A 72,089-nucleotide genomic window follows, 5' to 3' on the forward strand; every position below is an offset into this window, starting at 1 on the left:
CTCTCTTGGTACCTCTCTTGTATCTTTGAATTTCATTCATATCTTTAGAAAAGAGAGTCTTTGATTTGTAGAGAAGAGTTGTTCTACTCTTACTCTGTTTATTTGTTGTTTGTATTGTCTTGAGTCTGTATTCAAGTCTACAACCAAGAAGAACATCAGTGCACCTTCGAGAGAAGGGTATTTACAAGCTTTTGGGAGATTGCTTTTGAAGTCTTGCATCGGGAGGATACAAGCACACAACCTTCGGGAGATGGTTGTATAGGCTTTCGGGAGATAGCCTTTAAGCCTTGAATCGGGAGGATTCAAGCACTCTTCAAGGTGATCGAAGGGAGTTCGAGCACTTGGAGTTTTATCAAGATTCGGTTAGTAGGTGGAATACATCAAGCTTGCGGCATACAATAAGAGGGAGTCTATTTATGCATAAGTCAATTACTTTGTATTTTTGATACCGATCTAATGAATCTTATCTCTGGGCGTGGCCCCGTGGACTAGTAACAATCTGAAAGGATTGTTGAAACCACGTACAAAAATCTTGTGTGTTTTTACTTTTATGCACTGTTTGTTTTTTTCCGGGTTTCTCAGAGTTACGGAGTTGCATTCGTAACTACGTAAAATCGTTTTCGTACTCGCTTTATTATTCTGCATTTAATTAATCATTTAATTAAATAATCAAACTGGGAATATTAAAATACGGAATTTCAATGATAAATGACAATATTATTTAATAATTATTTATAGTTATTAAATAGTTAGAATTGTCATTTAAATGGTTGAATTAGAAAATTGGCGTTTTTTAGAAAATCAGATGCAGAAAAGATAAAACTGGAAAATTGCAAAAAGTGAGGCCCAAATCCACTATGTAGGGCCGGCCACTTTTGTAGGGGTTTTCCCTCTGATATTTTCATTATTTTAATGCCAAATAATTCAAACCTAACCCTAGTGGAATGCTATAAATAGATAGTGAAGGCTTCAGGAAAATTACACTTTTCTTCTGACACTTCTGATTCAGAAAAAACTGAGCCTCTCTCTCTCCCTATCTTTGGCCGAACCCACTCTCTCTCTCTTCCTCATTGAGATTTCGAAATTCTTAGTGTATGAGTAGTGCCCACACACAGCAAGTGATACCTCAATCATAGTGAGGAAGATCGTGAAGAAAGACTTTCAGCAAGAAGGAGGTTTCAGCGTCAAAGATTCAGAGAAAGAGATCCAGGTTCAGATATTGATAATGCTCTGCTACAGAAAGGAATCAAGGGCTAGATATCTGAACGGAAGGAGTCATATTATTCTGCTGCACCCAATGTAAGGTTTCCTAAACTTTATATGTGTTTATTTCATCGTTTTAGAAGGTTCATATATAGGGTGTTAATCAACATACTTGTGAGTAGATCTAAGATCCTGGTAAAATAATTTCCAACAACTGGCCTCAGAGCCATGGTAATTGATTTACTTGCAAGAAATTTGGACTTTAAAACGATTGTTTGTTTGTTTTTGGATGGTATCATGTTGTATTGAGTGTTATTTGATGATTGATTGATGTTTGTGAATTTTCGTGAAAAATAATTGCGATTCTGTTTCTGGAATTATTTTTATTGGATAGTATGGAAAACATTAAGCAAGTTATTTTTTTACAGAACTCAATTTCGATTTAATTTGAATTAGTTATGATTTTTTGAAGATTCGAAAAAATCAGAGCTGTGCTGAAATTTTCCTGCGATCGCAAAAACTGTCCGTACAGCTCACAATTTTTTCGTTTTTCTTCGTTTTTTCATTCTTTTTTATGGAATTAACTTCCGATTTTTTGTGTAGTTCTATATTTATACTATTACTATTCCTAATTCAATTCTAATTATCATTTTGAATTAATTTAATATTTTTTAAATTTAATTCAAGATATTAGTGTAATTTGAATTTGCAAATAGTTTTTTTTTTTGCTTAATAATCTATCTTATTTTTAAATTTGATTATATCTTATCTTATTTTTAAATTTAAGGTCAGATTTTAATATTTTAAATTAATTTTGTTTTAAAATAATTTGACCTTATTTAAATTTAAAATAAGATAACAATAATCATGTAATTTTAAATAGATGTAAGATATTTTGCTAACTTTTAAATTTTGTTATTTTATTTATTTAAATTACATTTAAAATCTGAAAAAGATATTCATTTATCTTTTTTTTAATTTTTTATTTAATTTTTATTTATAAAATAACATTTAAATTTTAAAAGTAGTTAGCAAATTTTGAAATGATATTTAGGTTGGTTGAAACCTAATTTTTTAAAATTGTAGGTTTAATTTTTAAATTTAAATTTTTTTTAATTTCGAATTTTTTCAAAATTTTTATTTAAATTTTTCGAATTTTTTTTTTATTTAATTAATTATTTAATTTAAAATTAAATAAATCCTACATCCAACTATCCAGCTAACCTTGTTGCAATGAGTATGTGTTTTAACTTGTGTGTAAGTCTTCAAAACCTATTATTACTTGATTGCAAATAGCCATGGTTACCTTTTGCCAGATCTAATGATCTGATGGCTCCCTTGGTCAAGATAATAATTTGTAACAGGTATATTTACAATCTTCTTTCATCTGTGTATGACCTAGCAACATGATAGGACCTATCCAAAGTATGCCTGTGTGAGCCTATGTGTTTAATTTTATTATAGATGCATATAGGTTGCTGTTGCTAAAATAAATTATCATAGTTCTTGATAGAATTTATTTAGGCCCATTTAGTTTTTGGGCCTATTCAATTAATAACAGTTGTTCTTATTAAGGTTAAATTCCTCTCTTTTGGGCCTTGTGTGAGAGTTGGGAGCCATAGTAGTGGGTACGACATACTGAACCCAGCACCCCCTCACATGAACCACCCCAATTGTGAAGGCCCATTTGCCTGATTTGAATAACTGTACTAGGTTAATTAAACTAGTTTAACCTAATAAAATTGATTAGCAACATAATTAATTTCATTTATTTTGAAATTAATTTAAGAAAATTATAGTTTAAAGAATTTTTTATTCTAAGCTAAACTATATGTATTTTCTTGTATTTAATTAAATATAGAATTATAACCATCTAGATTCTTTCTGGAGCTTAATTTAAATTTTTCATTAAATATTCCTATTTAAGTTGATATTTAGTTATCTTCAACTAACCAACTTAAATGCAATATCTTTTGGATTTAAAATTTCAAAATTAAGTTGAGGAATTTTAGGCATTGGTTATTAAGATTCTTTAGATATTTTTTAAGTTAATATCTTTTCGAATATTAACTTAAAATGAAATATTTTAGATATTTTTTAAGTTAATATCTTTTCGAATATTAACTTAAAATGGAATATTTTCAAATTAAGTGGTTACAACTTAATTTTTGATATTTAATTAAATTTAAATTTGAAAAATATATAGGTTCTAAATTTTTTCTAATACAACCTAAATTAGATATTTTTTCAAATTTTGTGGAAAAGATACTTAGTCAAATAAGATATTTTCTAGATAGTTATTTCTAGACTACTTATTATTTCTAATATTTAAAAGGAAAATATTATACATTGTGAAATTAATTATTTATATAATTAATTTTGGTACAATTTATTTTAAGTATATTTTTCCTAGAATTAAACTAGAGATTAATAATTAAGCCTTCTCTAGACTTAATTATTTATTTCTTGAATTTAATTAAAAATTAAATATCTAAGTTGATTCTCATCAGCATACTTAAATATTTCTTTTTCATGACACTTAATTAAATAGAAAATTATTTTTAGTTGAAATTTATTTTTTCAACTAAATTTAAATAATTATCAAAATATATTTTTTCTCTATTTTATTAATCAAATTTCGAAATTGCATTTCTTAAATGCTGGAATTTCGAATTTTATTTGAAAAATAGATTAAAGTTGTAAATTATTTATTTTAATTTTGGACCAACTTAAATCAATAATTTTTTCATTTAATGATTAATTAAAATAAATTGAATTAAAGTATATTATTAGAAATTGAATTAATTAGTCAAAGGAAAATCTAGATAGATGATATTTTTGCTTGAAGTATTTTTCTAGTGTATTTAATTAAATAGAAAATTAATATTTAAGTTGATTTTCATCATCATACTTAAATATTTGAAATTTTTCTTATATATTTAATTAAATAGGAAAATTATATTTTTTGTTGTAAATTAATTTTATTAATTAATTTTGGGCCAACATTAAATTAGAATAATCTTTCCAGGATTAATTTTTTATTTTAACTTGCATTTTCGAAAATTGTATCCTTGAATACTTTAATTTTTTGAAATGCAATATATATTTATAGAAAATTAAATTTGAGTTGTAAATTAATTTTGTAACAACTTAAATTGAATATTTTTCTAAATATTTATTGGAAATTATTACTTAGATGGAAATAATTCATGTTATTTTCATATCGATCTAAGTAAAATTTATAAATATTAAATTAAAATTTATATTTAGAATTTTTCATTCTAAATTGGAAATTTTAAATAAATATATATTTAAAATAAATAAATTAAATAAAGAGAATCAAAGAAAATACAACTCACTTTAAATAATGAGCTTGATTATTATTAAGATATTCGATCTCCATTGTTGGTCTTACAAAAGTTAAATGTTTTCAATATAACCTCGAGACGCTAGACTTCGTCCCCCTATGGCTGGTTATTCGTTGAACGCATTTAACACCGTACGATTTCATTTGATAAGTGTTTTGTGAGTTTTCGTCTCTATTTAGACTCTCCCCTACGGTGACTACTTAAAGATAAACTCATAAAACATGAAACAATGGTGGAAGCTCATAAAATAAGAATAACCTTGACTCTCGCCTACCGGGACAACGTTGGATTCTTATTTTGATCGAATAAAAGGTTGCTAGAATGGTTTCTATTTTAGATGAACTGACAACTATATTCAATAAATGATACTTTGACTCTCGCCTACCGGGACACTGTATCAGTTTGTTGAAAACCTTGAAAATTATTTAGGATTGTATGTTTTAGTATTTTCACTAGTCATTCCTACTTGCTATATGTTTATAATTTCTGAATTGTGTATGAATTTATATTGAACCATGTTATTTTCTGTTATTAAGTTGTAGTTTAATTTTGAATCTTCATTGTTGGTCTAACATGTTTGTTTTTCTAATGAGATAAATCCCTAATAGATTTTCACCATTACACATACATAATAGTGTAAGATCTCGAAAGATAAATATTGTATATGCAACATCTAGCTGTTCATCAATTGATGACACCTTAGACTAGTATTTTTACAATATGAAACAAGAAGATTACATAAATAAGATTACTTTGTCTTTCGCTAATCGAAGCATTGTTGGATTCTTATTTATAAACGAAATTATCCTAATTCCTCTTAGCTTATTCATTTCGAATTAGCTCAATAATATATCATTGGATGAATGGTCTATAATACATTTCATGTCATTATATTTTCTCTTAAGAAATTAAATGACGCATATGATTATAATCCCGAAATTCTATTCCCAATTGATATAAATCCTCAATCTTAGAAATCTCCTACTTGTATGGGCAAATCTAACTTAGAGTTTGTATTAGTAGTGCTGGTCCAAGATAGAATTACTCATTATATTTGGTATAAATTTAAGTCTTTGACTTTAATTTTAGATTCCAAATAGAAATTTTCTTATATTTCTAATTCCAGAATACAATACAGTTACACTTTCTCAAGTGTTTAATATCCATCTTCTATTAATGGATTAAAACTGTATGGAATATGAGTTAGGTATTCTGTGACCAGGATCCCCTTGCAGTATTCTAAAAATTCTTTGGCGTAACTAAACCTAAGTCATCAAAAGACACTACCACATTTTTTTTAATCTATGGCATTTGTATGTTGTTCATAGTGGATTTGACAAGATCAATCTCTGCAAAGAGTTAATATGCCTATATCCACTGAAAGTAGTTCATCTCATTCGCAGATGGATGTACATTCAGGGGTGGATATGAGTTTTTAGTTGTATTCTTAAAACGAACACTCTAGATTATACCCTATGCAAAGAAATTTGAAATGTCTGAAAATTTTCATTAATTTTTAGCAATGGTTAAAACCATTAAGGTAAGTGGTTAAAGATCTTGCGAACTGATAGGGGTGAAGAAATAGTTAGTAGATATGCAGTTCAAAGATCATTAAATTGATTTTTGAATTATATCCAAACTTACCTCCCCAGAAATTTTGAGTTACATATTGATGATTAGTTACTAGTCGTTGCCTAAATCCTTCTATGGTAATACAATTTCAGAATGATGTAATGGTTGGGTACTTAATGTAAATCATTACTAGATTCATGGATGACCTAATCAAAATCTTAAGAAAAGCTAGAACTGTTAACCATGGTTTGTTAGCTATTCTAAGTGATTAGGGGTGGACCATCCCATTGTCAATAGATAAGAAAGTGTTTGTTCAAACAAATACTACTTTTCTAAGATAATGACTAAGTCTGAAAACAAGTAGCAAATAAAGGAGATATTTAATTCTTGATTCCAAAAGTGTTCTATCATCTTATTTGATATATGATGATCCCACTGCCTCTGTTGTCTTGTCACAACCGAAGAGAGCAATACCATTTAGTTTTCTTAGACATAATTCACGGTACCTCGTCGTAGTGGGAGAGTTTCTAGGAACTCACCTTCTTATGACTTGGGAGACACTAGTGATTAAAATCCATTGTGAGTTTAAACAAGTAATGGATTGTCAAGATAAGAAACTAAGAAGAAAAGCCAATAGAACTATGGTTTAATCCATTCACATGGAATAACCTAAAGTTTACTATTACAAGGACATAAAAGGAAATTTTGTTAATAAGTCTATTCTATGGACTTAACAAACTTCCTGTTCCTAGTATTATAGGTTTGAGTTTATCTAATGCAAGCAACTTACTTTAGTAAGATGCTGAAGCATTTTCTTTCTAATGGCAATCTATAGAGGCTTCACAACTTCTTAGGTATAGATTTTATTTATCTAAGGAAAAGTTTTAACTATTCCAGAAAAGATAAAGCCATGAAAGAATTTCTTATATCAACAGTGAGAGGTCTTAGATATGCTTTTGTATGCCTTAGACCAGACACCTGCTGTTGAGTGGGAGTAATGAGTAGGTATCAGATTAATTCAGGAGAAGAACATTGGAAGACAATCAAGTAAATCTTAAGATTAAGAAGAGGAACTATGTGTTAGTCTATAAGGGTGTGTTTAAAACTCTTAGACTACACCATATCAGATTTCGAAATTTGCCTTTGTGCTATAAAATCTTTCTGATAAGATGGTGGTTACTCTGGGGGTGGAATAGTGATTTTGGAGAAGTGTAAAAACCTATCTGAAGTCTCTAGGTATACCAGAGAGGGACTGAATGTTAAGGTTGCAGGAAAGGTACTTATTCAGTCTAAGGAAAGTTCTATACATTTTTGGCATCATTCCAAATTGCCTTAAACTACTAGTGTTAATTTCCTGATTAACCAAAAGTAGTTGCCAAAGATATAGAATCCAGTATCCCAAGAGAGTAGACATATAGAGATGAATTTCACATTATCAATGATTTTGTGATTTAAAGGAAGAGTAATGGTGGAGAAAAGGTTGTGTTTAATTCAACCTTTCAGATCCTATTACGAGGAGTTTACTACTACTACACTTGATTTGTATATCAAGGTGTTGAGATTATTTGAAACGCACTTTTTTATTTTATATTAGTGCAAGTGGGAGTTTGTTGGGTTTTATGCCCTAAATAAAACTCATTTCAATATAATCAGATTTACTTATTAATATAGATCATAAATAACATTTAATGTTGCATGGTTCACATGATTTATTCCATGATTATATGTACATAATGTATAAATTCATCTGAAACCCTTTTCACATACTTGATCCTGTTTATTGTGCCGTCAACACATTGGAAAGTAAACATGACTATGTGAATCAAGTTTCCTAGATTTATCAGACATAGGGTTTTACTGATATGATAATCTACAACAGAGTTTACTTTCATTTGGAGAAGTGCTATGTTCTTTCCAGAGCATTGGTTAAAGTAAAGCTCAGGTTGGATGCATGGAGTATGCATCGGAAGGGACCGATATTGAACTTTGACTTAGATTTATTAAACTTACCGTAATATCTATTCAAGTCAATATCGCCTAGTTGATCCTAGATCAAATGATCTTAATCCTGATATGATTAGGCTCAATCTCAAGAGGCTATTCGTGTTCTTTGATTTGTTAGTTAAGCCTACTTTTAGGTCAGGGTGATACGTACATTTTGGGAACACGGTAGTGCAATTGAGTGGGAGCGCTACCATAAACATGGAATCTATAGCTTTTATCTGGCGAATAGTAAGCAAAGGATGATCTCCTTCGAGCTTGACCAAACGAACATAAATGGTGGAGTACTCATTTCACATAAGCTGAAATATCATTTATACGGGGTCAAGTGTTTTAAGGAATAAATACATTGTAGGGTGTAACGGTAATTTAATCCCTTTACAGTGTAGATCATTCATATAGAGGATCAGTGATCACATTAGGATTATAACAATGGATAACTAATGATGTGTCTATATGGTGGAACATATAGAGCATTCTATATAACTGAGAGTGCAATTCTAAGTTCTATGCGTGGATTCAACGAAGAATTAATAAGTTAGTGAATTTTAGTGCTAAATTCTTGATCTACTTATTGGAAGCTCGGTTATATAGACCCATGGTCCCCGCACTAGTTGAGATAATATTGCTTGTAAGACTCATATAATTGGTTTTGATTAATCAATTATAATTCTCAAATTAGACTATGTCTATTTGTGAATTTTTCACTAAGTAAGGGCGAAATTGTAAAGAAAGAGTTTATAGGGGCATATTTGTTAATTATGATACTTTGTATGGTTCAATTAATAAATATGATAAATGACAATATTATTTAATAATTATTTATAGTTATTAAATAGTTAGAATTGGCATTTAAATGGTTGAATTAGAAAATTGGCGTTTTTGAGAAAATCAGATGCAGAAAAGATAAAACTGGAAAATTGCAAAAAGTGAGGCTCAAATCCACTATGTAGGGCCGGCCACTTTTGTAGGGGTTTTCCCTCTGATATTTTCATTATTTTAATGCCAAATAATTCAAACCTAACCCTAGTGGAATGCTATAAATAGATAGTGAAGGCTTCAGGAAAATTACACTTTTCTTCTGACACTTCTGATTCAGAAAAAACTGAGCCTCTCTCTCTCCCTATCTTTGGCCGAACCCACTCTCTCTCTCTTCCTCATTGAGATTTCGAAATTCTTAGTGTATGAGTAGTGCCCACACACAGCAAGTGATACCTCAATCATAGTGAGGAAGATCGTGAAGAAAGACTTTCAGCAAGAAGGAGGTTTCAGCATCAAAGATTCAGAGAAAGAGATCCAGGTTCAGATATTGATAATGCTCTGCTACAGAAAGGAATCAAGGGCTAGATATCTGAACGAAAGGAGTCATATTATTCCGCTGCACCCAATGTAAGGTTTCCTAAACTTTATATGTGTTTATTTCATCGTTTTAGAAAGTTCATATTTAGGGTGTTAATCAACATACTTGTGAGTAGATCTAAGATCCTGGTAAAATAATTTCCAACAATCTTTATCTTTTAAATATCAATAAAGAAACAGAAGTATTTTCATCACTTTGTGTGTCATTTGGTTCATGTTATCATTTATATGTTTATTTGATTTATAAATTCATCCAAACCCTTATCACTTTTATGTTCTTGTTTATTGTGTCGTCAGCACAGTGGAAAGTAATCAAGATTATGTGATTAAATATATATTCCTAGATTTATAAGTACACAGAAGGTTTAACTGATATGACAATCTGCAACATAGTTTACTTGCACATTGGATAAGTGCTATGTTCTTTCCAGTGCATTGGTTAAAGTAAAGCTTGGGTTGGATGCATGGAGTATGCATCAGAAGGGACCGATATTGAACTTTGATTCAGATATATTAAACTTACCGTAATATCTATTCAATTCAATATCACCTAGTTGATCCTAGATCAAATGATCTTAATCCTGATATAGTTAGGTTCGATCTCAAGAGTATTATACATGTTCTTTGATTTGTTAGTTAAGCCTACTTTTTGGTCAGGGTGGTACGTACATTTTGGGAACATGGTAGTGCAATTGAGTGGGAGCGCTAAACATAGATATGGAATCTATAGCTTCTATCTAGCACATATAAGCGAAATGAAGATTTCCTTCGAGCTTGGCTAAATAGAAATAAATGGTTGAGTACTCATTTCAGTGATTATGTTTAGTTCACTGAAATATCATTTATAGGTGGCTAAGTGTTTTAAGGATAAAATACATTGAAGGGTGTAACGGTAATTTAATCCCTATACAATGTAAATTATCTATAGAGGATCATTGATTATTAGGATTATAACAATAGATAATTGATAGCGTATCTATATCGTGGAACATATAGAGCGTTCTATGTAACTGAGAGTGCAATTCCAAGTTCTATGAGTGGATGCAACAAGGAATTAATAAGTTAGTGAATTTACTTGGTAAGTTCTGGGTCTGCTTATTGGAAGCTCAGATATATAGGCCCATGGTCCCCATACTAGTTGAGACAATACTACTTGTAAGACTCAGTTAATTGATTTTGATTAATCAATTATAATTCTAAAATTAGACTATGTCTAGTTTATGAATTTTCACTAAGCAAGGGCTAAATTGTGAAGAAAGAGATTCTAGGGTTCATTTGTTAATTAAGAGACTTTGATTAGTCTAATTAATAAATATATTAAATGATAATATTATTTAATAATTAATTTTTGGTTATTAAATAATTAGAATTGGCATTTAAATGGTTAAATTGGAAAATTAGCGTTTTTGAGAAAATGAGATGGAAAAATGACAAAATGGCAAAATTGCAAAGTGGGGCCCATTATCCATACATGGCCGGCCACTTATAGTGCAATTTATCATTTATTTTTTCATTATTTTAATGCTAAATAAATCTAACCTAACCCTAGGTGGTTTACTATAAATAGGTAGTGATGGCTTCAGGAAAAAGATGATGCATCTCATTCCTTCAGAGAAAAATTCAAAGCCTTCTTCCTATACCCTAGCCACCACCTTCTCTCTCTCTTCCTCTCTTCTGAAAATCGAAGCCCTATAGTGAGTCCGAAGCCCTATAGTGAGTGAGTGAGTGCCCACACACATCAAGTGGTATCTCAATCATAGTGTGTAAGGCTTTGAAGAATACAGATTCAAGAGAAGGACATTCGGGCTCAGATCTTGGTGATACTCTGCTACATAAAGGATACAAGGGTTAGAGATCTGAGTGGAAGGAGACATTATATTCCGCTGCAACCACTGTAAGCTTTCTTATACTTTATATGTGTTTATTTCATATCGTTTTAGAAGTTCATATTTAGGATGTTAAACAACATACTTGTTAGTAAATCTAAGATCCTTGTAAAATAATTCTAACAACTGGCCTCAGAGCCATGGTAATTGATTTACTTTCAAGAAATTTGGACTTAAAACGATTTGTGTGTGATTTGGATGATTTCATGTTGATCTGTGTATTATTTGATGATTGATTGATGCTTGTGATTTATGAAAAATAATTGAATTTTTGTTCCGGAATTATTTTTGTTCGATAGTCTGGGAAAAATTAAGCAATTCACTTTTTTACAGAACTTGATTTTGATTTTATTTGAATTAGTTATGATTTTTTGAAGTTTTGAAAAAAGATAGGGGTGGAGACACCCCATACGCGCACGGATCCGAGTGTACACTCGGTCACGCGCGCTTCAGACAGAGAGATGTCTGAGTTTTCTCGGACGGACGTCTCTCAGTTTTGTTTGAATGCTAGGCACCGCGCATGGAATGGCTGCTTCTAGCCTCCAGCGCCGAGAAACCTCGGCCAGCATTCCTCCCGCGCGCGCGATGGTATGCTGTGCTAACCATTTGTACAACTCACAATTTTTTTCGATTTTCTTCATTTTTTCATGCTTTTTCATGGAATTAATTTTCGATTTTTTGTGTAGTTTTGTATTTTGATTTTTACTTTTCATATTTCAAATCTAATTATCAGAATTAAATTAATTAGTATTTTTTAAAATTAATTTAAGATATTAGTGAAATTTGAATTTGAAATAGGTAAAAATCTATCATTTTTGCTTAATTAATTATTTTATTTTTAAAATTTGATTATTTTATCTTATTTTAAATTTAAGGTCAGATATTATTTTTTTAAAATTATTCTATTTTTTTTAAATAATTTGACCTTATTTAAATTTAAAATAAGATTAGTTTAATCATGATATTTTGAATAGAAATAGGATATTATGCTAGCTTTTAAATTTTGTTATTTTTTTATTTAAATTAAATTATAAAATCAGAAAAATGATATTAAATTATCATTTTATTTTATTTAATATTTAATTTTTAAATAACATGAAATTCGAAAGGTAGTTAGCATTTTTTTTTTTGAAAAAGATATTTAGGTTAGTTGAAACCTAATTTTTCAAAATTATAGGTTTAATTTTAAATTTTTTTATTTCTTTATTTATTTAATTATTTAATTTAACAGAAAAAAAAATTATTATTTATTTATTTTTCGAAAATTATTAAATAAATAAATTAATTTAAAATTAAATAAATCATATATCCGACTATCCAACTTGTTGCAGGTGTATGTGTTTTAGCTTGTTTGTATGTTTTATAAAACATATTATTGCTTGATCTAAATTGTCATGGTTAACTTGTTGACAGATCCAATGATTAGATTTTAACCCATGGTTCAATTGTCAATAGGTCAAGATAATAATTTGTAACAGGTAAATTTTACATTCTTCTTTCATCTGTGTATGTAAAGACCGCTTAGTTGAAATTTGAAAATTAGCAGATAATTAAGGTTTAATTATAAAAATTATTTATTGATATTTAAATAATTATTTATGTTGATTTATTTGAATTCAGAATGCATTTTATATGTCATATAGTGAAATTTTATATTTTTGCATGTTCAGTGCCCGGCAACATGGAACGCGGCGTATGGCTCGGTAGAATCACATCTTAGTATTTTAGTATAGCGGGGCAGTATTGTTAGACATTGGGAATGTCGGGGTATGTCGGGAATTTAAAATTTCCCAAAAATACCCTAAGTGATTTGTGTGACTCTTTAGTATGGGCAAGGGCATTATGGTCTTTTTGCCTTTTGAGTTTTGTCTTTTAGTGGGGATTTAATGTTATGTTTAAATCTGATTTTTTAAGCTTAATATGGCTGAAATAAGGTGTTTAATTAAGGGAAAAATCATTCATTTATTCATTTTATTCCAAGTTAACAAAGTTAGACAAAATTGCTTTTTCTCTCAAATCTCTCTCTCTATTTCGGCCACTACTTGAGCAGCTAGGGTTTGGATTATTTTTCTGCATTTCAAGCTTGTTCTAGCAGGGATTAGGAGATCTTGAGCTCTAGGTAATTCCTTGTTGCTTTCTCTTTGATTTCTTGGGTTTTAAGGAAATGGATTTTTGCATGCTTTGAGATTTTACTTGTTGTGGTTGCTGTGATTAGTTGTTGTTGTTTTCAGAAGCTTAAATATGTTTAATTGAGTGGATTCAAGCTGGTTTTGTTGTTAGTTAGTTAGATTTAACCAAATTTAAAGCTTTGAACTCAAAACTTTGGGTTTTAATGGTAAAATGATATTTTTGCTGCTATGGTTATTGTATGTGTTTGAGTTTGGTTTCTGGATGTTAGATATGTTGTTTTATGTTGAATTAAGTTGGTTGTAGTGGCTGGTTGTGGTGTTAGCCAAGCTTTGAGCTTTGAAGCTCAAACTTGGAGCTCACATGGTGAATTTTGATTCTGAGTGTGTAGGGTTATTTTGTTGCTTTGAAAATGTTCTTTGTTGTCTATATAGGAGGAAGACTTGAATGTAATAGTCTTCTTTTTCTTCTCAACTTCCTCTTCTTCTTGAGGACTCATGAAAATTTCATGGTTCATGAGTGAGCTGATTAACTCTTCCAAGGGAAGTGTTGAGAGATCTTTGGCTTCTTGAATGGCAACCACTTTCCCTTGATAAGCCTTGGTGAGACTTCTTAAAATCTTGGTCACCATATCCTTTTGAGTAAGTACCTTGCCAAGAGAATTCAAACCATTAGTAATTGTAGTAAAGCGAGTATACATGTTAGCAATGGTTTCATCTGCTTTCATCTTAAAGTTCTCATATTGAGTAGAATAAATTTAAATTTTAGTCTCTTTCATAGCACTAGTTCCTTGATGAGTAACTTCAAGCATTTTCCACATATCAAAAGCGGTAGAGGTTTGTTCAATATTTTTAAATATATCTCTATCCAGACCACATATAAGTGCATATTTAGCTTTAGCATTTTTGGAAAGTATTTTCTTATCATTCTCATCATATGCCTCATGTCTTAATTACTTCTACACCATTTATAACATGTTTAGCAATGTAAGGACCACTAGACACAATATTCCACAAATTATAGTCTATAGATTGAAGGTAAGTTTCTATTCTAATTTTCTAACAATGAAAATCTACTCCATTGAAGTATGGTGCTCTAATTGTGCTAAAACCTTCCAACATGTTATTTTGTGAATTACTTGGAAACACCATGCTCTAGATTATGAAATCTAATCAAATAAATTGAGCCCTTGCTCTGATACAAATTGTTAGCCCAAGATATGTTTCCAAGAGGGAGAGTGAATTGGAAATTTAAGCTCATTTCGGTAAATTAAAACTTTTAACACAAAACTATGCAATTGAACACTTGACCAAGTAAATGCAAGTAATATGGCAAGCAATAATGATAGCAAATAATCAAACTTGTAAAGTAAAGAGTTTAAGGGTAAGAAATTACAAACTCTCAATTTTTAAAAGGTTCGGTAGAGCTAAGCCACCTATGTCCTTGGTCTTCAAAGCTATGGACTTAGCTTTAAGTTCTAATATCGAGCCAAGTTAACGGGCTTGGCTAACCCTTACAACTGGGAAATTTTTACCAATGTGTTTCCAAACCTCTTACAATAGTTTTGCACTGCCAAGGACTATTAACCTCTTTCTCGAATTGTTGTAGTGAAAATCTCAATATAACTAGGTTGTTTACAATACCGATGCCAACCTCACCTCAATCACCATATGTAAATGTGTTTGAAATTACAAGAAAATTCACTCTAGAAGTATGGTGATATAATAGAAACCTAGAAAGATGAGCAAGCACACTTGAAATGAATAAACACAAATATTGGCTCAAAGTGTGTGAAAAGTGTTTGTTGGATTTTAAACTTGGGAGCTCATTAATTTCACTTGAATAGGTTGGGTATATGATACAAATGCTCAACCTACTTGATTTTTTGAGTGAAAATCGAGTTCATATAGTGTTGGGATAAAATGTAGCCATTTATAGCTGTTAGCACGCATTCCAAGAATAAATCTTCCATGAACCGAAATTCTATATGGGAACTGGAATTTAGGATTGATGAAAACCAGAATTTCAGATTCCAATCAGAATTCCAGATGGCTAACAGTGGCAACTTTTGCAATTTTTTAGACTTAAACGTGTATAACTTTTTACTCGATTTCAAAAATTCTGATTGTGTTCTCTAAGTTAAATGAAATGTAATTTAGAAACTCAATAAAAAAATTTGAACCATCAGGTGAGAAAACTTGTTGCACAAGTTAGTGAGTGAGCTAAAATTTGAACTTATAAACCCTAGTGTACTATGCAAATCATTTTAACAAGGCTAAAATAAATTTATACCATTTGATTGTGTGTGGTCTTGATGTAGTGAGCTTCCTAGCTTGATTTTTATGTTTTGATCCAAAGTTGACTTCTCCCGAGAGTTGACTTTTACTTTTACTTTGACTTTGGAGTTGACTTTTGACTTTGAGCTTTTGAAGACCTCTTTTGAATAGAGTCTTGAATTCTTGATCCTTTGATGAATCTTTTGCTCTTATTAAGTATGAAGTAGTTGATGGGCTTGTTGAATCAACTTTGGGTCACTTTGAGAAGTTTGGTAAAATTACCATTTTGCCTTTGAAAATTTTATTTTTCTTTTTATTTGTGCTACAAAATCAACAATCATTAGTAACAAATAATAATCAAATATTTGTTAATCATCAAAATAAGGAGACCTAAAAGTTTGAGTTAACAATTATATCTAGAATAGGTATTCATGAAAGTCATGAGCTCGTGTCCCACGGTGGAATCAACGAGTTGATCAATTCTTGGCAAAAGAAAATAGTCTTTTAGACATGCCTTATTTAATTCAGATAAAATGTCTCTTGGATAAAGTAATTAGTCAAAAGTTTGTCGAACTCCTCTTCAACCACTTTGTCTTTCAGGATTAAGGAAACGCCTTTTTTGCTGTTTCGGGGGATAAAGCGGATCTATATTCAAATGGTGGCAAATGACATTCGGGTCAATCCCGGCCATATCAAAATGGCTTCAGGTGAACTGATCCTAGTTTGCCTTTAAAAAGCAAATTAATTTCTATTTTAATTATTCTTCTAATCCCTTCCTAATTTTTGTGGTTTTGGTGGGATCAAAAGAATTGAGGACAACTTATTCAAGTTCCTTAATTGGCCCGAGGTGTGAATGATCGTCAGCTATTCTAGGATCTATCCTATGTCTTCTTCTTGGGATTCACTTCAAAATTATTACTGGTGTCTGATGAGCTAAAACTTTACTTCTCAGTTCAATGCTATAATACTGTCTCGCCAAAAATTGATCCACTTTGACAGTTCTAACCCCTAACTGTGTTAGGAATTTTAGAGACAAATGTTTTATTGAATTTATTGGCCCCAATCCTGTTAACACTGGACAACCCATCAACATGTTGTTTACTGAGGGGAGATCTACTATTAAAAATTATTGCATTTGTGTTATTGCAAGCGGTGATTCCCCCTTTATCAATGGGAGCTCGATTGTCCCAAGGGTTGCAATGTGTCTCCAGTAAAACCACACAAATTAATAGAGCAAGGGTTTTAATCTAACATGTTCCAGTCCCATCTTTTTCAAAGTTTCTTTGTATAAGATGTTGACCGAACTACCATTATCAACTAACACCTTTTGTATCCTCTTATTTGTGTGTTTTATCGTGATCACTAATGGATCTGTGTGTGGAAATTACACGTGTGGTGTATCTTCATCAATAAATATTACTGGAGGATTCGCATGATTCATTCGCTTCACCTTCTCAGGTGCAAAGACAGAATTTTGATTCTTCACTTAATTAATATACCTTTTATGTGCATTATTACTAGTTCATGTGATGTGCTTCCCTCTTGTAATTATCATAATATCCTCACCTTTTACTCGAGGAGGCTGAACATCTTGATTTCAATTTTGGCTATTAGGCTAATTTTGGTCATTTTCTCAATTTTACACAAACTATTAGAAATATCCTCGTGATATCAGACTTTCAATATTGTCCTTAAGTTGTCGGCATTATTCAGTTGTGTGTCCAATATCCTTATGAAAACGACAATACTTTTCATGATCACGTTTGTTCATAGCATTTTGCATGGGGTGTGGCTTTCAAAATGCATCCTTGTTTTCATTGATCAAGAATATGTTTCTCAAGTCTCGTTAACTCAGTGTATACTGAGTAAATTGACACATATTTCTCGTGCTTCTTTTATTTCTTTTGATCCTTGTTCAAATCTTTAGATCCATATTTTCTCTTTCCAAAGGGCTCACTTGCATTATTTGACTTTTTTGTATTTGCTATCGTGGTATTGGTTGCTACATTACTCGAATTTGGTGTTGCTTCATTACCAATTTTGAGTAATTTTAATTCTGATTGAGCCTCCTCTTTTTGAACATATATGAGTGCTCGCTCATATTAACTAATGGACCTTACTGGTCTTCCTTGGAAATCATCCCATAACTTTTCTCTTACAATGATCCCAACTTGCAAGGCGGTTAACTAAATACTATCACTCAGGTTCCTAGCCTTAGCCACTACAGTGTTGACATGACTTAAAAATGCCTTCAAGTACTCACTAGGTTGTTGCTTCATGTTAGTTAATGAAGAAGCTTTAGGCCTTCTGCTTCTTGATGCCTGAAATTGTTACTTGAATTCTTTAGACAATTGTTCCCACGAAATTATAGAATATTGTGGGAACTTATCAAACAAAATTTTTGCCACCTTTGTAAGTTGGTAACAATATACATCACAAGTTCTATCCAACATTACTTGCTCGCATGATGTATTAAAATTACTCAGATGTCCCACATGATCGGTTGTTCCATCATATGGAGCGACATGAGGATTTTTGAACCCTTTTGGAAATTGTAAATTAGTTATATTGGGATGAAATTGTTCAAATTCTTTGTCTTAATCATATCCAAGAAATTTCCCTTGTTCTCCATCTCAATATCTATGAAATTGTTCTTGTAACTGTATGATCCATAATTGGATGGGGTCATCAGCTGGTCCATTATTAAACTGCTCGTGCAAATCAAGAGCATTTCTGTTCAATTTCTCATTAAGGTCTGGAGCTTACGATTCAGGCATTCGTGCAAATCGGGTTGTCTTTAATTTAGATGTGCCCACAGACCAAGTTCATCATGATGTTCAAGGTGTCGCTCTCACCTTGTATCATAATTTCTCACCGACCTTGTGGTCTAGACACTCTCAGATTGGTAACTTTACAAGTCACTAACATTGACCTGAGCATCTCGATTATTATGATGAGTGTTATGCCTCCCATGTTAGGAAACTTCCCATGTCTGAGATCGCAAGGATTGGCCTTGTGTTTGGCTTCTCCTCAATTCACTTGCAAAAATGTTTGTTTCAGTTCTTTAAGACTGCACTTCTCGCCTTGGCATGCGTCGTTCAAATAGATAAGACATGTAGCTTCAACCAGCCCTTTGTGGACCTTCTAGTCAAGGATAATTCTGTTCTGGTGAAGACATTACATTCCTATGAGAAGGTTTTGGAGCTTTAGGTCATGTTTGACTTGAATTCACATTCTTAGGGTTTTGAGAGATTTTCCCTATCAACAACAATCACCTTGGTATTCCTTAGTTGTTGGTCCTGGATTTTTTGGGATTAACCTGATTATTTTCTTCGACAGGTGTTACGAAAATTCTGTTTATTACGCAAGTGTACGTATCAAGTAGTATCTCACGCAAGTGAGGTCGAACCACAGGGAATTGGATTAAGTACTACTAAACTATACTTATGATTCTATTTGGTAAAATAATACGTTTGCAATTTAAAAGTAAATAACTCAGAAATTAAAGAGAAAATAAACGAAGATTAATCAAGATGAGAGATTAGGGAGGTGAATCCTGTTGATAAGCTACCTATGTCAATGCCTAATTGCTATCCTTATCTCAATGTGAAAGACAGATTATAAATTAACCTAACTCTTTCGCATCTTTTAGGTTCTAAATAATATGTTCTCTAATTAACTTCTTAATTAGATCAACACAAAATCAGCATTAAGCAATAATCTATTAGTCACTAAGGCTATGTAAATACTTTCGTTTTACATCAAAACCTAGACTATCCAAATTTTAGCATTCCTAATTCTCACTTTTCAGATTTCGAATTAGGATCATAGAACATGTAAAAGGTGATCAAGCTTGCACATGAAATTAAACACAAATAAAGATAGTATTCACACATAAGATGAAGGAATGGCAATTATTTATTAACTAGGCATAAACTTAAACAACAATCATCATCCTCCCTTATTGGGAAATTTAGTTCATAATCATTCTAAAAACATCCATGATTAATTCAGAAATAAAAACAAACATAAAGATGAATAAAAAGGGTAAAAGAAAGAAACTAGAAGGTGGTATCGCTCCGGGTCTTCAAGATAGCTTCCTCTCCACTTTGCCTCCACTATTAGGTCTGTTTTTGCTTCCTCTCCACTTCAATGTCGTATTCCTTATATAGGGATGAGTGGTGAGCCTCCAATTGAGTGAAAAATCAAAATTAGGTCAAATCTGTGATTTCCGTACCTAGTCGCGACTAGCATTTAAGTCGGTCGCGACTACGTGCAAAACCTCGAAAACCGAGTTTCTGCCTAACTTACGAAGTCGCGACCAGGGTCGCGACCAGAAAGGGTCGCGACCGGTTCTGGAGGTCGCGACTACTGATGCTTCTGGAACTGAATTTTCCAATTTTTTCCAAGTTTGTCCCAGTTTTTCGCCATTTGACTGAATTCGAACTGTAATACCCCGGGAACCTGAAATAATGAAAATCAAGCGTAAAACTGCTCCAAAAGACACCAATAGACGAGATAATGCTAACTTTAAAGACCCGAAATATAGGTTAATTATAACCTAACAAAATCCCCCAAACTAGATTCTTACTCGCCCCCGAGTAAGAAAACTAACTACGCTATCAGATAATCACTACACTGCTGACTCATGCTCTGTTTTCTTCCTTGCATAGACTAGAATTTTGATCCTACTAACTCTAACAATTAACTCGGATGCTCAATTAACAACACTATGTGCAACTGCAACAATCTACTCAAATATGAAACATCGTTATAAAAGTTTTATTCTTTCCATTAGTTCCACAACCCGATAACTCATAAGCTTGCATGTTTACCTTTCTCCACTAATGTTGACAGTATTCTTTGGAATCATTAGGTCTTTTCAAGGTTTAGGTAATATGGCTCTCGATATTCAAAGGATAGGCAAAAAACAATTTTGGCTCAAAATATCATAAGCGCACAAACAGAACCCACAAGCTTCTTACTTTTCTTTCTCAATACCCCATAGTGTTCCCACATTTACCAAGATTGAGAGAAGATATATTTACTATTTTCCAACATCACTGAAATCATATACTTTATTTTTTTTCCTTTGTTTTTTTTTTCTTTTTTTTTCAAAGGACATTGAATTACACAATTTTTTTCCTTTTCTTCTCAATCTTACAAATTTTGTTTTCCCTCTCACTATTTCGTCACACTAAATGTTTCTAATCCCCCAAACTAATCATATAGCTTATGATATCATGGATAATCATGGTGAGAATAAAAATTAATAGTGTGGTTGCAACATTTCAAATCAAAGGTGAAAACACAACAGGTTAAGGCTCAAAAGGGTAACTAGGGATATACATTATGGTAGGCTTGAAAGGCTCAAACTATCCAACAAATGCCTAAGTCATATTCCAATTGAACACTATCAAGGATTTCGCCTCAAAAGAATAAACATGCAAGTTCTAAGCTATCCTGTCAATCTTACCACAAACCATAGTAAAACAGTTATAACAATTTTCACAACTTGAGTATTTACGTAAAAACATGTGTTTCTAAGCATCCAAACTAATCCAAAGAGTTAACAAAATCAAGCACATGCTTATTTTACAAGCTTCGATCACATCACACTAATCAGCAGTATACAACTATCATCAAGCTTATCGCCATTCCTTAACTAAAACAAAAAAAACTAAAACAGAAAATTAAAATGCAGAAATTAAAGTGCAGAATTTAAAATTTTTTTCTTAAGCCTCTCCCCCCAAACTAAATATTACATTGTCCCCAATGTATACAAAAGAAATGCAGAGAAGAAACTTACTCCGAGACCCTTTCGTAAAGGGTCGGTGGTGGCGTCGGTCATGTGGATAGAACCGAGGAGGTTGTGCCAAGTAGTTCGGTCATCAATCCCAATGTTCATTCTGCGTTGATGAGAGAGTTGAGTTGCCGAACTTGTCCCTCATCATAGATACTCCTCTCGCACCATGTATTGTTGCATGTGGTTGTTCTCGTCGAATTATGTAACTCACCGTGCATGAGTGTATCAGTGTTGTAGGATCGATGGGCCCAGGCAATTGAAGTGTTTGCTCCTCTTCTTCTTCCTCAACACTAGGCTCACGTTGCCGCCCGCGCCCTTGCGTGCATCGTGGTGGCTGCCCATGTGGGTGTGGCTCTTTCACTTCGTTGACAAAGGCGATGTCCATCTTACGAAGTGGCAACACCGTGTTGTCAAACTCTAACTGGGGAACTTCATATGCCCCGCAGAGTTCTGTGATAACCCCTGCCAAACCGAAACCACCTCCCGTGGCTCCTTGCACGATTTGGTCAATGCTCTGCCTTATGACTTGTCCAATGTTAATGTTGTACCCTTTCATAATGGCGTACACATATTTAAGGCGATCCATTTGGACATCGAAAAAATGCTTGTTGGGCACTAACCGAGCACTCACAAAGTACAGCCATGTTTTTGCCACCAGGTTGAGCTCACACCGGTATAGAATATTGGGCGACCCCTCGGTACCATCATTGTCATGGAACCTCAACCCAGGAAATCCCACTGTCTCCGCGACATCCACCATATCAAATTGCTCTTCCTCCTCAATAATTCGGAGGCGTTGTTCCTCCCTAGTGTAATCTGGGACAGAGAACATCACATTGAATGCGTCAGCAGTGGCGGGAACTTTCTTTCCACGAACCTTCACTTCCCCATTTCGGCGGTCGGGCCAATTCGCAAGGAATTCACAGGCCATAGTAACATTAGCCTGACCCCGAGTATCCACAAAACTTCCCCACTTCATTCTTTCAATTTGCGCTCTGATCGTCTCAAACCGAGGTTGGCGCCTCAATGGATTTTCCGGGAATTCAATACCCCTATCTTCAATATAGGCTCTATTCTTCAACCTTACGAAGCGATTGTGAGCCTCGATACTACCAAAGCGGGTTCTATCAAAACCCGTTGGTGGTGGGTTCGAAGACGAACCTTCCTCAACATTCCTAGTCCTCTTTGGTGCCATTTTTTCTCTTTTTTTTCAGAATTTTTTTTTTTTTCGAAATTACTTTTTTTTTCTTTTTTTTTCTGTAACCTTTTTTTTTTTTTTTCTAAGAAAAATTGGGCAGCACCTCCCCTTAAATTTCCTCTATCCCAAAAATAAAAAATTCACTCAATCAATGTTCCTAACCACTCAATACCACAATACAATAATAATAAACTCACTATCATCAATATTTTTACACCACACACAATTATATCACTCAAAATCTGAAAATAATTAATCAAATTCTTGAAAGAATGAAGAAAGTGATACTTACAAACCCTAAAACGCTTTACTCCACCTCCATTGTTGAATGTTCTTGAAAGCTTGAGGTTGAGGGTGACAACAATGGTGATTTTTTTTTTGGATTTGGGTATTCTTTGGTGTGGGTTTTGATGATATGTGTAGATTGTTGAGTGAAATTGGGTTTTTGATTAGATTGGATTTAAGGGATTTGAGAAAAGATGATAAGATTGAAGATTGGAGATGAAAAATTGAATTTTTGAGATGAAAATAGGGTAGGGCTCAATGGCGAGAGAATTTGAAATTTGAATTTGGTCAGGTAGGTCAATGAGGGGGAAAGTGTGAATTTATAGAATTTTTGGTCGCCAAGTCGCGATTGGCCAAAGGCTAGTCGCGACTAGCTAACGAGGAAAATTCAGTGCCTTTCTCCGGAAATCGCGTCGCGACTGAGGTCGCGACTTGAGAAATAGGTCGCGACTAGGCTTAATGCTAGTCGCGACTTCTGGGCTTCAGGTCGAAAAAATATATTTTTTTTCACGCTTTTCACGATTCAATTAAAAAGAAATAATGTCTGGTACTAAACTAAAAATTGAAAATACTAACAAAATAATCAAAACAAAATAATACTTGGGCTGCCTCCCGAAGCGCCGTGTTTATCGTCGTTGCGCCTAGACGCCGAGCCTCGCACTTCAAAGTGGCGCCAGGATCATGGCGACTTGGCTTGGTCAAACCGACCTCCCAAGCAGCTTTAACCTTGTCCATTGACTTTGAAAGTTGTTGGACTTTCACCTTTTAACTCCACCGCTCCATAAGGAAACACCTTGACCACCGTGAATGGTCCCGACCATCTTGATTTCAGCTTTCCAGGAAACAGTTTCAGCCTTGAATTGAAGAGTAAAACTTGCTGTCCTGGTTGAAACTCTTTCCGTATTAGACCTTGATCGTGCCACTTTTTAGTTCTCTCCTTGTATATCTTCGCGTTTTCATAGGCTTCATTCCTAAACTCATCTAGCTCATTCAAATTCGTAACAATGCCTTTTTCTTCTCGCAGCCTTTTAGTTCCATGTTAAGAGTCTTCATGGCCCAAAAGCTCTATGCTCTAACTCCACCTAGAATGACAAGCCTTTCCAAACACCAACCGATATGGGGACATGCCAATCCTGTTTTGAAAGCCGTTCGTATGCCCACAAGGCGTCATCCAACTTCCTTGACCAATCTTTCCTTGATCTTTGCAATCGTTTCTCCGTAATCATCTTAATCTCTGCTAGAGATTTCAGCTTGGCCATTACTTTGGGGATGGTATGGTAAAGCAGCTCGATGTCGAACACCATATCTTCGAGAGGAGTGCTTCAAACCGCTTGTTACGAAGTGGCTCCCTTCATCGCTTACTATTGCTCGAGGAGTACCAAACCGAGTAAAAATGTTCTTTTGTAAGAAGCGAGAACTCGTCTTTCCATCATTTTGAGGTGTAGCTGAAGCTTCGACCCATTTAGACACATAATCAACAGCCAAAAGAATGTACTGATTGCTAAAGGATGAAGGAAAAGGACCCATAAAGTCTATTCCCCATACATCAAATAATTCAACTTCTAAAATTCCTGTTAAAGGCATCTCGTTTCTTCTTGAGATATTACCTGTTCGTTGACAACGATCACATGCCTTTACAAAAGTAGTAGCATCCTTGAATAGCGTTGGCCAAAAGAATCCACTTTGCAACACCTTTGCGCTTGTTCAATTTCCACTAAAATGTCCCCCACATGGTAAAGCATGACAATGATTTAGGATAGAATACATCTCCTCTTCAGAACACATCTCCTTATGATCCGATCGCAGTTGCTTGTAGAGGATTGGTTCTTCCCAATAGTAATGTTTCACCTCGTAAAAGAATTTCTTCAATCGTTGACGTGAAAGCTCGGGTGGAGTTATTTTTGCCCAAGAAATTAACATAGTCGCCGTACCAAGGTACCATCGTGTTTTCCCTCACACTAAAGAGTTGTTCATCGTGAAATTGTTCATTTATTTGTACCTCCTTTGTATTCCGACTCTCTTGCCTCTAATCTTGACAAATGGTCTGCTACTGTGTTCTCGTGCCCTTTTTATCTTTTATCTCTAAGTCGAACTCTTGAAGTAAGAGTACCCACCGAATCGGCCTTGGTTTTGCATCCTTCTTGGTCATAAGGTATTTGATTGCCGAATGATCCGTGTAAACAATTACCTTATTTCCAATTAGGGTAGGGTCGAAATTTGTCACAAGCAAACACTATTGCCGCATTTCTTTCTCTCCGTAAAGTGGCGTAGTTTAATTGAGCATCATTCGCAGTTCTACTAGCATAGTAGATTGTGTGGAATACTCGTCAACTCTTTGACCCGTAACCGCTCCAATGGCATAGTCACTAGCATCACACATCAACTCAAACTAGCTCCCAATTTGGTGAAGTTACTATCTATCGGTGCCGTAATCAATTTCTCCTTTAAAATCTTGAAAGCTTTTAAACAATCTTCTCCGAACTCAAATGGAACTCCATTTACAAGTAAGCTCGATAAAGGTTTTGAGATTTTAGAGAAGTCCTTGATAAATCTCATGTAGAAGCCAGCATGTCCCAGAAACTCCTCACTCCTTTTGCTGCGTAAACCTGGAGGTGGCAAATTTTCTATTGTCGAGACCTTTGCCTTATCCACCTCAATTCCCGCTTTTGAAATTTTGTGCCCAAGAACAATTCCTTCGTTACCATAAAGTGACACTTCTCCCGCTTAACACCAAGCTAGACTTCGCACCTTGTTAGTACTTTTTCCGTGTTTTCCAAACAATGATCAAAGGAAGAACCAAACACCGAGAAATCATCCATAAAAATTTCAATACAAGATTCAATCAAATCCGAAAAGATAGCCATCATACACCTTTGAAAAGTGGCAAAGTGGCGTTGCACAAGCCGAAGGGCATTCTTCCGAAAGCAAAGGTACCATAGGGACATGTGAAAGTAGTCTTCTCCCCGATCTTCGTGTGCTATAGCTATCCTGGGTGGTATCCAGAGTATCCATCAAGAAAACAAGAATATTCTTGCCCCGCTAATCTCTCTAGCATTTGATCAATGAAGGGCAAAGGGAAGTGATCTTTTCTTGTTGCTTTATCGAGTTTCCTATAATCGATGCAGCATCCTCCAACCTGATCGTTCTTGTAGGAATCAACTCATTCTTTTCATTCTTGATCACCGTCATTCCACCTTTCTTCAGACCACTTGCACCCCGGCTAACTCCACTTACTATCGGAAATAGGATAAGCAACTCCGCATCCAACCACTTAACTACTTCTTTTCGACTACTTCTTTCATGGGTGGATTGAGTCTTCTTTGAGCATCAATAGTTGGTTTGACGTTGTCTTCCATGAGAATTCGATGTATCACCGTTGAAGGACCGATTCCTTTAACATCTCCTGTCCAAGCGATGGTCTTGTTATGAGCTCGAAGTACCCTCAAAAGTCTATCGGGCTTCCACATCGTAGAGAGAAGTCGAAACAATAATCGGCAGCCTTTTTATCTTGACCCAAAACTCATACCTCAAGTGACTAGGAAGCACCTTCAATTCAAGTTCGGGGGCTTTTCGCAGATGGCTTCAGCTCTCTTGGAACCGCTCCCAATTCCTCAAAGTATCTTCTGTTCAAAGGCCCATAGGAATCAAGCCACTTCACATACCCCATGACCTCTTGTCCTTCTTGCTCCGTCAATTCATCTTCGCTAGACTTAGTTCAAGAGGATCATCTAAACTTTTTCTCACTCACCATTTCATCAATCAAATCAATAAAGAAGCAGCTTATCACTTGCCTTTGGGTACGTCATAGCCTTTAGCACATTAAAGACCACTTCTTCTCCTTGGACTCTCACTTTAATTCACCCTTCGAACATCGATTAAGGCTTGGCCGCGCTTGCCAAGAATGGTCTCCCAAGAATAATCGGGGACATTGCTATCTTCTTCCATATCCAAAACGATGAAATCACTCGGAAAGATGAACTTATCAACCTTAACTAACACATCCTCAATGACTCCTCTAGGATGGGCTAGTGATCGGTCCGCCAATTGGAGAGTTACCGTTGTTGGCTTTGCTTCACCCAACTGCGCCCTTTTAAACACCGATAGAGGCATCAAGTTAATGCTAGCTCCCAAGTCACAAAGTGCATTTATTCCCTCAATTTTTCCTATAGTACAAGGAATAGTGAAACTCCCCGGATCTCTCGAGTTTAGGAGGGAGTTTCTTCTCGTAGGATGGCGCCGCACTCTTCGCCAGAGCAACCGTCTCATAGTCCTCCATCTTTCTCTTCTTTGACAGATTTCCTTCATAAACTTCACATAACTTGGCATCTCGCTCTAAAGCTTCAAAGAAGGGAATGTTAATGTGAAGTCTTTTGAACACTTCCAGGAATTTGGTGAACTGCTTGTCCAAGCTTGACTTTCTAAGCCTTTGAGGGTATGGTATTTTTACATGGTGATCTATATTAGTTGATGGAGACTGCTGTGGCTGTGGTTGACTATCAGTAGCCTTCGTTGGAGTGGGTGTTGGGGTCGACATCGGTTGCTCTTCATTCTCCTTTTCTCCATTCACTAGTTGTGGCATTTCAGGACCATCATAATTTTTACCGCTTCTCGTGGTAATTGCCTCATGCGGCTTCCTTGGGGTTTACTTCGCCTGTGCTAGGCAAATTCCCTCGAGGACGGTTGCTACTTGAGTTGCTACTTGCTAGTTAGCCCATCTCATCCGTGTCTGTGTCTTTGATTGAAGATCTAGTTTCGCCTCATGAATTGAAGCAAGAATCGTTCCGCAAACTAGAATTTCCACCGCAGGTTTGTTGCCGATTAAACCGTTGATTCTCGATTCTCGGTTCGATTTCGCGTCGATGCGAACCCACCGTTTCTTCTGCTATTACCCCGGTTGAACCCATAGTTGTTGTTGTTGTTCTGTGAATAGTTTCCAATGGCTTTAGCTTCATCCATTGGCAAATCATCCACATCAGCTTGGCATTCTGAAAAGTGATGGCTTCCCCCACATAACTCACACACAACTTGGGCTTCTTTAGCTTGCCCTGCAATTATCTTTGTCAATGCCTCAACCTGTGCTGTCAACTTGGTGATGGCATCGACCTCTAACACACCAGCTACCTTCTTTAATTGACTCCTCTCAGTTGGCCACTGTTGATTGTTTAGAGCCATCTCCTCCAATAGATCATAAGCCTCATTAGCACTCTTCCTCATAAAGGCTCCTCCAACCTGCAAAGATCTATTAAAGTTCTTGTATTTCCTACCAACCCATTGTAGAAGTTGTGGACCAAAGATCCACTTCTCTATACCATGGTGAGGGCACTTTCGATCGTATCTTTAAACCTCTCCCAAGCCTCATGGAGAGATTCATTATCTTGTTGGCGTAAGTTATTAATTTCTCCTCTCACTTTGCGTACCTTGGCCGGAGGAAAAACTTTGACAAGAATTTCGCGCGATCATTCCAAGTGGCGATAGAGTTGGGTGGCAAGGAGTTTAGCCAACTCTTGGCTCGCTCTCTAAGAGAGAATGGGAACAGTCTCAGTCGAATAGCATCATCACTAACTCCATTAACTTTAAAGGTTTCACACAGTTCCATGAAGTTAGAGAGATGCAGATTAGGATCTTCGGAGGGAGGCCACCAAACCGAATCGAAGATCGCACCATCTGAAGTATGGCAGGTTTGATCTCAAAGTTGTTTGCATCCACTGCCGATGGCCTGATACATGACTGCACTCCCGTCAGAGTAGGGAGAATGTAATCTCTCAAGCTACGGCCATTAGCTTGATCTTCTACTGCGCCACCATTGTTACCGTTATTGCCTCCATTGTTTGCAGCATTGGCAGCCATGATGTTTGAAGTTTCAGCAGTTGCTGAAACTCCCTCTTGCCTCTTGTTCTTTCGGTTTCTCCTACAAGTTTTCTCGATTTCGGGATCAACTGGTAATATCACTGCTTGTCCTTGACGGCGCATACACTTATGATTCCTGAAATAGATCAAGAAAATATTGCAAGAAAAAGGTTAGAAAAATCAGCAAGAGAAAATATACAAAAGTAGAAGTTAGTATAATTTTGTGTAATATCAATCTTTAAACAACACTTCAAGAACGCGCCAAAAACTTGTTACGAAAATTCTGTTTATTACGCAAGTGTACGTATCAAGTAGTATCTCACGCAAGTGAGGTCGAACCACAGGGAATTGGATTAAGTACTACTAAACTATACTTATGATTCTATTTGGTAAAATAATACGTTTGCAATTTAAAAGTAAATAACTCAGAAATTAAAGAGAAAATAAACGAAGATTAATCAAGATGAGAGATTAGGGAGGTGAATCCTGTTGATAAGCTACCTATGTCAATGCCTAATTGCTATCCTTATCTCAATGTGAAAGACCGATTATAAATTAACCTAACTCTTTTCAGATCTTTTAGGTTCTAAATAATATGTTCTCTAATTAACTTCTTAATTAGATCAACACAAAATCAGCATTAAGCAATAATCTATTAGTCACTAAGGCTATGTAAATACTTTCGTTTTACATCAAAACCTAGACTATCCAAATTTTAGCATTCCTAATTCTCACTTTTCAGATTTCGAATTAGGATCATAGAACATGTAAAAGGTGATCAAGCTTGCACATGAAATTAAACACAAATAAAGATAGTATTCACACATAAGATGAAGGAATGGCAATTATTTATTAACTAGGCATAAACTTAAACAACAATCATCATCCTCCCTTATTGGGAAATTTAGTTCATAATCATTCTAAAAACATCCATGATTAATTCAGAAATAAAAACAAACATAAAGATGAATAAAAAGGGTAAAAGAAAGAAACTAGAAGGTGGTATCGCTCCGGGTCTTCAAGATAGCTTCCTCTCCACTTTGCCTCCACTATTAGGTCTGTTTTTGCTTCCTCTCCACTTCAATGTCGTATTCCTTATATAGGGATGAGTGGTGAGCCTCCAATTGAGTGAAAAATCAAAATTAGGTCAAATCTGCGATTTCCGTACCTAGTCGCGACTAGCATTTAAGCTGGTCGCGACTACAGGCAAAACTCGAAAAACCGAGTTTCTGCCTAACTTACGAAGTCGCGACCAGGGTCGCGACCAAGAAAAAGGGTCGCGACCTGGCTCTTTGGAGGTCGCGACTACTGATGCTTCTGGAACCAAATTTTCCAATTTTTTCAAGTTTGTCCCAGTTTTTCGCCATTTGACTGAATTCGAACTGTAATACCCCGGGAACCTGAAATAATGAAAATCAAGCGTAAAACTGCTCCAAAAGACACCAATAGACGAGATAATGCTAACTTTAAAGACCCGAAATATAGGTTAATTATAACCTAACAACAGGGGCATTTGCATTCCTCTTAGTCCTAGACCCATGAGGCCTCCCTCGTCAATGCCTTATAGGCGGATCAATTTGTGTTAGGGGTACATCATCTCCAGTCGCCCTGCCTTTTACAACCTCGCTTTCCAATTCTGCATTCCTTCGGTTTGAGTTGGCTAATCTTTACTGAAGATGTGGATTATCCAGTTCTACCAGAGGAACATAATGAGTGGGGTCATAGGCTCCACGATTTCCCCTTTCTGGAATTTGTTCTTCATTTTTGTTCATTTCGAAACCCCATTCAATTGGACCTTTTCCAACATTCTGGCCCTTTGGAGGGTGAGCCCCCTGAGGCTCTTTTCCAGGGCAGTGCACCGTCTCTTCTTGTTCATCATTGTCATTTTGGGAAGTATTTTCCATGGCGGGAAAGTATTAGCAATATTCGGAGGAGATGTGTTTTCTACAGGTTAATTTTCAAGAGGCTCTCAATGAAAGCACTAAATTGTTAATTTAGAAATTCGTTAACATTAAAAGTGAAACCTTTTGACAATTAATTAGCATTGAGGTATTAAATGAAACTTAATAAATATTAAATGCAAACTATTAACTCAGAAATTCGTCAACATTAAATGAAGACTTATGCTAATTAATCAACATTGAGGTATTGAATGAAACTTAACGAATATTAGATATAGACAAAGAATCTTTAACATAGTTTTATAGTTAAAATTCTACATACTCTACGAATCACTTTTATTTTCTGAGTTACTATTTACAGGATATAAGATTGGATAGAATTCTCTAAGTATTTGAATTATTGACCATCCTTCTACAATGATTTCTACCACTATTTATAGGGATTAGATATGATAGTTATTTTCTTGTGATCTTATCTAAATGACAATTTTTCTTATGAAACATGGTCATTCTCTACATTTCATATAGTTCTTACATGTGGGAATATAATGAATAACTGCCTAAATTTAAATGATACATTTAATAACCACTATATTTGATCTTATCTTGAATGGTTATTTATTGGCCCATCCTTTTGTTCAATATTTGTACTCCTCGCAAATAACACAGATGAGTTAGCGTATTTCGCGCAAATGCTTTGTACAAAAAGATTGGTTCGTTAAAAATTATATCTGTAGAGTTTGCTTTAAATGAGGTTTTTGATCAGTTTTGTACAATCTTTGCAAGTAAGTTTTTTCAAATTGTATCTCTTGTGCTTCTTGTGATTAAAGCACTAAATCCTACCACTTGCTTAGCTTTCTTCTTCTTGCTACGTTCATATTATAATGATACGAGTTTGTGTTGATACTTTAGGCTCAATTTTTCCCGAGAAGGTATAGGCCTCTTGTCTTGCTCATTTCAATCAATATTTTTGACTTAATCTTATTTTAAAAGGTAAGACCTAAATTCTAAATTATATTAGTACTTCCTGAGATGCATTAAATAGTACATCAATTTTTTAATATGCAAGCTTATTTATTGTCAAATTCCTATACACGTGTCGTATTTATATTTACTGCTCAAAACACATGCTTCTAAAATAAAAGATTATGAAACCTTACATTTGTTCTTATGGGCCAAAAACTTAGGACACTTTCTTTTGATGTGTCCCTTTCCTTTATAGTAAAAACATGTGCATTAGTTTCTTGGAATTTTATGAGGGACACCCCAAAATTTAATTGTTATGTTACTGCTTTGCTTATACTAACATAATCTTTACTCTTGTAGTGTGAGGAAGCAGCAAGACTAGCTGCAGTAGTATTACTATTATTAGGAGATTTATCATCATCCTCAGAAATATTCAAATTATTATTCTTATTAGCAACTAAATCATCAGCGTTATGTTCACCATTGTCATTAAGGACAATAGAATTTTCAATATTTGCACCAGCAATAATCACTGGAGGATTATGATGACCTTCAAGCAAATCTTGATAGTCTTGTACCTCTTGAAGAAGAATATCCAAAATTGTTCTCTTCTTTGTATTAATAGAAATCATGAGTCAAACTGTTCAGGATAAGATAAATATGAGTCTGAGTGTTAATCTCAAGTCCAAGAATATACATTTGGAACTTAATGACAATCTTTTGAAGATGAGTGTTAATTATGTTAGAATTTATTGGGGTCACAATTGTATATATAAAATGTGTGTTGGGTCATCAAATAAATAAGTCAAATTTATGTGGTCTATTTTGGAATAAAGTTTATGACTTAAGGGCATGATTGTCATGATTTTAATATGTGGATACCAATTAGACAATTTCTATATTGATGAGGGGCCAAATAGAAATAGTCAAAAATATTGCCAACAGGTTTGTCTGTTGGTAATATAACGGGTAATGGTCCCCATTTGCATCGTATCTTTTCACTCTGGTATCCCCATCACCAAGAGCAAAAGTTTACAGAGAAAGGTTTTGATGCAAATTGGAAGATCATACCAATAAAGATCATTTAAAGGTCGATTCTATGGACTCCGGTACGCTTCCGCTATTCTTTAATCTTATTGTTTAATTCTCATGAATTAATTAGGGCTATATTAAGTTTTACAGTATTCCTAACATGTGGTATCAAGAGCACCCTAAATTAGTTCTTGAGAATTTATGATAGTATTCTTTTCTGTATTTGGAATATTTGGTTAATCATGCCATATACATGTATATATTTTCTTAGTTTCTGTATTTGGAATATTTGATTATTCTTCTCTGTAAAGATATATATGCGATTAAGTTAATTTATATATATGTATTACGATTGAAGTTTTAATGCGACTGAAAGGAAACTGCAGAAATTTAAATGCATTTAGTGCGATTGACATGAGGCATATAATTGATATGCGATTGACTTTTTATATGCTTGGTGATAGTTTTGGTTTTGTTTAAGCCAATATAAAGAATTATATATATATACTGTGTGTGCATTCTATGCGCATGTGATGCATTTGATATTAATGCTACAGTTTTGTGTTTGTTCTCTTCCTGCGAGAGAGAATGCATGTGATGCATTTCCTTTCTTTTGCTTTATTATTATTATTATTATTATTATTATTATTATTTATTAATATTATTATTTTATTAAAATAAATAATAATTTTAATTATAATAATAATACAGTAACAATTAATTCAAATTTTGGTTTAAAAATTTATTAAGGATATATAATATTTTAGTTAAATTAATTGAAACAAAATATCACTAAAGTGATCTCTTTTGTGTAAATTAATTTAATAAAAATATTATGATAATTGTGTGTATGTAATTCATAAATTTATTAATTAACCCAAAGGTGAGTTAATATTTGGATGAATTTCATGCATGTTTGTGGTGATAAATGTGTGACAATTATAAGGTATTTTGTGTGAATAATATGTTAGTCCAAAGATTGCATATTGTTTGACATAATTTATTGTCAATATTTGATCACTATAACAAGAGTACCGCTTACAATTAATATTACTGTCCAAAGACTTAATATTAATGTTGTGTTTGGTATCTTGAGATGGGATTAACCAATATTTGAATTTATTGTTTTATTTGGATTCTTATATGAGCATGTTATTTATGTAATTGTATTGTTCTTTTCAGCTGTTGCTAGTGTATCTGCTAACATTAATTCGGTACCGGTCCTTAATGGTAATAACTTTAAGGACTGGAAGGAGAACATTTTTATTGTTCTTGGCTGCATGGATCTTGACCTTGCATTAAGGATGGATCGTCCTGCTTCTCTTACGGATACCAGTACCTCCGAGCAAAGGAGGATTTATGAGAAGTGGGACCGTTCAAACCGCATGAGTCTTATGATCATTAAGCGCGGCATACCTGAGGCTTTTAGGGGTGCGGTGTCCGAGGAGGTCACCGATGCCACAACTTTCCTTGCTGAAATTGAGAAGCGCTTTGCAAAAAGCGATAAGGCGGAAACAAGTACTCTTTTAAAGAAACTTATTTCCATGAAGTTTAAGGGCAAGGAAAACATAAGGGAGTACATTATGGAAATGTCTCACCTTGCTTCAAAGTTGAAGGCACTAAAGCTTGAGCTTTCGGATGACTTGCTTGTGCATTTAGTGCTTATCTCTCTTCCTCCACAATTCAGTCAATTTAAAGTCAGTTACAACTGCCAAAGGGAGAAATGGACTCTTAATGAGCTCATTTCATTTTGTGTTCAAGAGGAAGAAAGATTGAAGCAAGAGAAGACTGAAAGTGCTCATTTGGCAAGCACCTCTAAAGATAAGGGCAAGAAAAGAAAGAATGAGGCTGCTAAGGATAAAGGTCCTGCACATAAGAAACAAACTCAAACCAACAGTGATGATGGTTGTTTCTTTTGCAACATGAAAGGACACATGAAGAAGGAATGTGCTAAGTATATTGCATGGCGAGCAAAGAAAGGTACATTTCTTACTTTGGTCTGTTCTGAGGTAAATTTAGCTTCAGTACCAAGAAACACTTGGTGGTTAGATTCTGGTGCTACTACTAACATCAGTGTTTCTATGCAGGGTTGCTTGAGTTACCGAAAGCCAAATGATGCTGAAAGAAGCATTTATGTGGGAGATGGCAAGTCGGTAAATGTGGAAGCAATATGGCATTTTAGGTTGTTGTTAAGTACTGGTTACTATTTGGACTTAATAGATACTTTTGTTGTACCGTCTTTTAGACGGAATTTTGTTTCTGTTTCTTGTTTGGACAAATTGGGTTATTGTTGTTCATTTGGAAATAATTGCTTTAGTTTATCTATTAATTCAAATACTGTTGGAACTGGTTCACTTATGGTTTATGACAACTTATATTTGCTTGACACTGTTGCTTCTTATAATGAAACCTTGAATGTTGAATCACGTGGTACTAAGCGTAAAATGGATAATGAAAAATCAAGTTCCTTATGGCACAAACGGTTAGGTCACATATCTAGAAATAGAGTTGAACGACTTGTGTCTGATGGAATTTTAGATTCAATTGATTTTTCAGACTTTGATGTTTGCATTGAATGCATCAAAGGCAAACAGACCAAAACAAAGAAATTGGGTGCGAAAAGAGTTATAGATGTCTTAGAGTTGATACATACGGATATATGTGGGCCATTTCCTACACCTTCATGGAATGGTCAACGATATTTTGTATCATTCATAGATGATTACTCAAGATATGCGTACCTATTTCTACTTCATGAAAAGTCTCAAGTGTTGGACGTGTTCAAATCTTTTAAGGTTGAAGTTGAGAATCAACTTAGCAAAAGAATAAAGCAAGTCAGGTCTGACCGTGGTGGTGAGTACTATGGCAGATATGACGGATCAGGTGAACAACGTCCAGGACCTTTTGCCAAATATTTAGAGGAGTGTGGAATTGTCCCACAGTACACTATGCCAGGATCTCCTGGCATGAATGGTGTTGCTGAATGACGAAACCGTACTCTTAAAGATATGGTAAGGAGTATGATCAGTCATTCAACCTTACCAGAATCACTCTGGGGAGAGGCACTTAAGACAGCAGCCTACATTTTGAATAGGGTACCAACCAAAGCAGCTGCAAAAACACCTTATGAGCTTTGGACAGGGCGAAAGCCCAGTCTTAAGCACTTTCATGTTTGGGGATGTCCAGCTGAGGCTAGGCCTTATAGGCCAAATGAAAAGAAGCTGGAACCTAAAACTGTGAGCAGCTACTTTATTGGATATACTGAACGATCTAGGGGTTTCAAGTTTTATGATCCCAAAGTAAAGAATATATTTGAAACGGGAACTGCAAAGTTCTTTGAGGATATTGAGTTTGGGGGGAGAAATACGGTTAAAGACTTTGTTTTTGAGGAGGATTTAGAATCAACCACTCCTCTTGAGGATGAGTTGATTCCTATTCCAATAGTTGCTTTTGACAATATCCAGGATTCCATTCCTAATATTGATCAAGTTTTAGATCAAGAGCAACCAAACATAGTCAATCAAACCCCAGAGGTACAAACTCAACAACCTCAAGAACAAGTGCCTTCGCGACGATCCACTAGAGAAAGAAGAAATGCTATTAATTCAGATGAATACATAGTGTATCTTCAAGAACATGAGGATGGCATTGGAATGATGGAAGATGATCCAATCAACTTTCATCAGGCCATGAAAAGTTCTAACTCTCAAAAGTGGAATGATGCCATGAATGAAGAGAATAAGTCTATGCAAGACAATAAAGTTTGGGAAGTTGTCCCATTACCAGAAGGTGTAAAACCAATTGGTTGTAAATGGATATTTAAAACCAAGAGGGATGAAAATGGTAATGTGGTGAGGTTTAAGGCACGTCTTGTAGCAAAAGGCTATACTCAGAAAGAAGGCATTGATTATAAAGAGACTTTCTCTCCGGTTTCATCGAAAGACTCTTTTAGAATAATAATGGCACTTGTTGCTCACTTTGATCTTGAGTTACATCAGATGGATGTTAAAACAGCGTTTCTCAATGGAGACATTGATGAGACAATTTATATGGAGCAACCAGAAAACTTTGTGGTTGGTGACCCAAAGAAAATGGTTTGCAAATTAAAAAAATCCATCTATGGACTCAAGCAAGCTTCCCGTCAATGGTACCATAAATTTCATCAAGTGGTTCTCTTATTTGGTTTTGAGATGAATGCTGTTGATGATTGTGTGTATCATAAGTTTAGTGGGAGTAAGTATATATTTCTGGTTCTATATGTCGATGACATATTGCTTGCCACTAATGATATAGGCTTATTGCACGAAACTAAGAGATTTCTATCGAAGCATTTTGAGATGAAAGATCTTGGTGACGCCTCTTTTGTTTTAGGAATTCAAATACATCGAGACCGTTCTCGGGGTATTCTTGGATTATCACAAAAGAGCTATATCGATAAAGTACTCAAACGGTTTGGCATGCAAGATTGTAGACCAGGTGATACCCCTGTTGTAACACCCTAACTATCTTAGGCGTATTACGTGATTTTTAAACGTACTGTGCAGCTCGTTGCTAGTCAACGAGGTTTATGGAAAAACGTGATTAATTAAAATTTTGCTTTTTCATTAAACTTATAAACCATTTTGCAAAAAGTCTCGGGATCCCGATTTATAAAAATATTTACAAACGTTTTTACTGTTCAACTTTTACATCAAAATAAAGTCGTCTAACGACAGTTACAAAATCTCGGCCTGGTCCCGAGGATCGTACGCTCCGGAGCCCTAACCGCCCCCGACATGTACAATCTCATATGCTCGGTCACGGTCCATCACTGACCTTGCCTTTACCTACACATGAACGTAAGCTTGTGAGTCGACGGACTCGTAAGAAAAGCATAATAATAACATACATAAAACTCGACCGCCGTGTCCAACACGATGCGAGTCCCGCTACGCCATGTCCAACATGGTGCGAGCACTACCGCCATGTCCAACATGGTGCGGGTTTTGAACGTTCGGGGGACGGTACTATTGACAAGTATCCTCACGATCGGTCGAGCCGATCATACTCACGGCCAAGGTCATACTCCGGCACTGTACCGACGGGATAGGTCAATAGCACCGAACCACCAACCAAGTGTCGAGCCCGATCGGTCGAACCGGTCATACTCCGTGCTTGGTCATACTCCAGCACATGTCTGAGCGTGACGGGGTTGGGTGGTTCGAAGCCTAAATACATATCTAATGTAATCTAGCGAATGCTTCCTACATGCACGCTAAACATGTAATCTACATATGCATATTTGTTATACTAATCTTACGGATTCCGATTTCGGGTGTGTAGGTCACTTTGACCCGGCCCGAAGCTGAACGCGGATTACGGCTCCTAAACCATAAAAATCACAACGCTATAAGTGACACGCTAAATCACTTCCCGGGGGACTAAAACTTGAAACTAAAAGTTTCCCTATCGATAAAAAGCATGGCAATACCCCTAAAAACCCAAAAACGAGGAAAAGCCAGGGTTACGAAAAATCCCCAACCGGCGAAGGTTGCCCAACCGGAAATTCCGGTTGGGAAATTCGAACCCCCATCGAGATCGGATGCTCAACCGGAATTCCGGTTCCTCGCGACGACAAACTAAAAATCTCCTAACTTGACCAATTCGAACCCAATTGATCCCAAACTTTCCGGACACATTATATGCCCCAAATAACAATTCCAAGGCATTGAATTCACCCAGAACACACATATGCAAAATTCACCATTAAAGACCAAGCTTTGAGTTCAAGAACTCAAACTTGGTTAAATCCACTAACATGCATCCTAGCCTAGTTAATTCTACTTAACTAAGCATAAAAACACCTCTGAAAACATACAGAAACCTTCAGCAATTCACAGAAACAAAATACAACATTTTCTTTCAAAATTCCTAACTTTTTCACCTAAGCACTTAACCAAGTAGAACAAGGATTCAAGCATGCTATACAATCTCCTAAAACCTAATTATTTCAGCATTTAAACAAGGAACAACAACAATAATAATCAGCAGCAACAACATCCAAGAATCAAGCATGCAACACCCATTTTCATCAAGAATTTCAAGAAAAACAAGGAAGAGATTAAAGCCAAGAATTACCTTAAAGAAAATACACTTTGATCTTGCTAAAACACTAGAAATCACCAACCAAAATCCCAGCCTTGAACTCTCCAAGCTGTAGAAAGAGAGGAAAAAGAGAGAGAGCTTTTCTATTTTTTTAAACTTTCTAATTTTGACTAAGTGTAAAAATGAGAGAAAAAAAAGGATTTTCAAGCTTAATATATCATTTTATTAAATCTATTTCAGCCAACTAAAATAATCAAATAACATTTAATTTCCATTTAATAAATCACATAAAAGACAAAACACTAATGGGGCAAAAAGACCATTTTGCCCCCCCCCCCCCACCATAAAATCATGAAAATCATACTAACGGGGTATTTTTGGGACATTCTAAATTCCCGGCCATTCCCGACATTCCCAATGTCTAAAACCCGTCCCCAAAATACTAACATACTAAGTTGTGATTTCTACCGAGCCAAACGCCGAGTTCAAAATACGGACACGGAAATGCGAAATATAAAGCTAGCGATGACATAATTATGCATATCGAATTCCATAAATAACAATGATAAATTATTTAAATAGCTATAAATAATTTCACGATTAACATAAATAACCGCTAATTTCCAAATTAACTAAGCGGGCTTTACAACTATCCCCCCCTTTAAAAGGATTTCGTCCCACGAAATCTAACACGAATAACTACGGAAATTGAGCTCGCATATCTAATTCTAGCTCCCGTGGCTTCTTCCACCTTGCGTTTCTCCGAGAGGACCTTGACCAACGCTATGGTCTTATTCCGAAGGACTTTATCCTTTCTATCCGGGATGCCGCCGGTTGTTCCTCATAAGACATATCGTGGAAAGGCTGAAGGCCCTCGCCAGCGAGTATATGAGAGGGGTCGAAACGTATTTTCTCAACATTGAGACATGAAATACGTTGTGCACTGATAAAGGCCGGAGGCAATGCTAACCGATATGCCACTTGACCTATCTTCTCGAGAATCTCGAAAGGTCTCGTAAACCTAGGGCATAATTTGCCTCTTTTCCCGAAACGTTTAATCCCCTTCATCGGAGATACTCGCAAAAACACATGGTCCCCTACTCGGGAACTCGACATCCCTACGTTTCGGACCGCGTAACTCTTCTGCACTTTCTGTGAGGCAAGCATTCTAGCTTTTATCTTTTCTATTGCCTCATTAGTCCGTGACCGACTGCGGACCTAGGTATTTCCTCTCTGTCTCATCCCGGTGGATAGGGGATCTACACTTTCTACCGTACAACGGTTCGTAGGGTGCCATCCACTATCGTACTGCGAAATCGTTGTTGTACGAGAACTCTATTAACGGTAGGTATTTATTCCATGAACCCTCAAAGTCCATAACACAGGCTCTCAGCATATCCTCCAATATCTGAATTGTCCTTTCGGACTAACCATCTGTCTGAGGATGGAATGTTGTACTGAATTTTAGCTTCGTACCCATTGCCCGTTGCAAACTTTGCCAAAATTTGGAGGTGAATTTCGGATCCCCTGTCCGAAACTATAGACTTTGGTACCCCGTGAAGTCTCACTATCTCCCCGACATATAACTACGCTTGCGATCCCTTGTAAACGTTGTTCTCTTAGGTAGAAAATGAGCGATTTCGTAAATCGATCCACCACTACCCGGATGGAGTCATACATACCCGTGGTCTAGGTAACCCGACCACAAAATCCATTGTAATATCCTCCCATTTCCATTCGAGTAGGGTTAGAGGCTGCAACAACCTGCCGGGTCTACGATGTTCGGCCTTGATCCGCCGACACGTGAGGCATCTCGATACGAATTCTGCAAATTCTTCTTCATGCCGTTCCACCGAAGTACGGTTTCAAGTCTTGGTACATCTTGGTGGTGCCGAGATGCAGAATATGGAGTAGAATGAGCCTCCTCAAAGATCTCGTTTCTCAAGTCCACATTCGGGACACAAACCACAGCTTTATACAAAAGCATCCCCTTTATACGACACGAAAAGTCTTTGGCTTGACCGGCCAATACCTCATCTCGGATCTTCACTAACTTTCCGGATCGACGTACGAGCAACCTTAATTCTTTCTAACGGATCGGATTGCGGCGTTAAGTTGTGAAGGCGACCTACCACAAACTCAATGCTTGGATCTAACCATATCCTCTCGCTTCCGTGGGGTGAGATGCGAACCATGCTAGCTACTGCCCGGGACCACTTTACGCTCGGGGCGTCGGCCACTACATTGGCTTTAGGGGTGATAGAGGGATCTCGCAATCATAATCCTTCACTAATTCCAACCAACGCCTTTGTCTCATGTTCAAATCTTTCTGAGTAAAGAAATACTTGAGACTTTTATGGTCGGTATAGATCTCGCACTTCTCACCATACAAGTAATGCCGCCAAATCTTCAGTGCAAAAACCACTGCGGCCAATTCTAAATCATGAGTCGGGTATGTTGTTCATAATCCTTTGGCGACGGGAGGCGTAAGCGATAACCCGATCGGCTTGCATCAATACGCACCCCAAACCGCTGTTTGGATGCGTCACAATAGACCACGAACTTCTCCTCGTCAGAAGGCAAAGCTAGTACCGGAGCGGTAATCAACCTCTGTTTCACTCCGAAAACTAGCTTCGCATTTATCGACCGGATAAATCGCCGATTCTTCTTTGTAAGCTCGGTTAGGGGCATTGAAATTTTGGAGAACCCCTCCACGAACCTACGGTAGTATCCAGCTAATCCCAAGAAGCTTCGATCTCTCATCCGTCTTCGGTCTCGACGCCAATCCACGACGGATTCAATCTTCCCGGGATCCACCTTGATCCCATCTTTACTCACAATGTGCCCTAGGAAGGACACCTGAGACAACCAGAACTCACAGTTCTTGAACTTGGCGTAGAGCTTATGTTCCCGAAGTCGTTGCAGTACCATCTGAAGATGTAACTCATGCTCCTCTTCGGTGAGTACACGAGGATGTCGTCGATAAACACGATCACACGGATATCGAGGAAATCCTTGAATACTCTATTCATCGGGTCCATGAATCTTGCAGAGCGTTGGTTAGTCCGAATGACATAACCCGGAAACTCGTAGTGTCCATACCTAGTGCGGAAAGCCGTCTTTGGAATGTCCTCCTCCCGGATCCTCAGGCGATGATAACCCGAACGGAGATCAATCTTAGAAAAGACCGTCTTCCACAGGCGATCGAACAAGTCATCGATCCTAGGTAACGGATATTTATTCTTCACCGTCGGCTTGTTCAACTCTACGTAGTCGATGCACATCCTCATAGATCCATCCTTCTTCTTCACGAACAAAGCCGGGGCTCCCCGGGGTGACACACTGGGCGAATGAACCACTATGTCAAGCAACCCTTGGAGCTGAATCTTCAATTCCTTAAGTTCAATTTGGAGCCATCCTATACGGGGCTTTAGAAACCGGATCCACCCACCGGGTGCCAAGTCAATCACGAAGTCAATCTCCCGATGAGGTGGTAACCACTGAAGTTCTTCGGGAAAAACGTCCAAAAATTCTAGAACCACTCGATGTCTTCGACGGCGAATGGTGTACGGCCGAGTGGTGTCCACCACCACGGCCGAAACCTAAGCACCCACCGTGCAATAATTCTCTCGCCGACATAGCCGAGATCACCGGATCCGAGATCCACCGAACCGAACCCACAAATACAAACGGTTCTTCACTTTTCCCGGTTGGAAGACCACCATCTTCCTCTTACGGTCAATGCTTTCATGCCGAATATTTAGATAGGAAATCCATTTCTAAAATAATATCAAATTCGACTAAGCTCATCTCTATCAGATCAGCGCTTAACTCTCTACCATCTATCCTGATCGGCATAGACCTAATCCACCTATTGGAGATAACCAATTCTCCGCCAGGTAACAGGGTTCCAAACCCTGATTCATATCTATCAAAGGGTCTACCCATCTTACTAAAGACTGCGGCCGCCACATAAGAACGTGTAGCCCCGAGAATCAAACGACGCGAATAAAGCGAGTTGTTAATAAAAAAGCTGACCTGTAACAAGCCGATGGGTGGCATCTGCATCGGCTGCGTGATAGCGAACACCCCGGGGGAGTGGGTATCGCCGGAGCTCTCGGTGCCTCGGCGGAGGCCAGGGACATTCCCTGCTTGAAGTGCCGGGCATGCCACAATGAAAGCATCCCTGCCCCTTGCACTCTCCCCGATGATGCCTCTTGCAGTGCCTAGGGCACTCGGGGGTAGGAGAATCGGGTCTCATTACCACCGGGACGACTCCTCTCGTTACGGTTCCCCCGAACCTCTTGTTCGCTCGAGCGCCCGGAAGCGAGTGGGTGCCCTCTTCCTCGATCAATGGCCGAACCACTACTCCCCCCTGCCGGGCTCGATGCGGAGGGGTAGGAGCTCCGCCACCAACCGGCCGAGATCTTGTGAATCGACATACACCCCGCTGCGCCTCGGCTCGCGGTGCCTTCTCCACCATCGAGCATAGGTGGTGCGCGTCGTCGCGGGTAATCATCGGGTCATGCGATCTTGGGATTCAACCCGTCCCGGATACTTCTCCTTCACCGAGTCGGTCGGCACAATTCCCGAGGCTAACCTCGCCAACCGGTCAACCGAGTAGTATACTCGGTGACACTCATGTTCTCCCCGTGGGTCGGGTGAACGAACTCTTCCTCTTGGCGCTTCGACCGCCTCGTTATAGTGCGCGTTGAAGAGTTCTGGAACCTTTCCCGGAGTCATGGTGGTGACATCGTGAATGCGAGACACCATGTCCCACCATACCGGGGCATCCTCCCGGAACCGGAATGTGGCGCACACCAGCTGCTGTCGTTACCGGTGACACCCATAAAGTTCGAGTGCGGTGATCACGCGTAAGCCACGCTCGCTCGGCTTTCGACACATCCGGACCTCCCGGGAATGCGGAGGTGCTTGCTTCCCGAACCGCTCATACAAGGTTCCAATCTGTGGCGCCGCCACTACCATCTCGGCACAGGCGGCGAGGCAGTGCCCGGAGCTGCGGAGCACGGAAGGCTGCGGGAGCACCTCGTCTCGACCTCTCGAATCTCGAGGTCTTGTTCTTCGATCCGGGCTTGCATCTCCGCAGGCACCGCAACTCCCACCCGGGGCTCCCCGATCGAGGTGGGGAGCCTGGGCAGCCCGTGGCGGGTCCTCAACACCCCGACCACCGAGCCCCTGCTCGAGGACCTCTGCCTCGGCCCCCCGGTGGGGGAAACCGAGCTCCCTGCTCACCCGATTCGACCCCCGGAGGTTGCCCCGACTCTCGGTAGTGCCCGGCGTCCATCTAATTGGGCAACGCTGCGAAACCAAGAGTTGGCATATCGGGTCGTATTCAAGGCGAGCTTACTAATGCCGCTTAATTTGGAAATTAGAAATGAAACATGCGCCTATTCTACTATCGAGCTCATAACATGCTTCTAACAGGGCTTTTCTTTTTCATAACCGAATAAAATAAACTACTAAAGCAATAAAGGCTTGCGAACCGTGAACCAGGAGCTAATGGCGATGATGATTGTACATGTCGTGACGATCTTCGGAAGACAACACAGCGGGCCTGATACCAAATTGTAACACCACTAACTATCTTAGGCGTATTACGTGATTTTTAAACGTCTTGTGCAGCTCGTTGCTAGTCAACGAGGTTTATGGAAAAACGTGATTAATTAAAATTTTGCTTTTTCATTAAACTTATAAACCATTTTGCAAGAAGTCTCGGGATCCCGATTTATAAAAATATTTACAAACGTTTTTCGTTCAACTTTTACATCGAAATAAAGTCGTCTAACGACGATTACAAAATCTCGGCCTGTTGTCCCAGAGGATCGTACGCTCCGGAGCCTAACCGCCACGACATGTACAATCTCATATGCTCGGTCACGGTCCATCGCCCTGACCTTGCCTTTACCTACACATGAACGTAAGCGCGGGTCGACGGACTCGGTAAGAAAAGCATAATAATAACATACATAAAACCGGCGCCGTGTCCAACACGATGCGAGTCCGCCCCTGCCATGTCCAACATGGTGCGGGCACTCTGCCATGTCCAACATGGTACGAGTTTTGAACGTTCGGGGGACGGTACTATTGACAAGTATCCTCCCGATCGGTCGAGCCGGTCATCTCATACTCTTGGTCATACTCGAAGCTGTCTGCAGACGGGATAGGTCAATGTGTGAACCACCAACCAAGTGTCGACGATCGGTCGAACCGGTCATACTCCGCCGTCTTGGTCATACTCCGGTACCTGTCTTACCGACGTGACGGGGTTGGGTGGTTCGAAGCCTAAATACATATCTAATGTAATCTAGCAGCTTCCTACATGCACGCTAAACATGTAATCTACATATGCATACCGTTATACTAATCTTACACGGATTAGATTTCGGGTGTCTTTGATCAACCCGACTGTTGGGCCCGAAGGCGAACGGCGGATTCGGCTCCTAAACCATAAAAATCACAACGCTATAAGTGACACGCTAAATCACTTCCCGGGGACTAAAACTTGAAACTAAAAGTTTCCCTATCGATAAAAAGCATGGCAATACCCAGAAAAACCCAAAAACGAGGAAAACTAGGGTTCGAAAAATCCCCAACCGTGAGACCGGTTGACCACGGAATTCCGGTTCTGGGAAATTTCGAACCCCCATCCGATCGGATGCTCAGCAGGAATTCCGGTTCCTCGCGAATGACAAACTAAAAATCTCCTAACTTGACCAATTCGAACCCGATTGATCCCAGACTTTCCGGACACGTTCTATATGCCCCAAATAACAATTCCAAGGCATCGAATTCACCCAGAAAACACATATGCAAAATTCACCATTAAAGACCAAGCTTTGAGTTCAAGAACTCAAACTTGGTTAAATCCACTAACATGCATCCTAGCCTAGTTAATTCTACTTAACTAAGCATAAAAACACCTCTGAAAACATACAGAAACCTTCAGCAATTCACAGAAACAAAACACAACATTTTCTTTCAAAAATTCCTAACTTTTTCACCTAAGCACTTAACCAAGTAGAACAAGGATTCAAGCATGCTATACAATCTCCTAAAACCTAATTATTTCAGCATTTAAACAAGGAACAACAACAATAATAATCGACGACGACAACATCCAAGAATCAAGCATGCAACACCCATTTTCATCAAGAATTTCAAGAAAAACAAGGAAGAGATTAAAGCCAAGAATTACCTTAAAGAAAATACACTTTGATCTTGCTAAAACACTAGAAATCACCAACCAAAATCCCAACCTTGAACCCTCCAAGCTCAGCCGAAAGAGAGGAAAAGAGAGAGAGCTTTTCTATTTTTTTAAACTTTCTAATTTTGACTAAGTGTAAAAATGAGAGAAAAAAAGGATTTTCAAGCTTAATATACCATTTTATTAAATCTATTTCAGCCAACTAAAAATAATCAAATAACATTTAATTTCCATTTAATAAATCACATAAAAGACAAAACACTAATGGGGCAAAAAGACCATTTTGCCCCCCCCCCCACCATAAAATCATGAAAATCATACTAACGGGGTATTTTTGGGACATTCTAAATTCCCGGCCATTCCCGACATTCCCAATGTCTAAAACCCGTCCCCAAAATACTAACATACTAAGTTGTGATTTCTACTGAGCCAAACGCCGAGTTCCCGAAATACTGGGACAGAAATGCGAAATATAAAGCTCGAATGACATAATTATGCATATCTGAATTCCATAAATAACAATGATAAATTATTTAAATAGCTATAAATAATTTCCTGATTAACATAAATAACTGCTAATTTCCAAATTAACTAAGCGGGCTTTACACCTGTCGTTAAAGGAGACAAATTTTGTCTTAAACAATGCCCTAAAGGAAGCCTTGAAATTCAAGAAATGCAAAAGATTCCCTACGCTTCGGCTGTTGGGAGTCTAATGTATGCTCAAGTTTGTACGCGTCCGGATATAGCGTACATTGTTGGAGTGTTAGGCAGATACTTAAGCAATCCAGGAATTGATCACTGGAAAGCAGCCAAAAAGGTTATGAGATATTTGAAGAGAACAAGAGAGTACATGCTCACATATAGGAGGTCAGATCACTTTGAGATCATTGGATACTCTGACTTCGACTTTGCGGGATGCCAAGATAGTAGGAGATCTACTTCGGGCTACATATATCTGTTAGGTGGTGGAGCTATATCATGGAGGAGTGCAAAACAAACACTCATAGCTTCATCCACCGTGGCAGCAGAATTTGTTGCATGTTATGAGGCATCCAACCATGGTATATGGCTGAGGAACTTTGTCACTGGGCTGCGCATTGTGGATGGAATTGAAAGACCACTTAAGTTGTATTGTGACAATAAGTCAGCTGTATTGTATTCCAACAACAATAGGAGCTCGACGAAGTCAAAACACATTGACATCAAGTTCCTTAATGTAAAAGAAAGGGTACAAAGTGGACAGATTTGTATAGAACACTTAGGTACAAACTCCATGATTGCAGACCCCCTTACTAAGGGTTTGCCACCCAAGGTCTTTCACGAGCACACTGCTCGTATGGGTGTTTTAGATTATGAGGATATCTAGATTCAGTGGGAGTTTGTCTTTAGTGTGTTTTATTTGTTTCATGAAACATGTGTATTTTGGTTATTTTCTGATCGAAAATTATGTTATTCAGTTTATTTCACTTTGTACATTTAAGCTAAAGTTTTGATCTCCATAAAGTAAAGTAGGACCAATTGAAAATTGAAATGAATAGATCACCATGCATGTAATTTTCATACCACATTATCATGATTGATCTATGTCATTTGGCTATGTTGATATATGTGACCATTGATGGGTTTAGTTGTGATTGATACAACGAAAATCGCTTTGATCCTATGTTGATATAGTTAATGGACGAGATTGCACATGCCTATGGTTATGATGACAAAGTTATGAGCTCAATAAGGTTAACACATTTATATGTATAATATGTGACCCAGTGGGAGATTGTTAGAATTTATTGGGGTCACAATTGTATATATAAAATGTGTGTTGGGTCATCAAATAAATAAGTCAAATTTATGTGTTCTATTTTGGAATAAAGTTTATGACTTAAGGGCATGATTGTCATGATTTTAATATGTGGATACCAATTAGACAATTTCTATATTGATGAGGGGCCAAATAGAAATAGTCAAAAATATTGCCAACAGGTTTGTCTGTTGGTAATATAACGGGTAATGGTCCCCATTTGCATCGTATCTTTTCACTCTGGTATCCCCATCACCAAGAGCAAAAGTTTACAGAGAAAGGTTTTGATGCAAATTGGAAGATCATACCAATAAAGATCATTTAAAGGTCGATTCTATGGACTCCGGTACGCTTCCGCTATTCTTTAATCTTATTGTTTAATTCTCATGAATTAATTAGGACTATATTAAGTTTTACAGTATTCCTAACAAATTATGTTCCCAAGCAACATATAAGAATCTTTAATTTCTCTGATGAACATGTTATAGATGGATGAATCATAATATTGTCCATTTTAAAGCTACAATTCAATAAAATAGATAAAATCATTGTTTTTTGAAAATAAATTCTAATCACATATCTTATGAAATCTGTAAACATATATCAATTATGACAGATATAGGAAAAAATACCAAAAACAAACAAAAATGTCTCTAATTTCTAAGGTTTTCTAACTAAATGATATAGTGTCCTAGACGACGAGAGTCAAAGATATTATCAGTTAAATAGAGTAGTAAACTCATCTAATGCACATCACTAGATTTTTTTTATTTGATCAAAATAACGAAAAACAAATTTTCTTATTTTATAAGCTTCACCTTATCGTTTCGATATTTAAGGATGAATAATTAATATTTTGGCCCCTAAACTTTTTACACTACCAAGTTGTGCCCTTATAATATATGGCTCGTTAATAATACCACTCGAAATATAACTTTTACAATAATGTATTCCTTCCATAATATTCTATTCAATTTTATCGTGAAATGAATGACGTAGTGGGATGGTAGTTGATAAATGCATACAAATTAAATACATTTTATCTTGTTTACTTTAATTATTAAAAAAGTTAAAATAAAAATATAAATTATTAGAGAAAAAATCTTTTATTCTATTATTCATTAATGTAAAAAAGGGTGAATGGTATTTAATTTGCATCAATTTATCAATTACCATCCACCATGTCACTCATTTCACGATAAAATTAAATATAATTTGATGGAAGGACAACATTACGATAAAAGTTATATTTTAAGGAATATTATTAACGAGTCGTATATTATAAGGGGAACAACTTGGTAGTGTAAAAAATTTAAAAGGAAAAAATGATAATTATTTTCTTAAAAAAATAGCCCTAATAGTAATCGTAGGAGTGAATCGACTAGAATTTAATTTTAGAAATATCTATCTTGTGAGATATGACGATGTTTAACTTATTTTCATAAATTCCATTCGTAGGAGGACAAAATCAACGCGTCGTGAGGAGCCATCAAAATAAGAATCTTATTATATCAATGATAAAAATTATAATTTCACTTAAATTACGATATTGTAACTATAATAAATAATACTATAAAAAAAAATTATAAAAAAATAAATATTCCAAGAAGAGTTTTTGAACATAGAGATTAAGAAAGAGATTGTAAAAGGAGATTTTAATTAGCACTCTTCTAATAAGAAGGAGAAAGTCCCAGCAACATAGAACAAATCTACACTACATCTTTAAAAAAAAAGTTGCTATGGTATCAAGGGAAATTTTTAGTTTTTTTTTTCTTAATTATGTATGTTGTAGTTCATAAAAAAATTATATATGTTTTAGTCATTTAAAATTATTGGTAAATTTTTTAAAAATTCAGAATAATTTAAAAAAACATATAGAGTTCCAAATATTTTCTTGCTTGCATTAATAGTTTTTTTAAATGCATATTGCATTAATAAATATTTTTTAAAAATTTATAAACGATCCTTACAAAAATAAAAAAAATTACAAATGGTAAAACTAAAATACCTAATACTTGCCCAAGGACATATATTGTTTTGAAAAATGGTAAAGGGTACCAGTGGTGCCTAATACCTTCCTATGTGTTAATATTGTTATTGGTCCAACTAAGTATCGGGTCTATATAATTTAATATAATAGCTTTTATGGGATATTACTAGTCAATTACAATGCGATATATCAAGAAGGTGCTATGCACTACTAATACCTAATAACAATGTTGTATTATTTTTAAGAATTAATTGATAAACATGGGTATTCATTTACCCTTAAAAAAAAAAACATTGGATATCCAATGTGTTGAAAGTTGAAACGTAAAGACCAGTATTCGAGAAGTGCAATGCTAAAAAATATATGAAGTAATTTTTGAGCTTTTTCATATTTAGATTTTAAAATGATTTTTATTGTATTTTTACGAAATTCTATATAAAAATTCTTATTGTAACTAGCGGAACAACTTAAATCGTAACAAAAAATCGTATGACAACTTACAAAAACACTACCTAAAAAAATACTTAAGAAACTCAAATCACAAATTTAAAAAAAAAAAAAAAAATTTCATACCAAATAATATTGAAATTTTTACATGAAAAATCTATTTTGCACAATTTATTACCTATATACCTCTACACGCCTATGTCTACATTTTTACTTACAAAGTTGGTTTTATTACACAAATACCACTTAGTCATCATTCCATCCATCATCAATCAAATCCTACTCTCTTCCCTCTCTTTTTTCATTTTCTATCAATCAATCCATCATTTTACTCTCTTTTTTTCTTCTTTTCTTTTTATTTTTAATTTTATTTCAGTTTTTAATTTTTAATTTTTAACTTTATTTCAGTTTTTAATTTTTTATTTTTAATTTTATTTTCAGTTTTTAATTTTTTATTTTTAATTTTATTTTCAGTTTTTAATTTTTAATTTTTTTTCCATAACAATTATTCTTTTCTTTTTATTTTTAATTTTTAATTGTAAAGCTAGTTTCTTATATATTGTTGCTTAGGTCTAGGATTGACTTCTATCAATCAATCCATCATTTCACTCTCTTTTTTCTTCTTTTCTTTTTATTTTTAATTTTATTTCAGTTTTTAATTTTTAATTTTTTATTTTATTTCAGTTTTTAATTTTAAATTTTTTTACATAACAATTCTTCTTTTCTTTTTATTTTTAATTTTTAATTGTAAAGCTAGTTTCTTATATATTCTTACGAAGCCAAGGAAAGTGTTCTGAGAAATAAAAAATATTTTCACTGGTTTTAGGCACAATCTTAGGAAATTATTGTGCTTCTTATGTATGTTTCCTCAACAAATAATGCAGAGATTTCATTGTCAATGTTTCTAGGAAAAAAGCTAATGTTGGTGCTGATGTTCGAACCGAGGTTTGTTTTCGGTTTCTTTTTGGTTTTCTCCCATATTTGAAATTTTACACCTTCTGTATGTATTTTTTTAATATGTTTTTTATCTAGTTGTTTCATGTCCATTTTTATATCATCAATGGGTAACAATGAGATTTATCATGGATGTTGATGTTCAAAGAGTTTTTCCTGTATTTTAGTTTGTATACAGTTGTTTTGTAGTTTTATTATAGTTTTGCTACTTGCATATGTTATTTCACTATAAAATTAATATGCAACTATTTGCACAAAACTTACTATGTATAACTACTATTTTTTAGTCCCCATCAAATTAAATTCTTGCATAATATATAAACTATCATAAAACGATAATGCAACTATAAGACAACTATTTGCACTTGCATACAGTTGTTTTGTAGTTTTATTATAGTTTTGCTACTTGCATATGTTATTTCACTATAAAATTAATATGCAACTATTTGCACAAAACTTACTATGTATAACTACTATTTCTTAGTCCCCATCAAATTAAATTCTTGCATAATATATAAACTATCATAAAACGATAATGCAACTATAAGGCAACCAAAACAAAAAATAAATCAAAATGTAACTGTATATAACGTAGATGTATTATTCATGAGGTTTTTTTAAAAATTTTCACATCATACATTGTTTTGAATTTGGTGGGAGGTCCAGATCTGTTTGTTACAGATCTACATTTCATGAATCTGGATTTCGATATTAGGGGGAGTTGTTTTGATCGAATAAAACAGAAAACAAATGTGTAATTTCAGTTTCTTCACAGTTTTTCTGTTTTTTTTTTCGTCATTTTCAGTTTAGATCATTGCAGGTATTTTTTTCCAGTTGATTTTGCCAGAATTAATAGTTGTATTTTTCTCGTTTTGGTTTCATTTTGGTTGTTTTGCGGTTTTGAAACGAGCGCGTATTTTCATCTTCATGGTTCGCTCATACCAAGGCTTAGTGCATGTGGTATTTTTGTAAATATTTGTATGTGGACTGTATAAATGTTTAATGAGCCGGCCCAAAGTATTTTTGTAATTTTTTTTCCTTTTTTGTATTTTTTTGTTTTTTTCCCAATAATATTCCTAATAATAATAATAAAAAATAAAAAGTTAATATACAATTAAGTACATGAAGCGTCAAGCAAAATTAAGTGTGTCATCGAAACCAGCTGACAGACAGAGACAGAGGCCCCATAAAGCTGCCTCGCCCGTCGCCACTATCTAAACTAAAAAAAACAGTACCACACCACACCATTTCTGGTTCAAGTTCTTGCTTTGGTTCCCGACTCTAGATCATCAAGAAAAAAATAAATTGTGAAGTCTCAACGCAGATCCCATTATTTTTGCCTCTGCTTTCCAGATTTGTGAGTACCCTATTTCTTCGTTTCACTTTTTTTTTTTTTAATAACTTGTTTCAGTTATGGTTGATATAGCTCTAATATATATTTTTCAAAAAACATATATATATATATATATATATATATATTTTGTTTGCTTTTTTTTTTTTTTTCTAGTAAAGTTTGTAACTAGTGAATAGTAAAAGGGTTTAGCTTGAATGAAGAGTGTTTGCTTAAGTACCAACTGGGTTCCTCTTGGATTTTTCAACATTTGTCTTTCATCGTTAATTTTTTCTCTGAATTTTTGGGTTAGAAATGGTGTTGACGAAAAGGACAATAGCAAGTGGTCACTGTGTACTTCCCCTATCATGCTATACGTTTTAGGTCTATGAAGTTTTTTTTTTCTGTTTTTTTTTTTCCTTTTGATGAGATTTAGGTCTCTAAAGTTTAGTGCTTTTTATTTGAACTACAAAACTAAATTCAGAGGAAAAATCTCGAAAGTGAACAAAGAATGTAAAAATATCTCAAATTCTTAATCGTGCAATTCTTAGAAAAATAAGTTTGAAATCAAACCTCTGAAATAAAAGTTTGTTTTGTTCCTGCTTTGTATACCACTAGAAGTGGATTATGTTTACTTAACTGTAATCGATCTTAATGGAAATAAGAACAGCGTTTCTTGTCTACCCTTTTATTTGTTGACTTATGAGTTTAGGATCTGAATATTTGAAATTCTTACACATTATTAGCCCTTAGTGGAACTGGAGAGGAATTGTTCAATTTTTGGTTCCTTCTCATTACTCTGTAAAATTCAAGTTAGAATCTGATATGAGCCTGTGCATAAGAGGCTGTTTTTGTTGATGATTAAAATGACGTTAGTTAAATTTGCTGATTGTATAAATAGGTGAGGCCAGGGCAGTAGAGTTTTTGGGCAAAAAATTGGAAGGAAAATTCGAGGGGAGGCTCTTGAATCAACTACTACCCCTTAAACTGTGTCGTTCTCAAGATTAACATTTCTTTCTACTTTATAGTGGAATTTCAGATCTATTTGTGGTTTTCTTGCTGGGTTCTTATTGGAATATATTCTCATTAAACAAAGGCGAACAATGAAGAGTAAAGATCTTGCAAATGGGAAAGATCATGTTAGCAAGGAAAGTACGAAGGGCGTAGCAGTTAATCAATGTGGGATAATGGTTAGAATTAATCCTTTAGATATAATTTGGGTCAAGAATCGTAGAGGCTCGTGGTGGCCTGGACAGGTTTGTTTGGCGCACTAGTTAGTTCATATGTTATTCTTAATTTGAGTCGGCCATTGAAAAATGTTGTATTATGTGCTTATCCAATGATTTGTATATTTTAACCATGGTAGGTTGTTGATGAAAATCTCATAAGTGAAACTAGTAAACCAGGCAGCAGATCAGCAGGGGAAGTTCTTGTTAGGCTTTATGGAACTTATACTTAGTGAGTACCTTTTCCACTTTCTCTGATGGGTGTTTTCTTGTTTACTCTATAAATCAATATTTTCTTGTGTCACTTGCAGTTTGTATGTTGATCCAACCAAATATTTTTCTGAGTTCGACGCAGTAAGTTTTTGATGCGGCATACTGTTTCTTTACGCTAATTTGGACTTGTTCACAATTGACTATTTGTCTTGACATCAAATCTATTGCCTTGTTACATGTTGAATCCTTGACTTCTCAGGTACTTAAGCAGAACAACAATTCTCATGGAAAAATATTTTTGAAAGCTTTGGAACTGGTAAAATATTATGTTTCATTTGTCCATGTCACTCATGTAGGACGGCACAGTTGCATTATGCTTTCCATTGAACGGTTTTGTATATATTTTATGTGTATACAGGAGGTTGCTGGCTTAAAAGCTGGTGAATCAAAGAAGCGCAAAGCCAAATCCGAAGGTTGATTCTTTTGTTTTCATCATGTAGGATTGACATTTTTGTTTGTCAATCAATTTGTGTTACTGTCTCCTGAGAGATAAATCTTTGTTGGCAATGATGGCGTGCAGATAAATCAAGAACCAAACACTGTGATGGAGATAATTCAAGGAAAAACCTCACGCGAAATTCCAAAAGCTCTACAGAATCTAAAAAGAGGAACCGTGAAAAGCAAAACAGTACAAGGAAAAATTCTGAGAAAAGCCTAGAGAAAACAAGTAAGAGTATACCTAAGCCCGATGAGACGCTTAGCAAGAAAAGGAAGCTAGCTAGATCAAGCCCTGTGAGTATTATTTCACTTTTTATTTCCTTTTACACACCAAGTGCCTTTTTTTCTTGAAATTTCAACTCATGAGAGGACAATGTTTTCTGCTCAGGATACACCACCTGCCAAGTCTCAAGAATTGAGTGCCCGAAGAATTAAAGTGATGCAAAGTCTTGGTCTGGCTGCACCTCCTGGCTCTCCATTTTGCAGACATGGACAACTTTTTACATGATGCTTCTGCTTGGTCTGGTGGATTTAAATTTGAGCTATTATTTTTAATGCATCTACCAAAAACGATGTCTATTGAGTAAGACAGCAGAGTTGATATTGGAAGGGTCTTCACATTGTAAGGCCATCAAATATTTGATTCTTAGAAATAATGGATTTGTGTTTTAATTTTTTTATCTTAACCTTCTTTAATCCCTAATTAGTATATGTATTTTTTTCATTTATGTTCTCTCTCTATATATAATTATACATATCAAAGGGTAGAATCTTTGAAATAGGCTTACTTTTGAGGACACTTATATAGCACTTTCATACTTGTTTTTTACCGTAACAAATTTAATAATTTTTTTTTATCAATATTACTAGTCGGACTCACAATGATTTATCAATTTATTATTCAAAAATTAGAACTAATAATTAAAAGAAATTTTTACATGAAAAATCCATTTTACACAATTTATTACAAAATTACTCATACACGCTTATACCTACTTTTTTACTTACAAAGTTTGTTTTATTACACATATACCACTTAGTCATCATTCCATCCATCATCAATCAAATCCTATTCTCTTCCCTCTCTTTTTTCATTTTCTATCAATCAATCCATCATTTCACTCTCTTTTTTTCTTCTTTTCTTTTTATTTTTAATTTTATTTCAGTTTTTAATTTTTATTTTTTTATTTTATTTCAGTTTTTAATTTTATTTTTCAGTTTTTAATTTTTAATTTTTTTTCCATAACAATTCTTCTTTTATTTTTATTTTTAATTTTTAATTGTAAAGCTAGTTTCTTATATATTGTTGCTTAGGTCTAGGATTGACTTCTATCAATCAATCCATCATTTCACTCTCTTTTTTTCTTCTTTCCTTTTTATTTTTAATTTTATTTCAGCTTTAATTAAATCTTTTTAACTTATTAGTTTAACTTTACAACTTCTGAAATACTTTCATGACAAAAGAGAAGACTTTGACTAGGCCATTCAACTGATATAAGCATGTACAAATAAATTCGTACAATTTTAATGTCATTTTCATTCTCGCTGGACTAGCTCAAAGCCACGTCGAAATAATTAGATAACAAAATAAAATAATAAGAAACAATTACCGATGATATTCTATACTTGAAAAGAAAACGATCTAATTCATGCTTATAGTAGTATTGACGTGAGTAGAGTTATAAAATTAATATTAGAAAAGTATTAGGACAAACATGATTAAGATTTATGAGTGAAGGTGGCAAAGCTAATAGATTAGATTAACCTGGTCAGTCCCATTTTTATATCATCAATGGGTAACAATGAGATTTATCATGGATGTTGATGTTCAAAGAGTTTTTCCTGTATTTTAGTGTGTATACAGTTGTTTTGTAGTTTTATTATAGTTTTGCTACTTGCATATGTTATTTCACTATAAAATTCATATGCAACTATTTGCACAAAACTTACTATGTATAACTACTATTTCTTAGTCCCCATCAAATTAAATTCTTGCATAATATATAAACTATCATAAAACGATAATGCAACTATAAGGCAACTATTTGCACTTGCATACAGTTGTTTTGTAGTTTTATTATAGTTTTGCTACTTGCATATGTTATTTCACTATAAAATTAATATGCAACTATTTGCACAAAACTTACTATGTATAACTACTATTTCTTAGTCCCCATCAAATTAAATTCTTGCATAATATATAAACTATCATAAAACGATAATGCAACTATAAGGCAACTATTTGCACTTGCATACAGTTGTTTTGTAGTTTTGTTATAGTTTTGCTACTTGCATATGTTATTTCACTATAAAATTAATATGCAACTATTTGCACAAAAACTTACTATGTATAACTACTATTTCTTAGTCCCCATTAAATTAAATTCTTGCATAATATATAAACTATCATAAAACGATAATGCAACTATAAGGCAACCAAAACAAAAAATAAATCAAAATGCAACTGTATATAACGTAGATGTATAATTCATGAGGTTTTTTTTTTAAATTTTTCACATCATACATTGTTTTGGATTTAGTGGGAGCTCCAGATCTGTTTGTTACAGATCTACATTTCATGAATATAGATTTCGATATTAGGGGGAGTTATTTTGATCGAATAAAATAGAAAACAAATGTGTAATTTCAGTTTCTTCACAGTTTTTCTGATTTTTTTCGTCATTTTCACTAGATCATTGTGTATTCTTTTCCCCGTTGATTTTGCCGTAATTAATAGTTGTATTTTTTCTCGTTTTGGTTTCATTTTGGTTGTTTTGCGGTTTTGAAACGAGCGCGTATTTTCATCTTCATTGTTCGCTTCCTGCAGTACCGAAGGCTTAGTGCATGTGGTATTTTTGTAAATATTTGTATGTGGACTGTATAAATGTTTAATGGGCCGGCCCAAAGTATTTTTGTAATTTTTTTTCCTTTTTTTGTATTTTTTTGTTTTTTTCCCTAATTAAAAAGGGAATTTTTAATATAAAGATTAAATAATATTTATTAAAAAGTAAATAAAGATAAATAATGTGCTATTTTTTTTTTTGATGAATTAAGAAATTTATTACAAATTATCTATAATTTGTACAAACTATAAGCACCATAACAAACTTGTTATGGCCTGTAATTTTCTATACAAGATTTACAAAGAATGAAACCCTTCCTCATCTTTTTGGCTATTTTTTCTAGGCCACACTAATACAATTCTTTGCTTCACATTTTTCTTAATTTTACTCACCAATTGAGCCATGTTTGTCTCTTTTCCTTGCCATAATGCATCATTTCTTGTTTTTCAGAGATTGCATACTAGGCTACCAAGACATGTAGCAATTACTTTCTTTTTGAATTTGCTTGCTTTAGTTCTTTGAATCCACCTGGTTAGTCGAGGTAGTGTTGTATCAGTGATTCTCTATTGCATCCATGCTGCAATTTCATAAAAATAAGCTATAGATTTGCTACATCCAAAAAACAAATGATCATTTGTTTCCTCATCATTGCTGCACAGAACACATTAAGGATCTCCAACAATGCCATATCTGTATAGTCTTGCTTTGGTTCTCCGTCTCTCCTGTATAGCAATCCATAGGATAAAACTATGTTTAGGAGTATTGAACCTTCCCCATACCTACTCACTCCACCTCTTTTTGTCTTGAACAGAACAGAGCAGGTTGTAACCTGCTGAAATTTGATATCACTCTGCCAAAAACTGTTGAGTATCAATGAGAGGCCAGATCTGGTTTTTCAGAGCTACTAGTTGTCTCCAATACCAGCTTCCTTGGCAAGGGATAGAGAAGTTCCACCAGTTCTCCTCTTTGATGTAAACACTGTGTATCCACTTGACCAACATGTTTTCTTCTTTTTTTGTAATTGCCCACACATATTTGATCATTGCAGCTTGATTCCATTCTTTAACTCTCTTGAATCCAATACATCATGCTATTTTTGTTTGGCAAACAGTTTTCCAAGCAATAACACCTGCCCCTTGGAACAAATGTTGCCTTTCCACAAAATGCCCTACAAATTGCTTCAATTTCTTTGATTACTTTCTTGGGAAGCAGCATCACCTGAATCCAATAGGCATGAATAGTTAATAAAACAGAGTTAATCAAGACAACTCTGCCAGCAAATGATAAATGTCTAGATCTCCAGGTTCTAATTCTTGCAGTCATATTTTCTGCTAATATTGCACACTCTTTGCTCGAGATCCTCTTTGCACAGATTGGCACCCCTAAATATGTGAATGGTAGCTCATGCTGAGTGAAACCAGAGGCTGCTAGAACTCGAGTTACATCTTGCTTTGGCATGTTACTACAATATATTGCAGATTAGATGCATTAGGGAAGAGCCCTGAAGTGTGAGAAAATAGTTTCAGGCCTTGAAGATATCACACTCTTGTAATCCCCATTGCAGAACAATAACACATCATCAACGAAGCTGAGATGGTTTAGTTGTAGGTGTTCACACCTGCCATGGTAGAAGAAATCAGATTTCATACCCACTTTCTTCATAATTCTTGTCAAATACTCCATTCTCAAGACAAATAGTAAGGGGGACATGGGATCCCCTTGCTTCAATCCCCTTTTTGAAGCAAAAAAACCATGCATTGAACCATTAAACATGAGGGAGAATTTGAGAGTTTTAATACAGTTCATTACAAGATGAATAAACTGATTAGGAAACTTATATGCAATAAAAATTTCCCCAATGAACTCCCATTCAATTGTATCATAAGCTTTATGCAGATCTAATTTGATCATGCATCTAGCTTTATTGGATTTCCTCTCAAAATGCCTAATCAGATCTTGAAAGATCATAATATTATGGCCAATGTATCTGCCTTTAACAAATCCCCCTTAATTCTGTGCAATCAAATCAGGAAGGATATGCTTAAGTCTTGTGCAGATAAGCTTTGTTGCTACCTTATAGATTACTTTGTAGCATGCAATAGGCTTGAAGTCCTTCACTGTATTAGGGCATTTTACCTCAGGGACTAGAGTTATCATCATAGAGTTTATCTCTTTCAGAATTTTCCCTATTTCCAAAAATAAAATCACAGCCTCACGCACTGCATTTTCCACAATATCCCAGTTGTCCTGAAAGAAATAACTAGAATACCCATCAGCTCCTGGGGCTTTAATGCCTAGTATATCAAACATTTCCTGCTTCACCTCATCCTTTGTGAATTTTTCTAATAAGACATCCATATGTTGTGAAGTCAATGTAGGCCCCATATCCGTGACATTTGCCATAGCCTGTCTCCTATTCTACATTTTAGACCCCAATAGCTGAATGTAATAAGAAAGGAGGGCATCAATTATCTTACTTGAATCATTCACCCGTGTGCCATCAGCCTGCTCAAGAAGTCCGTTTATGGACTCAAACAAGCTTCTCGCTCTTGGAACAAAAGGTTTTGAAAGTGCAACTTGTAGATTTTAATGATTCAAATTACCAAGTTGTCTATCTTTAGATTGATTGATTTCAAGATATGAATTATGAACAAGAATTGAAAGTCAAGCTGTAAATCACACATCAATTTACAAGCTTCGTTTGCACTGAGAACACAACTCAGCCGACTAGTGCTTGGGTTCCCCGAACCAGGGTAAGTTCATCCACTAATTCTCAAAGGTTCATATTACAATTTCCAATTCTCTCTAAAGGAATCAAATACAACCTTAACAGCAATTAGTAATGAATTACCAATGACAATCAAGAACACTGATTGTTAACGCACAATCCCTTGTGCAACAACTGAGCTCTTCTTCAACATGTCTTCAATCTGAAATCCCTTCAGATCTGATGATGAAGATGACACTGAACTCCCTTCAGTTTGAACTCAGCAATTCCAGATTCAGATCATTCCGCCATTGATGAACACTCTCAAGCTCCAAGATCTGACTTGTGATCACAACAACAAGAAACAAGATACGACTCTCTCTACACAAAAACGAAATAACTGTCTGAACGATTTAATGGATAACCAATTTACTAACAGAAACCGACTATTTATATATCCACAAAATAAGTCCAGCTGGCACTAACTAAAACTTAAAATAAGACTCTCGTAAACAAACGTTAGTGCAGATATAACAGACTAAAAATCTAGATACGACTAGACATTGAACAGAACAAACACTGTCACAAAATAATAACACTAACAGGTTTGATGATATAATCAAAACCTACGGCTTTCACCAAAACGATGATGAACCTTGTGTTTACCAACTCAAGGATAATCAAGTGGTAGTATTCATGGTCCTTTATGTTGATGACATTTTGATTATTGGTAACAATATCAAGAAAATGACTAACATTAAGGAATAGCTTGACACTCAATTCTAAATGAAAGATTTGGGTGAAGCTGCTTATTTTCTTGGTATTCAGATCATCAGAAAACTGGAAGAACAGATCACTTTCTCTCTCGTAAGCAGCTTACATTGATAAGGTGCTAGAGAGATTCTCAATGACTAACACCGGAGGGGCAGTGCTGCCTTCTAGACCCGGTATCCGTATATCTAAGGAACAGTATCCCACTGATCCTCAAGAGATAGAGGACATGAGAAGGGTTCCTTATGCTTCAACAGTTGGAAGTCTAATGTATGCAATGTTATGCACTAGACCAGACATTGGCTATGCAGTAGGAATTGTGAGCAGGTATCAGACAAACCCAAGAGAGGAACATTGGACTGCATTTAGGCATATTCTGAAATATTTGAAGTATACAAGGCATTATGTGTTAGTCTACATGGGTGGTGCTTTAAATCCCCTAGGCTATACCGACTCAGATTTCCAAGCTTGTCTTGATGATAGGAAGTCTACATCTGGGATGGTAATTACTCTTGGGGTGGAGCAGTTGTTTGGAGAAGTGCTAAGCAAGCCGCAACATCAGACTCTACCATGGAGGTCGAATACATAGTTGCCGCTGAGGCTGCTAAGGAACTAGTCTGGTTAAGAAAGTTCTTCTCAAGACTTGGTGTTGTTCCTGGTATGGAAAAACCACTAGTTTTACTTTGTGATAACACTGGTGCTATAACCAACAGTAAAGAGCCTCGAAGCCACTAGAGAAGCAAACACATAGACAGGAAATGCTACATTATCAAGGAATATGGGGCAAGAGGGGATGTACTGGTGGAAAAGTGGATACTGAAGACAACTTAGATGATCCATTCACCAAAATTTTGACTGTAACTACATTTGAAAAGCACAGACTGAATCTAGGATTAATTGAAATGTATTGATTGTTTTATGTTAGTGCAAGTGGGAGTTTGCTAGGCTTTGTGCCCTAAATAAAAATCTATTTCAATGTAATCTTCTATATTCATTTATCAATAAAGAAATAGATATATTTTCATTAATCATTTAATGTGTTATTTGGTTCATGTGATCATTTATTTATCTATTTGATTTATAAATTCATCTAAATCTTTATCACATTGATATTCTTGTTTATTGTGTTGTCAACACAGTGGAAGGAAATCAAGATTGTGTGATTAAATATATTCCTATGATTTATCAGTACACATGGTTTAACTGATAGGATAATCTACAATGTAGTTTACTTGCACCTTGGATAAGTGCTATGTCCTTTCCAGGGTATTGGTTAAAGTAAGCTTGGGTTGGATGTATGGAGTATGCATCAGAAGGGACCGATATTGAACTTCGATAATATATAATAAACCTACCGTAATATCTATTCAATTCAATGTCACCTAGTTGATCTTAGATCAAATGATCTCAATCCTGAGATGGTTATGTTCTAGTTCAGTTGCATTATTTATGTTCTTCAATCTGTTCGTTAAAGTTGACCAATGGATCTTCACGTGACATATAGATTAAGGACAGGGTAGTTCAACTGAGTGGGAGCGCTAATCATAGATACAGAATCTATAGCTTCTATCTAGACATAGAAGTGAAACGATAATTTCTTTCGAGCTTAGCTTAATAGAGATAAATGGTTGAGTACTCATTTCAGTGATTATATTAGTTTGCTGAAATATTATTTATAGGTAGTTGATTGTTTTAAGGATAAAATACATTGAAGGGTGTAATGGTAAATTTGTCCCTATTTAGTGTAGATCATCTATAGAGGATCATTAATTATTAGTGTTGACTGAGGTTTTCGGCAACCAATTAAATGAGATAATAATGAGAGCTTTGGGATAATTAATGTAGATGATTTTTACGTGGTTCGGGCATTAATGAGTCGTAGTCCACGAGTCTCTATTATTAATGAGAGTATTTCCTTACAGAGAATGTTCTTTGTGTGTTTTTTCTCTCTCTTTTTTCGATCCCCTTCCTCATTTTCTCAGAGGTATTTATAGAGATTGGTGGGAATAGTCGAAAAGAGGTAACTTGTCTTTGAGAGCCAATTATGGATAAGCACAAGTTCCCAAAAGATACAAAATAGAGCATGCATTACCCACATAGTAGGCATCGTAGAGGTTAGGTGAGATTAGCCTTCATCCTTCCTTGATTGATGTGATTCTTCATAATGGAGTCATCACCAGCTCATTTGATTATCGTATAATCGCCCTAAATCAGGCTTACGATGTCAGACATGTCCTCTTATGGGCGTTCCCAGACGTTTTCCCCATGTTGCATTAAATGCAAGGTGACTGTTCAAGTAGATCCTTCTCGTCCTGGAGGTACCTTCCTATATCTTAACTCTCAGAGGAGAAGGCGTGCCTTTTGCACTTGTTCGGGAGCTAACGCCACGAACCATACTTCTTGCCTCTTCCATACGACTTTTAACTTATCTTCGGGTGAGGTGTCTTCTTTGTCCACATGTCATACATAGCAGCAACCATGTATATTGGGAATAAACTGAGACAACATTTACCCCCCAAGTCTTATTTAGTCGTAGGTAAATGAGACTTGTGAGCCATCTCCGGTGTTAATAAATGAAATGGCACGTGTCCCAGGCACGTGGGCAGTATTTATGATTGTCATCATTGATTTTTGTTTCTTTTGCAGACAACGATTCGTTTCCCGTCCATTGACAAACTATTCCATTAATGCTGGTGTCAGAGAGGTACTCAAACATTTCAACTGCCCTTTCTCCTCTTCACACCCGTTCATCCCATCCGTTGGATCACAGAATTCGAATCGTTGTGAATATTCACCGTATGATGATGCCTGATCATTGCTGTCTCGCATCCCCAATTGCCTATAAAAGCAAACACTTTTCCCTACTGGGTCATTTTCACCACCTTGCGATTTCTAGTCTATCCAACCCACTTGACAAAATTCCAGACACCTCAGATTTCCTTCTGCTTTTCCTCCGCCACTGTCAGATGAAATATTATCACCAAGCATCATCGGCCTCTTCCTCGCTACCTTTGTGTAAGTTCCTGTTCAGATAGTTTTCTCACTTGTTAGGGCAAGTATGAATGATTGTATTTTCATCTGATGTGCTTGGTTTCTTTGAAACGGCGGTTATGGCTGATGTTAAGGTGGTGCCCCCAAAATGGGGTGTCCGATGACTTATGCTCTTTGTTTTTTCGTCATTATATGCTATTTACTAATTTTGTTGTATATGCACTGTCGTTTTTCCTTTTCTAAGAAAGTTGAACATGGTGATTTCTTGTGTGCTTGTTTTTGGGTGTTCGAAGCGACTTTCGCACCTCCTCTCTTCTTCTTTTTTTCTTCTTCTTTGGTAGGATGTTTTGCACCTGATGTTTTCCTTAGAGAATCATTGGATTCCCACTTTCGACAGACATCCGGAGGGGGCCTCTTCCCAACGGTTAGGGGAACCCCATTCCCCTTTTTTATTTTAGGGTTTGGTATGGGGGCTTACTGCTGGATTTTCTGTTTTAGATGAGTGAAGTCCTTCGTGACCTTCACACACACAGTCTCTTTGGGTTTGACCAAGAAATCATCGACCTCCACCAAGTCCATTCCATGTCAAGCCCTGCGACTGCCGTAGTGAAATCCTCGAAGAAGGGGCTAAAGAAGTTGGCCACCTTGGACGAGGTCATGTAAGGCCCGGTAGTCTACAAAAAGTTTGCCTGTCGCTCCAATGGCTAGGAAGCCGATGAACTCCATTCGACATTAACTTACGCCCACCAGTTGGAAAAGATCATTACTGTCTCTAGGATCAAACCCTCTAGCTCGGGGGTCTATCATCGTCTCCCTAGGGATGAAGAGACTCCTAATCATAATTACAATGGCTTTGAGGCGTGGAGCCAGACCCATTTGATGTCTGGGGCCATGCTTCCTCTTCAGGATTACTTTATTGATTTTTTTGTCTTCGTCGGCCTTTCACCCTACCAACTTATTCCACAAGCTTACCGCCTGTTATCAGGCTTGTATATTTTTTATGTTGCCAGGAACTGGGCTCCGCCCCGTCTGGCTAAAATTCTGTATTTTTATGAACTTCTGTCGGTCCCCAAAAAGGGGGACAAGTTTAAAGACGGTTTATATAATCTCCAGACCCACTCGGCCAATGAAATTCCAGTACCCTTCAACTTTCAAAAGAACGTAAAGGAGTACCGCCATCAGTTTAAAGCCTTTGAGCACCCAAACCTGCTGACAGATTGGGTCAGGGTTCCCCCCATGCACCGCACTGCTCCCACTCAACTCTTTCTAAACCACGCACAAGTGTTTGCTGGTTACAAGAAGGAAGAATTGAACGTGGGGGACCTGGTCATGACGGCCAACTACAGGAGAGCTAAGTTGATCTTGGAGAGCCAGTCTGTGGAAGACTTCAAATTGTCTAAGGTTATCTGCCCGAACGTACGGAATCCTGGGAGTGTGAAGACACTCCGGGAGGATATTATCTCGTCCACGGAGGACAAATACAATAAGTATAGATTCAAGAGGGAGCAGGAGCTAGCATTTGCCCGGGCACAGGCCGCTTTTGGAAGAATCTTCCAGTAGGAGGCAAGGAAAGAGAGAATCCCAATCTGGCCCAAGTTTCCATTTTCGGTTCCCAACTCTAGGGCCCCTGGTGCCAGCACCTCCAAAGCTTGTAAGTCTCCTTTCAACATTCACTTCGTTCATCCTGTCCAAGACTATGCTGACTTAAGGCTAGTGGAATTTGATTACAGATTGTATAGTTTTTGGATGCCCCATTCCCGGTGGGGTGATAACGCCAAAACTTTTATTTTTTGAACTTAAGTCACTTTTTGGGTCGGTCCTGGATGGGCTCAGGTCCTCCCGTACCAATTCCTTTCGATCACTCCTCCTATATGACTTCAAGCTGGTTCCTTCCCTCAGATAGCTTTCAAGGGGATGACGACACCAGCCTTTTAATTTGTGAATTTCCTAGGGGAGAATTAGATCATCAGGGTAGGAATAACTCCAATGTGCTATACTTGCATACATGGTTTTTTTGATATCATTATAAATTTTTACTTATTTTAAACAACGAAACCCATGGAGGACTTTTTGGATGCCCTCACTCAAACTTACAGTCTTGAGTCCAACCTGCCCGAGCAGTGTAGAGTGAGTGTGACTCCAGGGGGACCGGTCGTTGAAGCTTCTGGGAACCAAGAGTTGGTCTTGATCGATAAGGAGGAAGAAGAAGAAGAAGTTATCCCTCCCCTTGACCGGAAGCGCAAAGGTATTATGGTCGAGCCAAAGCCTAAAAATCGAAGAGGGTTGACACCCCCAGTACAAGTGTTGACTTGGGGATTCCTTCTGAGGTCGATGAGTATCCTGAACCTCCGGGCATCATCTTGACTCCTACTCACCCTGATGAAGAAAGGGTTCAGCTCCAACATCACAAAGCATAATTACGCTGTGGGGGAACTGTCTAGGGGAGACCCAGAGGCAGAAGCTTTAAAGAAATGGCTTAGGGAGGCTCAAGATGGGCCCTTTCGAGGCGAGTATGCCGGGGACGTCTGGGATTTGAATTTGGATCCCTTGACGGACTGGTTTAAACGCTTCATGGGGTCCAACTTGGCTCCTTTTGCCTCAGAAATGTTGAGCCACTTCGCTGCTGATCTAACCCAACTCCCCACCAAGAGGTATGCGGCATGCGCTTCTTCTAACCACGTGTACCAGATTCAAGACATGAGTGTTACCCTTACTGCAGTAAGTAACAATCTTCTAAGTTTCTTTTACGTTTTTACTTTCTAAATTCTAACTCTTTTCTGTTGGCAGCTAGATTGTTGTTGAGGCTGGTCATCTTTCCAAGACTTTGATTGACCACAGGTTTACTATGTTGGAATTTGGTGGCATGGACGAGGTGATGAAGAAGCTCCGGGAGTCAGAGGAATAGAAGTTGGCGATCCATAATGAAGCCCAAGAAAAGGAGGCCCTCATGGAGCAGAACCATCAGGCTGTGCTGGAGGCCAGGGACAAGATCGCTGCTTCGACCAGGATGGACCTTTGAGACTCCAAAGAGGAGAACTAGGAACTTATTGCGAAGCTCAAGTCTCTAGATGAGCTACACCAGACCAATTTGGAGGCAACAACCAATTTGACTGTTGAACTTAAAGAGCTTCACCAGTTTCGGGATCAGACTCGTAAGGAGACTGCCAAGGCTGCGAGGGATGCTTTGCTGGCTCCAATTACTTGTCAGCATTACGAAAAGCACTTTGATGACGGGGTGTTCATGTGTTGGAAGGCTAATAATTTCGAACCCCGTCTTCCTTTTTATCCCAATCCCAAGGTTGTTCTAGCTCAGTTTTGGGAGAAAAACAAGAAGTTGGATGTTGTCCTAGCTGAGCGCAGGGGTCCCCGTCTTCCTCCTCGAGTTGATTGATTAAGTCCTTTTCGTTTGTCTTCTTGTTCTTTTGTTTCACTCTTCACCCCACTTTTAAGACAATTCTATTTTTATGTTTTCTATGTTTTAAGTAAGGGGAGACTTTTTATGGCCCGGCCCCAAGCCTTTTGTTCTTTATATTTTAGACAACCTATATAAGTTTGTTTGTTTTGTTTTCTTTATATTTGGCCTATTTTTGCACGCATGTTATGCCTTAGTACCCCCTTAAGTGACATAAAAACAAATTTTTGGGTCACTTAGCTTAAAGTTGCATGGGATATCTCATATATTTGTCCAACACAGGTTATCTTACAGAATACCAACTAACATTCTCATAACTATTGATGGTACTTGCAAAGGTGATCAGCATTCTAGGCCCAAGGTACTATGGATCTATCCATCCTTTTTAACTTATAGTTCCCGAAGCCTATTTCATCTTCTATTTCATATGGGCCTTCCCAATTTGGCCCAAGTACCTCCACTCCTGGCTCTTGGGTGGCTGGGAAGACCCTTCGTAGGACTAGGTTCCCAATGGAGAATTTCCTATCTTTAACTTTTGAGTTGAAGTATTTGGCCACCTTTCTTTGGTAAGCTGCCATCCATATTTGAGATTCCTTCCGGAGCTTATTTATTTGATCCAGTGCCTCTTGCAGCAAGGCTTGGTTCGTTGCTGGATCATACGTGGCCCTTCTGTGGGATGGGATCAGGGTTTCTACTGGTACCACGGCTTCGCATCCGTACACCATTGAGAATGGGGAGTGTCCGGTTGTGGTTCTTATGGTGGTCCGGTAGGCCCATAATACTTGTGGCAGTTCTTTAGGCCAGTTGTTCTTGCAGGCCAGCAGTTTTTTCTTTAGGGTGACCTTTAATATTTTATTGACGAATTCTGCGTGTCCATTTGTTTGTGGCCTTGCAACTGCATAGAAACTTTTGATGACTTATGAATTCATCGCAGTCAAACTGCTTTCCATTGTCTGAGACTATCTTGTGGGGAAGCCCATATCGATACACAATGATTTTTACTACAAAGTCCAAGGCTTTCTTGGCAGTTATGGTCTTCATGGGCTCTGCCTCTGTCCACTTTGTGTAATAATTCACCGCCACTATGGCATACTTTACCCCACCCTTTCTCGTAGGTAGGGAGCCAATGAGATCTATTCCCCAAACCGCAAAGAGCCATGCGCTAGTCATCAAAGTAATTTCATTGGGTGGGGCTCTTGGTATGTTTGTGAGTCTTTGGCATGGATCACACTTAAGGACGTAGTCTATACAATCCTTCTTCATTGTATGCCAAAAATACCCTTGTCTTAGTATTTTCTTTGAGAGACTTAGGCCTCCGGTGTGGTCTCCACAGAACCCCTCATGGACCTCTTGCATGATCCGTCTAGCTTCAGGGTCCGACACACACCTTAAATATGGCATGTTGAACCCCCTTTGATAAAGGACATCGCCCATCATCAAATATCAATGAGCCTGATATTGTAGCTTTCTGGATATGGACCTTGTTGGGTTTTGTGCCCTAAATAAACCCATTTCAAAATAATCAGATTTACTAATTAATAAAGATCAGAAATCGCATTTCATGTTGCATGGTTCACATGATTTATTTCATGTATAAATTCTATTAAGTCTAGAACATATGTACTTGTTCATGATTATAGTGATGTCAGGACAGTGGAATATAATCATGGTTATATGTTCAAAAGTTTAATTCCCTGATTTTTTTAGTTCACTGGATTTAGACTTGCATGATAATCAGCGATAGGTATACTTACACCTGGGATAAGTGTTATGTCCTTTCCAAAGCATTGGCAAAGTTTACCAGTATCGGATGTATGGAGTATACATTGGAATGGAACGATATTGAACTTGGATTAGATATGATAAATTTACCATAATATCTATTCAATTCAATATCACCTAGTTGATCCTAGATCAAATGATCTTAATCCTAACATGGTTAGGTTCGATCTCAAGAGCGCTATTTATGTTCTTTGATTTATTAGTTAAGCCTACTTTTTGGTCAGGGTGATACGTACATTTTGGGAACATGGTAGTACAATTGAGAGGGAGTGTCGAGATTAGTCAGGAATTTAGAGTTTTCCCAAAATGCCCCTTAGTACCCTTTTATGTTATTTTAGTGTGGAGGGGCAAAATGGTCATTTTGCCCCATAAGCTTTTGTCCTTTAGTGGACTTTATGTTATGGAATTAATTAGTTTATTTGATTTATCTTGCTGAAATAAAGGAGAGGTTTATGCATGTTTTATCTTTTATTCAAATTTGGAAAATCAAAGAAAATCAAAAATCCCATTTTTCCCTCAAGCTCTCTCTCTCTTTCGGCCACCTCTAGAACCAGCTAGGGTTCTGAATTTTTGATGCTTCAAGCTGTGTTTTGCATTCATTTTGAGTACAATCCAAGCTCTAGGTATAGCTCTTGCTCTATCTCTCTTTAGTTTCTTGAAAATTAAGTAAGAAAATGGTTGCATGCTTAGGTTTTGGTGTTGTGCTTGCTGTTAATTGTTGTTGTTGTTTTCAGAAGTTTTGATGTGTTTAATTGAGTGAATTCAAGCTAGTTTTGTTGTTGGTTGATGGGATTTAACCTTGTGTAAAGCTTTAAACTCAAAACTATGATTTTTATGGTAAAATGAGGAATTAGTTGTTGTGATTGTTAATTGTGCTTGGGTTTGTTTTCTGGTGTTATAATATGGTTGTTTATGGTGAATTGAGCAGGTTTTGTTAGCTAATTAGTTAGATGAGCAAGCTTTGAGTTTTGAATTCAAGCTTGACTCATCAATGGTGGTTTTTTGATTCTGAGGGTGTAGGGTTGTTTTGATGCTTTGAGAATGTTCTTTGGGGTATTTAGAACAGGTCTGGAAGGTTTGATATGGTTTGGGATTGAATTGCATGAGAAATGAAATTTTTTAAATTTCCTGCAATGAACCGGAATTCATGTTCAGTATAGCCTGTAGGAACCGGAATTCCGGTTGGTGTTCTGGGTTCCTCCCAAAACTGGAATTCCGGTTGTAGAACCGGTCTACCGGTTGGGAAAATTTTGGGAACCCTAGTTCTTCCCATTTTTGTGTTGTTTAGGGTATTCCCATGCTTTTGGTCGATAGGGAAACTTTTAGTTTCTAGTTTAAGTTCCCGGGAAGTGATTTAGCATGTCACTTATCAGTGTTGTGATTATTATGGTTTAGGAGCCTGTAAATCGCCGAGCAGTTCGCTCCACTCAGGTTGACCGGCACACTTGAATTCGGAATCGAGGTAAGATTAATATAACAGTATGCATATGTATTTACATGTTTAGCGTGCATGTTAGGAAGCCTGTTAGATTACATTAGATATGTATGTTGGCTTCGTACCATCCGACAGTATCACATCGGTACGACTAGAGTATGACTAGCTTACCGAGTATAGGCTGATATTATGGTCGATGGTACTGTACTGTTTGACTGTATCACATCGGTAAGGCTAGAGTATGACTAGCAGCTAGAGTATGACTAGCGTACCGAGTATAGGCTGATACTATAACACATCGTTAAGGCTAGATTATGACTAGCGGTTGGAGTATGACCAGTGTACCGAGTATAGGCTGTTACTCTGTCAAAAGTATCGTCATATGAACGTTCGAGACTTAGTACCGTGTGGGACACAGGGATTAGGGTTGTGGTCACGGGTATGGGCGTCTGATCATAACCCGGGATTTATGTATGTTTTATGATTTATGCTTTTCTTACTGAGTCTGTCAACTCACAATGCTATGTTTATGTGTAGGTAAGGGCAAGGCTAAAGCTGAGGAACCGTGAGGACGAGCCGATGAAGATTGTACATGTCGGGATAGTTAGGCCTGGAGCGTACGATCCTCGGTACATCAAGCCTTCTGTAGTTAGTCGCTGGGCGACAAGTATTTTGTAATAGACAGTGAACTTTTTTGTAAAGTATTTTGTAAATGGGATCCCAAAGTATTTTGTATGAAATGTTATAAGTATTTAATTAAATAAGCAAAAATTTTAATTAATCACAATTTCCATAAACCTCGTTGATTAGCAATGAGCTACACAATACGTTTAAAAATCACGTAAACACGCCTATGCTAGTTAGGGTGTTACAGGGAGCGCTAATCATAGATATGGAACCTATAGCTTTTATCCGCACATAGAAGTGAAACGATGATTTCCTTCGAGCTAGGCTAAATAGAGATAAATGATAGAGTGCTCATTTTAGTGATTATATTAGTTCATTAAAATATCATTTATAGGTGGCCAAGTGTTTTAAGGATAAAATACATTGAAAGGGTGTAATGGTAATTTTGTCCCTATGCAATGTAGATCATCTATAGAGGATCATTGATTATTGGGATTATAACAATGGATAATTAATAGATTATCTATATCGTGGAACATATAGAGTGTTTTATGTAACTGAGAGTGCAATTCCAAGTTCTATGGTGGATGCAATGAGGAATTAATAAGTTAGTGAATTTACTTGGTAAATTCTAGATCTGCTTATTGGAAGCTCGGTTATATAAACCCATGGTCCCCATACTACTTGAGACAAACTGCTTGTAAGACTCAGTTAATTGATTTTAGTTAATCAATTATAATTTTAAATTAGACTATGTCTAGTTTATGAATTTTTCACTAAGATATGGCTTGATTGTGAAGAAATAGTGTTTTGGGGTTTATTTGTTAATTAAGAGACTTTATGGAGTCTAATTAATAAATATTATAAATGACAATTTTATTTGATAGTTATTTTAATTATTAAATAAATAGTTTTGGCATTTATAGGGT

At 36.2% G+C, this 72,089-nt stretch overlaps 2 protein-coding genes and 1 non-coding gene across 3 annotated transcripts; 2 read left to right on the plus strand and 1 right to left on the minus strand.

Moving 5' to 3' along the window:
- Positions 1–23,802: 23,802 nt before the first annotated feature.
- Positions 23,803–24,385, minus strand: LOC133032295 (uncharacterized). Its single transcript, XM_061106185.1, has 2 exons — positions 24,210–24,385; positions 23,803–24,106 (listed from the first exon to the last, which is right to left on the minus strand). The coding sequence occupies exons 1-2, from the start codon at positions 24,383–24,385 to the stop codon at positions 23,803–23,805; spliced, it is 480 nt and encodes a 159-aa protein (XP_060962168.1).
- A 4,001-nt stretch (positions 24,386–28,386) lies between these two features.
- LOC115703333 (small nucleolar RNA R71) lies at positions 28,387–28,492 on the plus strand. Its single transcript, XR_004009106.2, has one exon. It is a non-coding gene; the product is annotated as a small nucleolar RNA R71 (small nucleolar RNA).
- Positions 28,493–52,447: 23,955 nt separating this feature from the next.
- On the plus strand, positions 52,448–55,316 carry LOC115714667 (uncharacterized). Its single transcript, XM_030643421.2, has 8 exons — positions 52,448–52,682; positions 53,557–53,911; positions 54,022–54,113; positions 54,193–54,235; positions 54,354–54,410; positions 54,513–54,567; positions 54,675–54,886; positions 54,981–55,316. The coding sequence occupies exons 2-8, from the start codon at positions 53,759–53,761 to the stop codon at positions 55,098–55,100; spliced, it is 732 nt and encodes a 243-aa protein (XP_030499281.1). The 5' UTR covers positions 52,448–52,682; positions 53,557–53,758; the 3' UTR covers positions 55,101–55,316.
- The last annotated feature ends 16,773 nt before the right edge of the window (positions 55,317–72,089 follow it).

This window comes from Cannabis sativa, chromosome X (genome assembly GCF_029168945.1).
Source record: "Cannabis sativa cultivar Pink pepper isolate KNU-18-1 chromosome X, ASM2916894v1, whole genome shotgun sequence".
Classification (NCBI taxonomy): domain Eukaryota; kingdom Viridiplantae; phylum Streptophyta; class Magnoliopsida; order Rosales; family Cannabaceae; genus Cannabis; species Cannabis sativa.

Bases quoted from the DNA above. Each gene is read 5' to 3' on its own strand.
- LOC133032295 (XM_061106185.1), bottom strand. From the start codon at position 24,385: ATGGTGTTCGACATCGAGCTGCTTTACCATACCATCCCCAAAGTAATG. The intron at 24,107-24,209 runs GCATGTCCCCAT...TGGAACTAAAAG, and splicing joins CGGCTTTCAAAACAGGATTG to GCTGCGAGAAGAAAAAGGCA.
- LOC115714667 (XM_030643421.2), top strand. From the start codon at position 53,759: ATGAAGAGTAAAGATCTTGCAAATGGGAAAGATCATGTTAGCAAGGAA. The intron at 54,568-54,674 runs GTTGATTCTTTT...GATGGCGTGCAG, and splicing joins GCGCAAAGCCAAATCCGAAG to ATAAATCAAGAACCAAACAC. The intron at 54,887-54,980 runs GTGAGTATTATT...TTTTCTGCTCAG, and splicing joins AGCTAGCTAGATCAAGCCCT to GATACACCACCTGCCAAGTC.